Source organism: Microcebus murinus, chromosome 2, assembly GCF_040939455.1.
Source record: "Microcebus murinus isolate Inina chromosome 2, M.murinus_Inina_mat1.0, whole genome shotgun sequence".
Taxonomy (NCBI): Eukaryota; Metazoa; Chordata; class Mammalia; order Primates; family Cheirogaleidae; genus Microcebus; species Microcebus murinus.
In genome coordinates, this window is record NC_134105.1 from 109,462,393 (window position 1) to 109,523,340 (window position 60,948).

Sequence of the window (60,948 nt, forward strand, 5' to 3'; positions counted from 1 at the left end):
CCCTCAGCAGCTCTCCCAAAGGCTGTGGTGAGACTTGAGCCCCCGTGGATCACCGTGCTCAGGGAGGACGACGTGACTCTGACGTGCTGGGGGGCCCACACCCCCGGGAACGACTCCACCCAATGGTTCCACAATGGGAACTCCATTCCCACCCAGGTCCAGCCCAGCTACAGGTTTAAGGCCGACACCAATGACAGCGGGGAGTACAGGTGCCAGACGGACCAGACCAGCCTCAGCGACCCTGTGCGTCTGGATGTGTTTTCTGGTCAGTGGAGGAAGGCCCTGGGGAGGGTCTGGGAGGACTAAGAGAGGTGAAATCTGCTTACACTGCAGAGATTTGCAGGAAAGGGGGTGGCCTGTTTACTGAGTAGCATTGCTGTGAGTTGCCCACTCATTTCCTGTTCCACCCACCCCCTTCGCTGAGCATGTGTGGTGGGGGTAGAAATTCCTAAGAAATTCCGCTGCCTATATTATATTAAATGGTTATTGTTCCCTCAGTCCCAATTGAGCAAAAACGTTACAAGGCCTCAAACGGGCAGTTGAACATGAGAAAAGCAGAAGGAAATCTCTACTCCATAAACCCCCCTTCTATTTTTTTATGGCAGAGTTGAAAAGCACAACAGACCACAACTGAATCTTAGTGCTGGAAATTGCCAGTCATAGAAACATGATCAACTCCTTTAACCCTTGAGTCTCAGTCTCCCCATCTGCTCAATGGGGATATAATGCCTCCTGCATAGGGTTCTGGTGAGAATTGGCATCTCCCTGCTCCCCTCCCTGCCCCTTCTCCACGTCTCGTGCTGCTGTCTGCTCTTTTCTTTCCCTTCCACCACACTGTGGGCAAGCTTGGGGAGAAAGCTGTGTCTTACCCATCTTTGTATTTCGGAGCTTAATCCACCTTCGCTGAAAAGGTGGATGTTTTTTTCTTTTTTTTTTTTTTTTTTTAATGAGGGAAAAATCTAGAGATAAAAGGTGGATGTTTTTACAGAGCTCCTGGCAAAAGTAGGCTCTCCATAAAATCAGTTACAATGGGATTACGATGAATATTGTCGTTGCTCTTCAATTAGTCCACTTCCCTTTCCTGATTCCCAAATGTTCCTCTATAAAGTACAGAGCAATTCACTGCTGCTTTCAGCAGTGCACAGAAAGGGTCCCCTAAACTCCTCACGGGCAAGCAGCCCTCCTTTTATTGGCCTCGAATATTTTTTTTCTATTCATTGAGATAAATGCTTATACACGTTATTACTGTAAGTCATCGTGACCCCTCCTCTGAGATACATGTTATTACCTTCATCCCCTTCAGGATGAGGCTCATGCAGCCAGTCAATAGCAGACTTCCGGTTTGCACCCAGGGAGCATGACCTCAAAGCATGTGCTTGTTAGCACTCCGTTATGCCATAGGACAACACAAGGTCGTGATTCTTTATACTCAGAGTGTAAAGAATCTGTGCTAAATCGCATCTGTGAGTGAGAATGATGGAGGGGCGTGCATACCTCTGTGTATTTGGGTGCCATCCCCAGCCCCCGTTGTCCCTGGATCAGTTGCTGTTGACCCTTTCAGAGTTCACCTCCCCTTTGGGGAGAAACTTCTTAATAGGCACAGGGATTTTCCACTGGCATGGAGGACATGTTCTGCAACTAGATAGAAGCGGTGGTTGCACGGTATTGTGATGTACTAAATGCAACTGAATTGCTCACTTTAAAATGGGTAATTTTATGTTATGGGAATTTTATCTCAATAAATCATTTCTTAAAAATTAAAAAAAAAAAGTACACAGCAAACTAACGATTCAGGCGTGACATTGCTGCCTTCAGACAAAGACCCTGCTGAAGTGAAGGTCCACATTTACTAATATTTCTCAAGTAAATGTCTCAGGTAGCATTCATTAAGTAACATTCCCGCAGAGGGCTGCAAGGCAGGACAGGGCTGCAGCTACCTTCTTCCAGAAAAGGAAAGAGAAGATGTGCATATCCTGAACACCTGCTGTGTGCCAGGAACCATCCTAAATACATGCATTATCATGCCCATTTTCACAGATGAGCAAACCGAAGATTCAGAACAGTTTGATAACTTGCCCACAATTACAGAGCTGGCAAAGGCTGAAGCCAGAATTAGGGTCCAGGACTGTCTGATTTCAACTTATGTTGTTCCCTCCACACACCATGACCCACTAGTAGGGACGGTCTGGGTCTCAGAGTTGAGCCAAGACCTCCCGGGTCTTGTGGTCTTCTTGTGTCTTTCAGAGTGGCTGGTGCTCCAGACCCCTCACCTGGTGTTCCAGGGCGGGGAAACCATCATGCTGAGGTGCCACTCCTGGAAGAACAAGCCTCTGGGCAAGATCACATTCTTCCAGAATGGAACATCCAAGAAGTTTTCCCATTCCAATGCCAGCTTCTCCATCCCACAAGCAAACCACAGCCACAGCGGTGATTACCACTGCACAGGATATATAGGACAGATGCAGCATTCATCCCAGCCTGTGACCATCACTGTCCAAGGTATGGGACTCTGCTGAGACATAGAGAGGGAAGAATAGGGGTGAACAAGGGCTGAGTCGCATGGGCCTACATGAAGATCTGAGAGAAGCCACAGCAGCAAAATGGGGCACTGAGGCAAAGAGGAGAGGGGCAGAGGCTTTGCTCAGTATGGGCCAGTGGACAGGAGTAGGGCTCAGAGCTTGGAGCCCTCAGCTTCCAGGTGACAGGTGATAAGTCTGTTGTCACACTTTGCAATGCAGGCCCCATACTAAGGACAGCAGTGAGGCTGAGGTCTCCCGTTGGCACAGAGGTTCCCTAAGCTCCTGGGCATTCCTAAGAGCTGAGGTTTGCCTCGTTTCCTGTCATGTCCTGTGTTATGGACATTCACTCTGGAAGGCCTGGCATGTCCTGCACTGTTCAGGCTGTGCTTGGTAGAGCAGCGATGCCTCCAGGGATGGGAGGCTTCAGGCCCAGCCTCCCCGCTGACCCTGAGGGCTAAGGGGAACCGTCCCTCTGCTGGCACACACTCCCCAGTGTGCCTTTATTAGTGTGGCGGAGAAACCTGGGTATGGGGGAGGCACAAGTCCAGCCACAGAAACGATGTGCAGGTGAGGTTGGAGGGTGAAGTGAGTATTTCACCCGCAAGTGACCCAGACACAGAACAGCTCAGGCGACAAGCCCTGGGGGAAGGTGGGGAGGGTGGAGGTGGCACAGGGAGAGTACTGCCTGTCCTGAGGTCTGTCTTCCCCAGGGCCCGAAGTGAGCAAGTCTTCGCCGATGGGAGTAATTGTGGCTGTGGTCATTGGGATTGCTGTAGCGGCCATTGTTGCTGTCGTAGCAGTCTTGACCTACCGCAGGAGAAAGATGACTTCAGGTTTGTGGCTTCCCTGTACCCCTCTTGTTATTGGTTTCTCCTAGGGCAAGCACCCATGCCAGATGTTTCCAAAAAGCCTATTTTTGGGCTAAAGAATTGCTTATCATTTAGATATAGACCCATATTTCATTCGTTCATTCATTTATTAATTCATTCATTCAACAAGACTTGAACAAACTTGCTCATGTGTCAGTGCTAGACGCTGTGGTGATTTCAAGGTAAAGAAATCCAGTCCCTGACCTCAGGGAGTCCTCAGGAGTGTGGGGAAGACAGAAGTACATGCAGATCATTACAATAAGGTGGGATAAGGGCAGTAATAGAGAAGTGAAAAGGCTATGACAGGGGCACAGAGGAGTCAATATAGCCCAGCATGGGCAGGGGTGGTTTGAGAAGGTTCCATGGGGGGCAGTGTAGTGTAGTGATGGAAGCACATGTGGTGGGGCCAAACTGCCTGGGTTCAAGTCTCAGCTCCACAGCTCACCTCCATCTACCTGGCATTGGCCAAGTTACTCCACTTCTCTGTGCCTCAGTTTCCTCACCTGGAAATGGGAACACTAATAGGACCCACCTCACAGGGTTGTTATGGGGATGAAAGAGGCTGAAGCTCTTAGCCCAGGGCCTAGTAGACAGTGATGGCACATAAGTAGCAGCTGTGGCCATCATGGAGGAGGTGGTGAGTGAGGGCAGCCATTAGGCAGGCCCAGAGGACACTCCAGGCATGGGTTCAAGGCATGAGGACTGCTGTGGCTTGCATGAGGGTCGAGGAAGGAGTAAGCCACTGAGGAAGAGAACATAAAATTACTAATACCTCTCAGAGCACTTTGCAATGGGTTCATAGGCAAGACCTCAGTTACTGATGATAAGTGAGTAGAGAGACTCAGAGGTAGATACTGAAAGAGGTGTGATCTTAAAAGGCAGAGCAAGCCTAAAAAAGACGCAATGGAGTGGGTGTTCGGACACTCCTAGGCGTCCCCACCAATGAGCTGAATTATGTCCTTCTGGACCATAATTCAGGCCAGGAAATCCCTGGCAGGGGAACAGGGGAGTGGGGAGGAGAGGAGGCGTCTTTGAGAGTGAGGGTCTGTGTTGTTCCTAACTCAATCCTGCCCCTTGTCCTTGATCTTGAGGACTCAGGCCCCCCCCCCATAACGCTACTAACCTCCTGTGTGCCCCTCCCAGCTCTCCCAGGAAACCCTGAGCACAGGGAAATGGGAGAGACCCTCCCAGAGGAACCAGGTGAGTACAGCGTTCCATATGGGGATTCAGTGATGCTCCCCACAGAGCTGCCAGATGGCCTGGAGCCAGCAAGAAGTGGCTTGTGTGAGTTCAGCTGGGAGCCAGAGAGGGAGGGGTGGTGGGGGGAGGGCAGGGGCTCAAATCTCTTGGTCAGTTCTGAGTCTAACTCCTGGGCCTGAAGAGGACCTCGCTGGAGATGGGAAGAGGAACACATGTCCCAGACAGAGAGGGAAGGGCTGTGTCTGAATTTCTGGGGCCAGGAATCTGGGGATGTTTCCAGAGCAGGAAACCAGAGATATCTGGGCAGGGTTAGGAGTCGTATGGCCAAGGCAGATAGGGTTCAGGAGGTAGGAGTCTAAGAGGAAAGAGGGAGGCCTAGGGAAGAAAGGCCAGATTGCTGAGGAATCTGTGCCTGTGGAGTGATGGGGTAGGGGTTCCCGGGCTCAGCTCTCCGTGGAGCATGAAGAGGAGATTTGGGCTTGAGAAAGTTCTGGGGGACTAGGGGCACTAGTGGGCTTTACTTTGTGGGCAAAGCTGGGTTCTGATGCCCACCGACTTGTGTAGGTTTATTGATTTCGGCCTGTTTCTGCCACCGTCCTACCATGGAATCTTGAGTCACCTCTCTGAGGAAGCGAGTGGGTGGCCAGGATGACCTCTAAGCCCTTCTAGGTCTGACGTCCTGAGCGCCAGTGACCATCCAACCCCTGGCTCAGGTGGGAGTGTGCAAAGGAAGAGGATTCCAGGCACCTTCCTGACTGTAGTTAAAGTCAGAGCACAAAGGAAACTGGAGCTTTCTCTGGGGGCTTCCATGACAGTAGAAACCAGCAGGAAAAAGAGCCTTAGGTGCCTCCACCTCAGATGGCTGGAGCGTGACTCAGAGCAGAGCCAACAGATTTGAGAGCTTGCGCAAAATATCACTCATCCAGCTGCGCTTTGAGCAAGGTCTGCGTGTCCGGTGGTCAGGCCCAGTGGGATATGGGCCTGGGGCATGCCAGAACCAGCTAGATATAGAAAACAGCCCAAACACAACTGGATTATCCACCTGGACATGTGGTTCTGTCTACAGTGGCATGAACGTATTTCGTGAGGCATTTGTGCAGCCAGGTGCTGGGGCTGATGGTTTCCCGAAAGGTATAGCTAGGTTGCTGGGATCACTGAGGGTTATGTGAGAAGGAAAATTTGGAATGTGGTTTGTGGCAGAATTTGGATCACAAGAAATAAAGGTTCTTTGTGTCCAGGGGATGAGAGAAAAGACTAGATGCATTGTCTCAGACTCCTCCCCAGCTTCCTGAGAAATGCTGATTTGCAGACACTGAGGCTTCTTTTCACAGTGGCAAAGTGAGTTTATGGCAAAAAAAAAACATGAGGGAATTTGGTGTTTTGGACATTTACCATTTCTTTCTTTCTGTCTGTTTCCTTCCTTCCTTTCTTCCTTCCTTCATTTCTCTCTGTCTTCTCCCTCTTTCTCACTCACTTTCACTCTCTCTTTCTTTTCAACGCCATGGAGGGCCAGATTAAAGTTCCAAGTAACAAGCACTGCATTTGGACAATGCAGAAACGGCCCTCAGTTTTCTCTCCCTGAAGTCTGTGGCCAGAAAGTACCTAGACCACTTCGTTTTGATACTGAACACCCCCCACCTCTTTCCTAATATCTCAGATCCCCAAAGATGCCTGGGTTGCTTCTGGGAACGCTGAGCAATCATCTGAACAGACTGAGGCACAGATGACTGCTTCCCTTTGCCCGTGTGGCCAAGTGGGGAAGGCTGTATCTGGGACCCCCAAGGGTGTGTAAATGAAACCATCTTTACCCCGTGCTTGGCTGACAGGCTGGAGATGAGGTAGCAGTCTGCTTTGGGTCTGGTTTGGGTTTTGGTTTTGCAGCGTAAGCATTGGCAGGCCCTCTTCCAAGCAGTGCCGTGACTGATCTGTCTTCTTTTTGCCCACAGCCAATCTCACTGATGCTGAGGAGGCTGCCAAAGTTGAGGTGGGTGATGCCAGCCAGCTGCTTTTCCTTCTCCACCCTCCCTTCCCCCCTGATGCCTCTTCTGTTGCCTTCTTTCCTACGCCCTGTGGATCCCCATTGCTCATTTCTGCTTTCTCTAGGCTGAGAATACAATCACCTATTCACTTCTCAAGCACCCGGAAGCTCTAGAGGAAGAAACAGAGCCCGATTACCAGAACCGAGTTTAGTCTCCACTGTGTTGCTCTGGGATTTGGGAAGAGAATCAGAGTGGCGAGGATTTGGTGTCTCCTGGCCTAAATTCCTGTTGGGGAGGACAAGCGGATGCTGCAGTTCCAAAGGAGAAGGACTATTCCAGAGCAATCTGAGTCCTGAAGCTCCCTGTCCTGAAGCCATAGACGACATGGTCCTGGATGACTGACTGCACCTTCTGTGCCTCAGCACTTCTCGACATCACAACTCTTCTATTACACATCCCCACAGCCAATAAAACTAGTAAAATCACTCCTGTTAAGAGGCTGTAGCAACATGGGAAATGCTTATGTTACCGGTTATGAGAACAATTACATAAGCTTATATGAATTCGGAAATGTTAAAATAGATTAACCAATAGTGACACATTAAAACTGATTTTTTTTCAGGGTGATGGAATTATTGATGATTTTAATTTTCTTTATTTTTCTATAAAGATCTTGTATTACTTTTAAGATAAAATATTATAGAAACAACATGCTGTTTATCTTTTCAAGGCCATATTAGTTGAGTGTAGACTGAACTATCTGGGGTCCGTTTCTCATCAACGATAAGAATCTTGGGAAGGTGGAAATATATAGGATGTGGGGGAGAAGAGAGATGGGGATTTGGAGTGTAGAGTGAGTGCCGCTCTTCTTGAAACTGAATACAGTCATGTGCTTCATAATGATGTTTATAGTTCAACAACCAACCACATATGTGATGGTGGTTATAATATTAATACCATATTTTTACCATACCTTTGCTATGTTTAGATATGTTTAGATACACAAATACTTACCATTATGTTACAATTGCCTACAGTATTCAGTACAGTAACATGCTGCACAGGTTTGTAGCCTGGTAGCAATAGGCTGTACCATATAGCCTAGGTGAGTAGGCTGTACCATGTAGGTTTGTGTAAGTACACTTTCTGATGTTGACACAGTGATGAAATTGCCTAATGACACATTTCCCCAAAGGTATTCTCATTGTTAAGCGATGCATGACTCTACTCTTTTGTGTGTGTGTGTGTGTGTGTGTGGTGTGTTTTTAGAAACATTGTTATCATAAAATTGAGATTATGTTTACACTTGAGGATTTTGTATCTTATTTAAATTGAAGTGTAATTTATATAAAATAGAATTCATAGATGTTAAGTGGCCATTGTGATGAATTTTGGCAGAAGTATACCCATCCTGTTGCCCCACGACCTACAAGAGATACACCAAGAATGTCATATTAGAGCATTTCTGTCGCTCCAGAAAGTTCCTTTACTTCTTTCCAAATCAGCCTCACTTTCCTTCCACCCTCCAGGGCAACCACTGTTTTGATTTCCATCACTATATACTGGTTTTGTCTAATGCTGAACTTCATATAAATAGAAACATACAGTTACATAGAATTTTGTAATCTGTTTTAAACTGAGTAACATATGTGTACAATTTCCATTTCAGTAATATTTACCCACAACATCACTTTCAGTGGAAAAATAAGATTGCTTTTTATACATGCACTGCACCATATTTATTTATTTAACTGGTTCCTATTGATGCAGATTTTGATTTATTCTCTCCCTTCCTCCCCTCCCATTACAAACAACTTGTTATCTATATTATTATGGGTAAATCTTTGCACATGAGGTTTCATTGTTTCTGTAGGTTACATTCCTGGAAGTGAATTTGCTGTGTTGAATAAATACACATCTTAAAGAATGTTGCCAAATAGTCCCTAGAAATATTGTCTTAGTTTATTTCTGTTTTTTTTTTTTTATTTCAAAATATTACAGGGGTAGAAATGTTTTTGGAAACGTATTGCTTTTGTTATGGGTCAGGGTTATAAGTGTGTGATCACTCAGATAGTGTTCATTGTACTTGTTAGGTAGGTTTTCACCCATCTCCTCCTCTCCCTACCTCCTGCTTGATTTCCACTGAGTTTTACTTCCCTCTGTGCACACGTGTGCTCATCGGTTAGTTCCAATTTAATGGCGAGTACATGTGGTGTTTGTTTTTTCATTCTTTAGATACTTCACTTAGGATAATGGTCTCCAGTTCCATCCAAATTGTTGCAAAAGGCCTTAATTCATCTTTTTTCATGTGTGTGTAGTGTCCCATAGTATAACATAGTATAACATTTGGTTAATTCACTCATGAATTGATGGGCATTTGAGTTGATGCCACATCTTTGCAATTGTGAATTGTGCTGTAATAAACATTCATGTGCAGGTGTCTTTTTGATAAAATGACTTCTTTTCCTTTGGGTAAATACCCAGTAGTAGGGTTATTGGCAGGTCTACTTTTAGTTCTTTGAGGAATCTCCATACTATTTTCCATAGAAGTTGTACTAATTTGAAGTCCCACCAACAGTGCATAAGTATTCCTTTCTCTCTGTATCCACACCAGCATCTATTGTTTTTGGACTTTTTAATAAAAGCCATTCTAACTTAGGTAAGGTGATATCTCATCATGGTTTTAATTTGCATTCACTTGATGGTTAGTGATTTTTTTTTTTTTTTTTTTTTTTTTTTTTTTTTTTTTTTTTGGAGACAGAGTCTCACTTTGTTGTCCAGGCTAGAGTGAGTGCCGTGGCATCAGCCTAGCTCACAGCAACCTCAAACTCCTGGGCTTGAGTGATCCTTCTGCCTCAGCCTCCCGAGTAGCTGGGACTACAGGCATGCGCCACCATGCCCGGCTAATTTTTTTTATATATATATCAGTTGGCCAATTAATTTCTTTTCTATTTATAGTAGAGACGGGGTCTCGCTCTTGCTCAGGCTGGTTTTGAACTCCTGACCTTGAGCAATCCGCCCGCCTCGGCCTCCCAAGAGCTAGGATTACAGGCGTGAGCCACAGCGCCCGGCCTGGTTAGTGATTTTGAGCATTTTTTTTCATATGTTTATTGGCCATTTGTCCATCGTCTTTTGAAAAGCTTCTGTTCATGTCTTTTGCCCACTTTTTAATTGAGTTGTTTGTGTTTTTTTCTTGCTGATTTACTTGAGTTCTTTATAGATTCTGGTTGTTAGTCCTTTATCAGATATATAGCTTGTAAATATTTTCTCCCACTCTGTAGGTTTTCTATTTTCTCTGCTGCTTATTTCCTTAGCTGTGCAGAAACTTTTTAATCTATTCAAGTCCTATTTATTTATTTTTGTTGTTGTTGTAATTGCCATTGGGGTCTTCATAAATTCTTTGCCTAGGCTGAAATCTAGAAGTTTTTCCCATATTTTCTTCTAGAAGTATTATGGTTTCATGCCTTACATTTAAGTCTTTTATCCATCTTGAATTAATTTTTGTGAGTGATGAGAGATATGGATCCTGTTTCATTCTTCTGCATGTGGCTATCCAATTTTCCCAGCACCATTTATTGAGTAGGGCTTCTGTTCTGTCAGGTCCAGCCTCTTGGCAGACTGTTGTCCTGGTTCTTTGGCTCCTTACTTGGAAAAGTCACAAGCAGGGCTGGTGTGATGGACTGACCACAGACAGGAAGGAATTCCACACAAACAGCTTTTATTGCAGAAAAGAAGGGAGCTATACAAAACAAGAGTACATTCTAGAGAGGAATGGATCAGGCTCCATGAAGGGAGAAAGATTTCGAGGACTCCCAGATAATTTCCTTTTATTGGTCTGGTCTAGGGGAAGGCTTATGGGAGGTTTGGGATGTTACCAGATGGTTAATATTCATGATTGACAGGTGTTCTTATAACAAAGTTGCAGCTCCACAGGTGCGTATACCTTAAAACTTCAAGTTCTTGCTCTTTGCAGTTGTTAGCTGTGTATTCCTGCAGTCCTTTCTACCCCTGCCCCGGCCTGGCCTCTCTGCCGCTAGGAACCACCCTCCTGGCCTGTATCTGCCACATTTTCCCTAATGTATATTGTTGTCTGCTTTGTTAAAGATCAGTTGGATGTATGTGGATGGTTGTATATCTGGGTTCTCTGTTCTGTTCTGTTGGTCTATGTCTCTATTTTTGTGCTAATACCATGGTGTTTTGGTTACTATAGCCTTGTAGTATAGTTTGAAGTCTGGTAATATGATGCCACCAGATTTGTTCTTTTTGCTTAAGATTGCTTTGGTTATTCAGGCTCTTTTCTGGTTCCAAATAAAATATAGAATTTTTTTTTCTAGATCTGTGAAATATGATGTTGGTATTTTGATGGGGATTGCATTGAATCTGTAAATCACTTTGGGTGGTATAGACATTTTAACAATGTTGATTCTACCAATCCACGAACACAATATTATATGTTTTTCCATTTGTTTGTGTTGTCTGTGATTTATTTCCTCAGTGTTTCATAGTTCTCTTTGTAGACATCTTTTACCTCCTTGGTTAAGTATATTCCTAGGTATTTTATTTTCTTTGTAGCTATTGTGAATGGTATTGAATCTTTGATTTGACTCTCGGCTTGACTGTTATTGGTGTATAGGAATGCTACTGATTTGTGTACATTGATTTTGTAACCTGAGACTGTGCTGAATTTATTTCTTAATTCCAGGACTGTCTTAGAGGAGTCTTTAGGGTTTTCTAGATATAAGATTATATCATCAGCAAAAAGTGATAGTTTGACCTCATGTGTACCAATCTGGGTACCTTTTATTTCTTTCTCTTGCCTAATTGGTCTGGTTAGGACTTCCAGCACTATGTTGAATAGGAGTGGTGACAGTGGGCCCACTTGTCTTGTTTCAGTTTTTAGTGGGAATGCTTTTAGCTTTTCCACATCCAGTATGATGTTGGTTGTGGTTTTGTCATATATGGCTTTTATATCATGGGATATGTTCCTTCTGTGCCTAATTTATTGAGGGTTTTTATCATGAAAGTGTGCTGAATTTTGTCAAATGCTTTTTCTGCATCTATAGAGATGATCATATGTCTTTGTTTTTGCTTCTGTTTGTGTGGTAAATCATATTTATTGATGTATGTAGAACCATCCTTGCATCCCTAGGATGAAGCTCACTTGGTCATAGTGGGTTATTTTTTTTTGATGTGCCATTGAATTCAGTTTGCTAGTATTTTATTGAGGAATTTTGCATCTATATTCATAAGAGATATTAGTCTGTAGTTTTCTTTTTTTGTTGTGTCCTTTTCTGGCTATGGTATCAAGATGACACTGGCTTTGTAGAATGAGTTGGGGAGAATTCCCTCCTTCTTAATGTTATGAAATAGTTTCAGCTCTTCTTTGTAGGTTTGGTAAAATTTGGCCGTGAATATTCTGGTCCATGGCTTTTATTTGTTGGAAGATTTTTGATCACTGCTTCAATCTTGTTGCTTGTTATTGGTCTGTTCAGGAGTTGTATTTCTTCCTGACTGAGTCTTAGGGAGTTATATGTTTCCAATAATTTGTGTATTTCCTCTACATTTTCAAGTTTATGTGTGTAGAAATTTTCGTAGTATTCACAGATGATATTTTGTATTTCTCTGCTATCAGTTGTAATATCCTCTTTTTCATTTCAGATTGAGCTTATTTGGGTCCTTTCTCTTCTATTCCTGGTTAATCTAGCAAGAGGTTTATCAATTTTGTTTATCTTTTAAAAAAAACCATGTTTTTGTTTCATTGATCAGTTGTATTGTTCTTTTATTTTCCATTTCATTTAGTTCTGCTCTGACCTTAGTTATTTCTTTTCTTCTGCTGGCTTTGGGTTTCATTTGCTCTTCTTTCCTAGATCCGTGAGACATATCATAAGATTGTTCATTTGTGATCTTTCTGTCTCTTTGATGTAAGCATTTAGGGCTATGAATCTTCCCCTTAGGACTGCTTTTGCTGAATATCATATATTTTGATAACTTGTGCCCTCTTTGTCATTCTGTTTGAGGAATTTTGATTTCCATCTTAATTTCATTATTGACCCAATAAATTGTTCAGCAGCAGGTTGTTTAATTTTCATGACTTTGTGCAGAGTTGACTGTTTCCCTTGGAGTTGATTTCTAATTTATTTCCACTGTGGTCTGAGAAGATATATGGTATGATTTCTATATTTTTAATTTGTTGATATAAGTTTTGTGGCCTAAGATATTCTCTATCTTTGAGAATGTTCCAGGGCTGATGAGAAGAATGTGTATTCAGTAGTTCTGGAGTAAAATATTCTGTTGACGTCTGTTAGGCCCATTTGTTCTAGAGTTCTGTTTAAGTCCAGTGTTTATTTATTTTCTGCTTGGGTGATCTGTCCAGTTCTGTTAGTGGGGTGTTGAAGTCCCTGGAAATTATGATGCTGCTGTTTATCTCTTTGCTTAGACCTAGTAGGGTTTGCTGTATGAATCTGGGCACTCCTGTGATACGTGCATAAATAGTTAGGATTGTTATGTCTCCTTGTTGAATTGCTCCCTTTACCAGTATATGATGACCATCTGCGTATTTCTTTACTATGATTAATTTAAAGTCACTTTTGTCTGATATGAGAATGGCTATACCTGCTTTCTTTTGGTTTCCATTTGAATGGAATATTTTTTTCCATCCCTTTACCTTGAGTCTGTGTGAGTCCTTGTGGGTTAGATGTGTTTCCTAGGGACAGCAGATACTGGGGTTGTATTTGTTTTTTTAAGAGATGGTGTCTTGCTCTTGCTCAGGCTGATCTCAAACTCCTGACCTCAAGAAATTCTTCTGCCTTGGTATCCCAGAATTCTAGGATTACAAGTGTGAGCCACCATGCCTGGCCTTTCTTGGGTTGTATTTTCTTCATCCATTCAGCCTATGTCTCTTGAATGGGGCATTCAGACCATTCATGTGATTGACAGAATTGATACGTGGGATGCTGTTCTATTCATCCTGTTGAGTAGTACACTATTGCTTCGTTTTATCTTGTGTGCTATTGTTTTATATGAGCTCTGGGCTTTAGCTTTTGGGTGGTTTTAGCTTTTGGTTGGTTTTTTTTGGTGGTTTAGCTTTTTGGTGGGTGTGTATTGTGCTGATCTGTTCATAATGCAGTTCTGAGTATTTACTGCAGGGCAGGTCTGATCTTGACAAATTCCCTCAGTGTTTGCTTGTCTGGAAAAGTCTTTATTTCTCCTTGATGTATGAAACTTTGTTTTGCAAGATACAAAATTCTAGGTTGGCAGTTGTTCTGTTTAAGAAGACTAAATATAAGTCCCCAATCCCTTCTGGTGTATAAGGTCTCAGTTGTGAAGCCTGCACTTAGCCTGATGGGTTTTCCTTTGTAAGTTCTTATACTTGATGTGTTCACCTCATGGGTCACAGGAATTCCTCTTTCATGTTGATTTTGGCCAGTCTGATAACTATGTGTCTTGGTGACTGCTTCTTTGCAATGTATCACCCAGGTGTTCATTGAGCTTTTTGTATCTGGATGCCTATATCTCTAGCAAGACCAGGGAAGTTTTCCTCAATTATTCCTTCAAATAGCTTTTCTAGCCCTGGCACATTTTCTTCTTTACTCTCAGGGATGCCTATAATTCTTATATTTGACTGTTTTACATAATCCCATATTTCTTGCAGGCTTTGTTCTTTCCTCCTAATTTTCTGTTCTTTATTTTTGACTGACTGAGTTAATTCAAAAGAGTTGTCTTCAAGGTCTGAGATTCTTTCTTTTGCCTGGTTTGGTCTATTCTTAAAACTTTCCACTGTGGTTTATATTTCCTTAAATGAATTTTTCATTTCCAGAAGTTCTATTTTTTTTTAATATGTTGATCTCTTTAATGAATTTTTAATTTATCTCCTGAATTGTTTTTTTGGTCTCTTTGAGTTGGTTTTCCATTTTCTCTTGGATTTTACTGAGCTTCCTTACAATCCATGTTTGGAATTCTTTATCTGTTGTTTCAATATTTTCATTTTGGTTGGCATCCATTGCTAGAGTGCTGGTGTTCCCTTTTGGGAGTGTCCTTTTGCTCTGATTTTTCTTACTTCCAGAGTTCTTTTGCTGATTCTTCCTTTTCATCAGCTGTCACTTCCTATTTTTGGATTTTCTTTTGTTTAGATGGGGCTTTTTTGTTCTCCCTCACTCATAAGGGTATGGCTGTAGTATAAGTTGGGCAAGAACATTTATCTTTTCTTGTGAGTGTTTTGATGGCAATCTAGGTTCTGGATGCATGCCTTCGTTATAGATACCTTAATGTGGTGATTTTCTCAGTTGCTAGTTGTTTGTAGGCTGTAGCAGTGGTGAGCTATGTATGTGGGCAGATTCGCTGTCTCTCTTTGATGAAGGACAATGGAGGTCCTTGAAATCCTTTCTCTTTCCTTAGCCTCATGGTCTTCTGAAGCATGTGAACTGTATTGGAATGTCGAACTGTATTGGAATCTCTAAAGTAGTAGGTGGTGCTTGTGGGTAAGGATCAAACACAGCCTATATGATTGAGTCAGTAAATGCTATAAAAGGCTGCGCAAATTGATCTCCCTATCAGTAGGTGGTGCTTGTTGTAAGGAACAGGCTGCTGTATTGTTTTGGGGACCTGTGATGGGCTCTAGTCCCTTAGGAGAAGGACTCAAATGCCCCAAGTAGTGGATGGGGCCCTGGAACTTCCAGGTGAGTCCTAATTCTCCACCATAGCAGAGGCAGGTGGGGGAGTAAGGCTGGGTTGGGCTGGGTCAGGTGAACCTGCCCTCAGGCTCCACAAAAGCTGGTAAGGTGGCCGTCTCACCAGGGGTCAAAGGTCCACTCTCAGGACACCAGGGAGGAGCTGAAGTGACCCCACTCAGCCAGAAAGTCTGCTTGTGGGTGAGGGGCCACCTGGCCTGTCAGCCAGGCTGACAATCTGGCTGTCAGGAGCAGGTTTCACTCCTCTCCTTCCTTCCTTCCTTGCTCCTCAGCCTCCCTCTGGTGTTTGTCAGCAGACAAGAGCTCAGACTATCTGAGCTCCCCAACAAGTGTGCTGGGACCTGCTCTGCAACTCTCTTTTCAGTTCTAACCATGTGGGCTCCCTCACCTCCTGAGGTTAGTTTACAAATCTCCCTTCTTCCCCCAAGCAACAAAATTGAGTACTGGGAATACAGGATCTGGCCTGTGGGCCTGCCCCAGGGTTCCTAAAGATCAATCCCTGACTGTGCCAGAGAGAAGCATGCTGGTCCTGAGTTGCCAATGGGCTGCTCAAGCAGGTTTGATGTCCCTCTCTGCTTTGGGGTGTGTCCTGCTCTGATGGAGAAGCTAGGCAAGCAGCATCAGGGAGGGCCAGTGAGCAGGGAGCTCACAGTCTGAGCACCCCTTAGTCTGCTGCAGGTCTTTACGAGGAAAGGTTGAGCCACACTCTCTGTGGAAGCCGCAGTGTGGTAGATGCAACCACAAAAGGGAAGAGCAGTTCCTGTGAGCCCTAGCCCAATTGTCTCTCTTGGCAGCCATGGGTTGGGGAGAGAAAGGAGAGGAAAAGAGTCTGAATGGAAGATAGCTAGCACTCTGGTCATCTCTGTCCCTTTCTTCAGAAGGCAGCCTTCCCAGAATGTTCAGGCTCTGGGGTCACACAGATCCCTCAGGACCCACTGGTCCCTGTAGTCTGGAACAGAATTGGGAAATGTTTGCGTGGGAACAAGCAAGACAAAAACTGAGGGGTGAAGCCCCCTGAGGAGGACAAAGATACATGGTGGGTGGAGAAGCAATATGGTGCCTGCCATCTTGGCTCGTGTCTGTGGTGACTGCAAGTGGCCCCAAGGGCGCCAGCAGCCTGGGCTTTGTCCTCGAGAAGCTCCCAGTTCACTGGTGGAAGGAGCTTTTGGGCTTTCGAGGGTGGAAGGGATCTCCAGCAGCTCAGGAGCCCACTGACTGCCAGAGATGTGGGGGGAAAAAGCTACTCCACCTACCCTTCTCATTGGACTCCAACCCTCTTGGCGGTTGATCTCTGCTGGTATCTTCCTCCTTCTTGTTCTGCTCCTCAACTTCTTCCTTTGAAATCTCTGGTAGGTTCTGGCACATTTCCTTGGAATCACACCTGATCTATGTTTGTTTGCTTTTTCTTTTTCATCTAAAACTTTTCCTTTTTTCTGAGATGATCTGGCAGCTGGTGTCTCTGATCTGCCATCTTAAAAAAAATGACTGTACTCTTCTAGTGAAGCTGTATTCTTGTTTTTATATCTTCTTCCCTTTCCTCCCATGGCAAATAAAACAATCACTTTGTTTTGCAACACAGATTCTCAGGAAGTCAAACTTCAGATGAGTCCTCAGTGGAAATTGCTGACTCTTCCTGTTCTGATGTTCTCCCAGTGTAGTTACCAGAAATATGTGACCTTCTCAGAGAAGCCATCCCCAGCAGGTTAGAAACATGATTGACAGTCTCCTTTGAGGGCTTGGTGAGTGCCCTGGAAGAAGCTTCATTTTCCTGAGGCTCTAATACAGTATCATTATGTAACCTTCTTCTTCTTTTTTATTTTGAAACATAGTCTAGCTTTGTTGCCCGGGCTAGAGTGCCATGGCATCAGCCTAGCTCACAGCCACCTCAAACTCCTGGGCTCAAGTGATCCTTCTGCCTCAGTCTCCCAAATAGTTGGGACTACAGGCATGCGCCACCATGCCTGGCTAATTTTTTCTATATATTTTTAGTTGATCAGTTAATTTATTTTTATTTTTAGTAGAGTCAGGGTCTTGCTCTTGCTCAGGCTGGTTTTGAACTGTTGACCTTGAGTGATCCACCTGCCTTGGCCTCCCAGAGTGCTAGGATTACAGGCGTGAGCCACCGCACCCGGCCCATGGTACATTTTTTTATGATAGATCTTTGATGAATTTTTGCTTCCTGTCATTTGTGGTCTGGTTAGAATTTTCTATCTCCTTTGGAGTCAATTTTAAAAACTTTTATTTTCCTAGGAAATCATCCATTTTATTGGTATGCAGGGTACATTGCATTTTCTTCTATTTCTTTTTTTTTTTTTTTTGAGACGGAGTCTCACTTTGTTGCCCAGGCTAGAGTGAGTGCTGTGGCGTCAGCCTAGCTCACAGCAACCTCAAACTCCTGGGCTCAAGTGATCCTTCTGCCTCAGCCTCCCAAGTAGCTGGGACTACAGGCATGCGCCACCATGCCCAGCTAATTTTTTCTATATATATTAGTTGGCCAATGAATTTCTTTCTATTTTTAGTAGAGACGGGGTCTTGCTCTTGGCTCAGGCTGGTTTTGAACTCCTGACCTCGAGCAATCCACCTGCCTTGGCCTCCCAGAGTGCTAGGATTACAGGCGTTAGCCACCGCGCCAGGCCTACTTCTATTTCTTGGTAATAATGTATGTGTTTGTATTTACATCCCCCCTCTCATCCCTAGCTTTTGAGTTTTCCTTCTTTTTTTCAGTTAGGATGACTTCAGTTGGAAATAACAGGAAATCATGATTTGAATTGGCTTAAACATTAAGGACATATATTATCTCACATAACAAAGAGTCCAGAGACAGAGAGTCTCCAATACATTAGGACGCTGAGTCCACTTTTCCGCGGTTCTCTGGGCACTTCCCTTGGGCTAGCAAAAGAGGATTATGGTTCTAAGCATCATACCCAGATATCTAGAGAAAGAAAGATAATAACCTTTATATGTCTCTTGAGAGTACGGAAAACTTTCTTAGAAGCCCTGCAACAATCAATCCTCTGATCTTATTATAATATATTGGTCAGGTTGGCTCACATGGCCATTTCTAAATCAATCACTAAAAAAGGGGACTGAGATTACCATAACTTAGTTCATCATTTCAAGGTGGAACGATTATTAAAGGGTCAACCACCTTGACCACTAATTTTATCTCTGTTCATCCTAATCAGACTTTCCAAAGGTTTATCTGTTTTGTCTTATCACAGCTTTTGACTTATGCATCAAGTACTCTGCCTTTTATTTGTTTTCTAACAGATTATTTCTTTCTTCTACCTTATTTAGATGTACTACATTGTTCATTAATTTCCAAACATCTTGTTTTAAAACAGATTCACAAAAGGTTCTTTTCCTCTTCTGCCATTTTGGCGACATCCATTAGATTGCGATATGTCATTATTGTTTCATTATTGTTTCAAAACAATCTATATTTTAGTTTTATTTTCTTCCTAACCCAAAGTTTATTTAGAAGAGTTTTGTTGTGTTTTTTTTTTTAATTCAAGGGAAATGAGCACTTTTTTATTTTCCACTTTTATTGCAGAATGGTCAGTAAATATGATCTGTATAATTTTTCTGTATGTGAATATCTTTAAGTATATGTGTGAAGACATGTTTTCTTTCATTTTAAAATAAACTTTTGGCCGGGCGCTGTGGCTCACGCCTGTAATCCTAGCTCTTGGGAGGCCGAGGCGGGTGGATTGCTCAAGGTCAGGAGTTCAAAACCAGCCTGAGCAAGAGCGAGACCCCGTCTCTACTATAAATAGAAAGAAATTAATTGGCCAACTGATATATATATAAAAAATTAGCCGGGCATGGTAGCGCATGCCTGTAGTCCCAGCTACTCGGGAGGCTGAGGCAGAAGGATCACTCGAGCCCAGGAGTTTGAGGTTGCTGTGAGCTAGGCTGACGCCACGGCACTCACTCTAGCCTGGACAACAAAGTGAGACTCTGTCTCAAAAAAAAAAATAAAATAAAATAAAATAAAATAAACTTTTATTTTATATTATAGCAACACACACACTTAATTTAAATTGTATGATAGAATAGAAGGCATACAACAAGAAGTCACTGTTTCTTGCACCTTCCCTCACATCCCCTCGGCTCTACTACCCAGAGGCAACCATTTTTAATTTTTTAAAACTATACCTTCTGCCAACAATAACCTCCATATTTCCAAGCAATACAGTATGCTTCTTCTTTTTTTTTTTTTTTATTGAGACAAAGTCTCGCTTTGTTGCCCAGGCTAGGGTGAGTGCTGTGGCATCAGCCTAGCTCACAGCAACCTCAAACTCCTGAGCTCAAGCAATCCTCCTGCCTCAGCCTCCTGAGTAGCTGGGACTACAGGCATGCGCCACCATGCCTGGCTGATTTTCTCTATATATATTAGTTGGCCAATTAATTTCTTTCCATTTATAGTAGAGACGGGGTCTCCCTCTTGCTCAGGCTGGTTTTGAACACCTGACCTCGAGCAATCCACCCACCTCGGCCTCCCAGAGTGCTAGGATTACAGGTGTGAGCCACCGTGCCTGGCCAATACAATATGCTTCTATTTCTTGATTTTTTAATGTTAGATGTTATCTATTTGATCTCCTACTACAGAATATGAGGACTATTATTATACTATGCTTACTCACTTCCCACTTTCCCTACCATGTGCTCCAGTATAGCTTTATCACAATCTTATGACTACTGTTCATTGCTGAGACAAAATGTTGTCTGATTGCATTTCCTTTCTTGAACAATTTTTCCCCTCTAGAGATAATAAATGCTTTATTTTTGTCATTTGTTTAATTTTCTATGCGTCTATTAGCTTTTCCCACAATTAAAAAAATACTCTAAAGCAACTTAATACTATATTCCCTGTGGTCAAATGCATCATATAGTTTTCAAAGTTTATTTTTCCTTTCTTTTTTTTTCCACCACAAGATGTCCTTCCTTCTTCAGCACTAATTTGGATCGTTTGATCTCTAGACCCCTTGCATAGCTGCTGTCCTGGGACTTCCCTTCATTTGTCTTTTTCATGATACCTCTGTTTTCCGGATCTTATGTCTTCCTATTTCTTGGTTTGTTCCTTTGCTTGGCTGCAGCATGTTTTCCAGGGGTATCCTGGCAAACGGTGTGTGGGTGGTATAGCAGATGCCATTGTGCCCTGCCTCATACTCAGATCACCGGAATTCATCTGCAGCTGCTGGCTGTTCAAATTCTCCTGAGCTCCACTCCCACTGCTCCACTTGACCAGCCTTAAAAAAAAAAAAAAAAAAAAAAAAAAATTCTCCTGAGAATTAAACCATGGTGGGGAAAAATTAGCTACCTGGGAAAAGTCACCCTAGGTAGGAAAGCAGCCTTAAGGGTCTAACTTCTCCTTATACAGAATTTACAATTATCCTCCTATTTTCAAAACATTCCTTATCCATATCTTTTGTTGTATGTGATTCCTCCAATACCTGAACTTTTCCTGAGATCTTCCAGGAAAATTAGCTTGCTTCTCCTAATGAGGAGAACAAAATAATTCCCTACCACTCAATTTTTTTATAACAACATGACCAAGATTTATGGTCATCCCAATGTTATTTCTTAGATATAAGACAAAACAGTGTTATTAATTAGTTAAATAACAAAGACTTTACGTTCCTGTTTATCTTAATGAGATCTGTCAAAGTCTATTTGGTCTTTTCACAGAATTATCTTTTGATTTTTCAATCAAGTCTTCCCTTTGTTTGCTTTCTATCTTGTACATTGTAATCTCTTCTATTTTTGTAATAATTCTTAGTCTCCAATCTTATTTATAGTACTTTTGAATTTTTTAATACCAAGAAAAATGTATAGATTTAAAGTCATCTAAGACATTTGCTGTACCACGCTAGTCTCTTTGTTTCTTATACTCCTATGTATACTGAAATTAAATGTTCCTTAATTTCTCTATTTTTTGCTGAAAAGCACAATTTCAATGGAGCATTTAAATTATCCAAGTATTTATGTCAACAAGATTACTTAAGAGATTTCTCATCAAACACATTGTAACATACATTTATATAACTATTGCCAGCCAAATAAATGAAACCCCTCAACTATGATTTCTACATATCCAGTGAGAGTCTTTGTGTTTTAATAGATCATGCTTTTGATGTCAAATCTAAGAACTCTTTGCCTAGCCCTAGATCCCAAAGAATGTTGTCCTGTATTTTTCTAAAAGTTTTACATTTAAACCCATGATTCAATCTGAGTTCATTTTTTATGAGGTGTGAGACTTAAGCTGAGGTTTTTTTGTTTGTTTTTTGTTTTTGCCTGTGGATGATCAATTGCTCCAACAACTATTTGCATCATTGCATTGCTTTTGCACCTTTGTCAACAATCATTTGGGCATTTTTATGTGGGTCTATTCCTCCTTCTCTATTCTGTTCCATTAGTCTACAGGTCTATCGCTCTGCCAATACCACACAATCTTGATTGCTGTAGCTACATAGACTTCAAATTGGTTAGACTGATTGTTCCTGCTCTATTCTTTTTCAAAATTGTTTTAGCTATTCTAGTTACCTTGTCTTTCCACATACATTTTAAAATAATATCGTTTATATCTACAAAATAATCTTCAGAGGATTTTGACAAGAAATTTGTTAAATCTGTATATTAGTTTGGGCAGAATTGACTTCTTTACTATATTGAGTTTTCCAATCCATAAACATGGTATATCTATTTGTTTAGAGTTCTTGTTTTTTTTTTAAGACAGAGTCTCGCTTTGTTGCCCAGGCTAGAGTGAGTGCCGTGGCGTCAGCCTAGCTCACAGCAACCTCAAACTCCTGGGCTCAAGCGATCCTCCTGCCTCAGCCTCCCGAGTAGCTGGGACCACAGGCACGCGCCACCATGCCCGGCTAATTTTTTCTATATATATCAGTTGGCCAATTAATTTCTTTCTATTTATGATAGAGACGGGGTCTCGCTCTTGCTCAGGCTGGTTTCAAACTCTTGACCTCAAGCAATCCACCCGCCTCGGCCTCCCAGAGTGTTAGGATTACAGGCATGAGCCACCTTGTTTAGAGTTTTTAAAACTTTCTTCCGTCAGTATTGCACAATTTTTGTCATACGAGACCTGTACATGTTTTTAGTTTGTTTCTGATCTTAGAGGGAAAGTCTGCAGTCTTTCACTGCAGTTAAAGTGTGGTATTAGGTAAAAGTCGATATAGTATACTGTATCAAAATGAGGAGGTGCCCTTCTATGACCCCTCCTTTTTGAGACTTTATTATGAGTGGATGCTGATTTTGTGGAATGCTTTTTTTTTTCTTGGCATTGATTGACATGATCATGGGATATTTTTCTTCTGCATGTTAATATGGTGGATTACATTGATTGATTTTTCCATATTGAACCAGACTTGCATTCCAGGAATAAACCCCCCTTGGTCATGGTGTATAAATTTTTTTTTTCTTTTTTATCTTTTTTACTCACTGGTTTTGCTTATAAATTTTTTTATGTTACTAAATTCTATTTAGGGATTACAAAAGTGCACAAATACATTTTCAGGAATGAATCATCTGTTTATGACCTTTATTGTGGTTATGGTTTCATAGGTGCGTACTTTTGTCAAAATTCATCAAATTGTACGATTTAAATATATGCATTTAATGTATGTCATTATATCTCAGTAAAGTGATCTTACAAAGTGAAAAGACAAGCTGCAAATTGAAAAATATTTGTACCACATATAATTGACAAAGAATTTATGTTTAGAACATATAAAAATTCCTATAAGTCAATAAGAAAACTCTACTCACATATGTATCTTAGAGAAACTTTTATACCTACAAGTTTATACACATATAGATGCACAGTTTTTTGTGTGTATTTTTTTGTTTGTTTGTTTGTTTTGAGGCAGAGTCTTGCTCTGTCGCCCTGGGTAGAGTGCACTGGCATCATAGCTCATTGCAACCTCAGATTCCTGGGCTCAAACAATCCTCCTGCCTCAGCCTCTCAAGAAGCTGGGACTACAGGTGCACATGACCATGCCTGGCCAATTGTTCTATTTTTTGTGTAGAGACAGAGTCTTGCTCTTGCTCAGGCTTGTCTCGAATTCCTGACCTCAAGCAATCCTCCCATCTGGGCCTCTCATAGTGCTAGGATTACAAGTGTGAGCCACCACGCCTGGGCAATGCACAGTTTTTAATAGCAAAAACTTGAATATAACTCACCTGTCCATTGTTGGTAGAATAATTTGTGGCATAATCACATGATGAGATACTTCACAGCAGTGAAAATTAGTTAACTGTATCTACACAGACCATCCGTCTGAATCTCAGGAACATACTCCTGAGTCAAAAGAAAGCAAGTCTCAGAACAATAAATAAAGTATGATCCCACTTACTAAAAGTTTAAAAGTACAAAATTATTATAACTATGAAATAAAGGGAGTGATTAAAACAAACCCAGAGGCCGGGCGCAGTGGCTCACGCCTGTAATCCAAGTACTCTGGGAGGCCGAGGTGGGCAGATTGAGCTCAAGAGTTCCAGACCAGCCTGAGCAAGAGCAAGAACCTGTCTCTACTAAAAATAGAAAGAAATTAATTGGCCAACTAAAAATATATAGAAAATTTAGCCAGGCTTGGTGGCGCATGCCTGTAGTCCCAGCTACTCAAAAAAAAAAAAAAAAAAAAAAACAAGACCAGGATTGCAGTTGTTGATGATGAGGAGGGAAGACAATGTAATCAGACAGGGACCCACACAGTACTTCGAGGATTATGGTATGATTCTGTTTCTTCAATTGTATGAGGGTACAAAAGTGTATATTACATTCTTCTTCTTTTATTTTTTTTTTTTTTTTTGAGACAGAGTCTCACTTTGTTGCCCAGGCTAGAGTGAGTGCCATGGCATCAGCCTGGCTCACAGCAACCTCATACTCCTGGGCTCAAGCAATCCTCCTGCCTCAGCCTCCCAAGTAGCTGGGACTACAGGCATGCGCCACCATGCCCAGCTAATTTTTCTACATATATTAGTTGCCAATTAATTTGTTTCTATTTATAGTAGAGACGGGGATCTCGCTCTTGCTCAGGTTGGTTTCGAACTCCTGAGCTCAAACAATCTGCCCGCCTCAGCCTCCCAGAGAGCTAGGATTACAGGCGTGAGCCACCGCGCCCAGCCTACATTATTATTCTTTATCCCTTCACATTTTTTATAAATATTTTTATCTTCTCAATTAAAAAGAAAGAAAATTAAGCATCAGCCCACTAGTGACAAGGCAGGAACAGCCAAGGAGGGCCTCTAAGGCCTAGCTGGTCTTGGGAAGGGAGGAGGGCCTGGACTTGTCCCACCCCGCTGGGAGCATTCTGAGGTGATCCTGATGGCAGAACTAACTCGGCAAACTGAATCTCAGTCTCTATGAGCACAAAGCAGACGCAATGGTGTTCTTGCCCCCAGTGAATCACACCTATTCTAAACAGTTCGTCAATCGAGCTTGAAGTGAGGAAATTTTCCCAGCAGCTTTGTGGGATTTAAGTGTAGAGAACTTCATAGCTTCATCCCAGATCTTCAGGTGCCTTCTTGCTTTCCATATTGATAGTTAGGGCCAGGTGCAGTAGCTCACATCTGTGATCCTAGCACTCTGGGAGGCCCAGGCGGGAGGATCACTTGAGGTCAGGAGTTTGAGACCAGTCTGAGCAAGAGCGAGACCCTGTCTCTACCAAAAATAGAAAAAATTAGCCATGCGTGGTTGCCCACACCTGTAGTCCCAGCTATTTGGGAGGCTGAGGCAGGAGGATCACTCAAGCCCAGGAGTTTGAGGTTGCAGTGAGCTATGATGACGTCACTGCACTTAGCCCAGGGAGCAACAGAGTGAGACCTTGTCTCAAAAAAAAAAAAAAAAAGAGAGAGAGAATTGGGTACTGTAAGAGTTGATACAGATGGTATAGGGCAGGGTCTCTCTGCAGGTAAGACATTATGGTAAGGGCAGTTGATGAGAAGGGGTAGCATAAACAGGGAAAGATTGTGATTTGTTTAGAAGCCTCTTAGCCCCTGTCTAACCCTGAGATTCTATGTTTTATGGAGTTTTAGGAATGGAGGTCCATCTAAACGCACTTCACTTATTTAATTTTTGTTAGGGCTGGCTAGACTTCTTCCTCTTCTGAGGCTGCTGGGTCTTTCACATCACATCAGCTGCAAGATTTACTGCCTCACTGCCTCCCCCAACGCCCCTATTCAACCACTCTTGGATTCCCTGGGGCCAGCTGCGTAAAAACATACGCCTCTCAGATAATGGAAATTTTATTCTAAATGCTTATTTTAGACTGAGAAATATCTATTCTCTCATGCCTATAGTGCTGATACGTCTGCTCTGATCTGTGGTTTTTGCACAGCTGAAGGGTCATGCTCTCCCTCCCTCAAGGCCTTCAAGCAGGACTGCCTGCCTCCATTTCTGATGGCTTGTCTTGTCTCCAGAGGACCTAGTGGAGGCCTGGCAGGTGTTATGATGGAAGAAGGGGGAAGCCTGTGGTCACTGTGCAAAGAGGCATGTGCCCTGCCACCAAGGATCCTCAAACAGCAAACATTCGGAGTCAGGGACAATGGTTCCCAAAAGGCCACCTGGAGCTGAAGGAAGATGCTGTAGCCTCTACATTGCCCCTATTTCAGAGTCTCCTAAGGTTTCTCAAGCTATCAGGTGCCTCCTGTCTCTAATTTCCTCAGGATCAGTGGCTTGAGCTTTGGCTATGAGCCTGAGCCCTGGGCTGACTGCTGGGTCCCCAGGAAATCGATTTTCTTTTTTCCCTCTACTCTTTCCCAAGGGAGTCTCCAGGCCTCCTACTCATATTTCTACTGAGAATGAGCAGTCTTAGTCATGCTGCACAGACAGAGAGCTGACACATGAGTCTAGACACATTTGTAGATAAATCTATGTACAAATGTGTGTACAAATTTGCTTTGGGTGGTCAGAGTCTACTAGAGATGAATCTAATATCCAACTTGGTATCATGGCAATCTTCTTCCCCCTCTGTCGTGCTACGTTTTAGTCACTAGAGATATGTAAGCCATGGAGCAGGATGGGGCAGGGCACTTGAATTCTCACCATCAATTCCCTGGTGATTTTCCACATAGCCTTCAAGCCATCTCCCACCTCCTGTCCCCCACTGCTTCACCAGTGAAATGGATGGTTGTTGCACTGACTTTTCCCAGGCCAGTTGACTATCAGACAATCACGTGCTTTGACAGGTCTCTGATCTCTGGGAGCGAATTCTTGAGCAATTGAAAGTGCTATCATGCCATCCGCAGCCCTAAGGATGTAAATGATACCGGAAACAACCTGGCCAAATCTGAATGATGAAAACCAATCACAGACTTGACAAAGAAAATGGATCTCAGATGTGAGGAGATAAGACAGTTAGATTTACTTCCTCTTTTCTAATTTGAGAGGTTTCATTTTGAAGAAAATCAGTGTTGAGGTTGTAGGAGACCTAAACTACAGCCAACATGAAGCTGGGCTCTGTCCTCGCAGCCTGGGCCCTCTACCTTTCCCCTGCTATGCTCTGGGCAGCCCAGATGTTACTGGGTAAGTAAAATGTTTGAATACTGGTGTGGGAATGGAGCTATGTTGGGCTTTGGGGAAAAGACCCAAAAGAAAGAAAAGTGGACTAACTTGGCCCTCCAGAGAAGCAGTGCTCAGGTGGGATAGGAAGGGTAGCTATAAGAGAGTTTGGTGTGCAGGACTGAATGGCTCGTTTTGAATATAAAAGTCATCAAATCTTTTCTGTCCTAAAAGTCCCATCTGATTATGATGCCCTCTCTAGCTGCATCTCAAATCTTACCTTTCATTTCTGAGACAAGTTTCTTGAAAGAACAGTTTGCACTTGCTATCTCTACTTCCTCACTTCTCACTCACTCCTCACTGCTTGCAGTCTGGCTTCCACTGGAATGGGTTTCACCTAGGGCTCAATGACCCCTGTATTGACTGGTCATTGCACACATTTTAGTTCTTATCCTGCTAGAATTCTCCGCTGCATTATGCTCAATTAATCACTTGTAATCACTTATTCTTTCTTACATTCTCTACTCCCCTGGCCTCCACGGCACCATTTCTCCTTGTACTACAAGTGCTTCTCTTGGTCCCTTGGTAGCTTCTCTTATTTTCCCCTTAAACACTAGCATTCCCTATAGTTATAGCCTTGCCTTTGTACTCATCTTTCTTTACACAACCTCTTTCATAAGCTCATTTGTCTGTATAATTTTTGCCACTACAACTATATAGAGTCCCAAATCATATCCCCAACCCTAATCATGCTTTTGAACTTCACATTCAAATACCAAGCTTCCCACAAGACATATATACCTGCACCTCTCACAAATATCTCAGCACCATATGACCAGAGGTGAACTCATCTGTTCTCCTGGCTCCTCCCTCTTTTAAGTCATCTTCCACTATTCCTGATTTCAGCTAATGGTACCAGCAACTACCCCAACATCCAGGCCTAAAACCACAGAGACAACAGACTCTTCCTTCTCCTTCATTCTCTACATCTGACTAATCATCCAGTTTGGCAAATTGTGCTTCCTCAATTGTTCTTAGAAATAGCCTCTTCCCTGAAACATCACTAATGTCCTAGGACAAGCCCTCATCATCTATGACTAGGTCCAACAATTTCCTAATTAATAATCTCCTTGTTCCAACCTTGTGTTCTTGAAATGAATTCTGCACTCTGCAGCCAGAGTCATTTCTAAAATTCAAGATTACCAGCCCAAGTTCCTTATCAGGATCCACCACAACCTGGCACCTATTAACCTCTTCAGCCTCTACTCCCACCCTCTGAGCCTTGCAATTTATGCTGTAATAAATCCCAATCAGCTTGTATTTCCACATTCACACACCAGACTCTTACCTGTCTCCAAGGCTTTGCTTATGCTATGGTTTCCACCCAAAATAGCTCCCTCCATGGCTCCCTCTTCTCCCCCATGCAAACTTCTAGGCATCCCTGAAGACTCAGCTCAATTGGCATCTTCTCCAGGAAGCTTTCCTTGAACCCTCTTTTCTGCTTCAGTTGCTACCTCTGATACCTTTTTCTTATTATTTTCCTGCTCATGCTGAAATAATATCTTCATCTACCTGTGTCTTGCATTAAACTGAATAAATTGGGTAGGGACAATGTTTTTGGATTTTGTTTTGTGGCAAGAACTGCAGACTTGGATTCAGATAGTCTGGTTTCAAGCTCCTCCTCTATTTACCAGCTCTGTGTCACTTTGGAAAGTTACTTTTTATGTCTCTGATTCAGTTTTCTCATCTGTAATAATTGTGAGAGTAGTGATACCTACCACATAAGGTTTCTTGAGTGAAAGTGCCAAGTAGGCCAACAAGATTTTACTTTTAAAAAGGGAAAAAGGAGAGGAGGCTGAGTTCAGTTGAGAGACAGTGGAGGAACTGAAAAGAGGTAGCAGAGTAGCAAAGGGAGCTGAGAGAGGATGGAGAGAAAGCACCTGGCACTGACGTGACGAGAATTAGGAAGTAGAGAGGGGCCTTGGTAAAGGACATTGTGAGTCAAAAGCACTGAGCTATTGGGCGAGGAAGAGAACAAAGCCGAGTGGGACAGAAAAGGACAAGGTGAAAAAGTGAGCACAGGAGAATGGCCTGTGGCTAGAAGATGGGCAGAGGAACTAAGGGACAAGGAACAGTCACAGAGGTGGGAGAGAAGGCACCTACCTGGCCTGGGGCAACCACAGAGGTAAGAGATGGGTTGAAGAGATGCAGTGAGAATCCACAACTCTAAGTTTCAACCTGGAGGGAAAGAATTGTTCCACAGTTCCCAGTACGAACTGGGAGTAGGAGGTCAGGGGTAGAGGAAAAGACAGAGAAAGGGCTCTGCCATTGCTAGGGAAAGTTCAAGGGCAGAAGGCATGAAGATAGAGATGGCTGAAAGTACAGACCTGCAAAGGCGAGCAAGGAAGAAGGAGAGACACAGCAAGGTAGTGAAAACTCTTGGTAACCATATTCAAGGCTGAAGAGCCAAGTGAATTTTGGGAAAATGAGAATAAGGAAGAAAGCCCCTGAGGAAGATCTGAGGACCAAGGTAGACCACATCTGCACAGTGAAGTAAAAAGAACACTGATTTTGGACTCAGACACACCCAACTTTCTTGCTCCATTACTTACTCTCTTCTTAAACCTTATGTTACTTTACTTTTCTAAGTCTGTTTCTCTAAGATTTGTAAAATGAGAATAAAGTCACATACCTGGAAAGTTTGTGAAGATTAAATAAGATACTGCATGTACGTGCTGGCAGTATCAGGCACCCAGTAAATGTTCAAATCTGATGCCTCCCTTTCCCTCCTGTCCTCTGCCTGCCTGCTCTGGGCTCACCGTTGTCTTTGGCCTCTGGTTCCTGCACCACAGCTGGATGTCATGCAGGTGAGTTTACTATTCTTTCCCCTCTCTCCCTTCCCTCTCCCCCAACCTACAGTCCATTCACTGGGAGCACCTGGACGCCAGTGAACCAAGGTCAAAACTGTCCGTCTGAGACACTCACAAGGATCTCTTGGAGAAAAAGCTTTTGGTGTCTTCCTATTCTCATGCTAAAATAATGACTTTCTCAGGAGAGGGAGGAACGCTGGTGGAGGGCGATTTTCTGTCCTCTTTCTCCAAGTTGCAGCGTCCTTTTCTGGTTCTCCCTGGGCCATGCCCTCTTCAGCTGCCAGTTTAGAGACGCTGCAGTGTGAAGGACCTGTCAGCACCAAGGAGAGCAGCTGCCACACGGATGATGAGGACTTGGCTAGCCAAAGGGAAGCTGGCTTCCAGGCCAAGGGCTACACTTTCAGTCAACCCTTCCATCTGATCGTGTCCTACGGTGAGGTCCTGGGCAGGCCTGACCAGTGCCCCCAACCCCTCCTGTCAGCCTCACAACCCACTCGGGAAGGTGCCCCCAGGAAGCTGGCCATGGGATGAGGTACTTTCTTCCCAATCTTCAGCCCACAGCAACCAGCGTGCCCTTAGTCCCGGGCCCTAGAGAAGTTGTTTCACACTCCCAACCAGGGGTAAAAGGTACCTGGACCCTCAGAGAAAGCATAGGGGGGTCTGTTGTAGGCATGATTGGGGGAGCTCCCAAGGGAGGCAGTGGGTGACACTCAGTTCTTTTTCTGGGCCACAGACTGGCTGATCATCCAAGGCCCAGCCATGCCAATATTTGAAGGGGACTCCTTGGTTCTGCGCTGCCAGGCCTGGCAAGACTGGCCACTGACTCAGGTCACCTTCTACCGAGATGGCTCGGCCCTGGGTCCCCCTGGACCTAACAGAGAATTCTCAATCGCTGTGGTGCAACAGGCAGACAGCGGGCACTACCACTGCAGCGCCATCTTCAGAAGCCCTGGTCCTGGGAGCCCAGAAACAGCATCCTCTGTGGCTATCACAGTCCAAGGTGAGAGCCAGAGGCAGTGTGTCATGGCAGGGGAGGGTTGAGAGAGACAGGGAGCTGCAAATTGTCTTCCTTTGGCCTGGAGGTGGAAGATCATTGAAGCCTTAAGGAATGCATTGCTGGCAAACGCCCAAGCTGAGTGAGATCTCAACATTGCCTTTTCAAGTCACTCAGCCCCACTCCAAGTCCAGCATGTTTCCTACCACCCAGGTGCATGCTTCCCTGGGTTCCATGATTGGCATTTAGACTATTGTCAGATTTGCCTATTGCTGGAGTTTTCCAGTCCTGTCTACTTAAAGAGAGAGAGAACTTGAAAGGTTCAGGTCCACCCCTCTAAGAAAGCCCATTCCTGATGGAAACATGGGAGAGGAAGTGTGACTGGGGTTCTTTGCCTGTCACGTGTCTATCTGAATATAGGATGGCTGAGCACTTCTTTCTTGCCTATCTTCCCCCCAGAACTGTTTCTAGCTCCAGTTCTCAGAGCCACACCCTCAGCTGAGCTCCAAGGGGGAGGTCCAGTGACCCTGAGCTGTCAGACAAAGCTGCCCCTGCAGAGGTCAACTGCCCGCCTCCTCTTCTCCTTCTACAAGGATGGAAGGACAGTGAGAAGCCGGGGCCTCTCCTCAGAATTCCAGATCCCCGCAGCTTCAGAAGAGCACTCTGGGTCATACTGGTGTGAGGCAGCCACTGAGGACAATCAAGTTTGGAAACAGAGCCCCCAGCTAGAGATCAAGGTGCTGGGTGAGTTAGTACACATGTGTCTGTTTGGTGTTTGTATGAAAAGGGGGGGACAGGATGAATGGGGCCAATGAGCTGGGGTTCAGTGTGGGCAGGTTAAGAAGGGACACTGAGGAGGCAGGAACAATAAGTGAGAGTCCCTAACAATGAAAGAGAGCACAGAGAACTCCTCCCTCAGACCAGGACCTGAGCCAGCTCCACACTTGCTGCCCCATAGATCTTAGCATCCCTACATCATCGCTGGGCATTTGTAGGAATATAATACCTAGAATGAGGATGAGGTGGTCTGGAGTCTATGTGCAGTTATGGGAGCCACCATTAAGAGGGCTGCACTTGACCTGCAATACTCCCAGGGGAGGTGTCCAGGGTGGTGAGGGAACTCGAACCCATGTCATATGAAAAACAATGGAAGGGGCCAGGCATGGTGGCTCGTGCCTGTAATCCTAGCATTCTGGGAGGCCAAGGCGGGAGGATTGATTGAGGTCAGGAGTTAGAGACTAGCCTGAGCAAGAGCGAGACACCGTCTCTCAAAATAGAAAAATTAGTTGGGTATGTGGTGCGTGCCTATTTTCCCAGCTACTCGGAAGGCTGAGGCAGGAGGATCACTTGAGCCCAGGAGTTTGAGGTTACAGTGTGCTATGATGATGCTTCTGCACTCTACACAGGGCAACAGAGTAAAACCCTGTCTCCCAATAATAATAATAGTAATAATAATACAAATAATGGAAGGGACTAGAGATACACATCCTGAGGAGGAGGTGACTCAGAGGGCCAGCAGAGGTGTCCTCAAAAAGCTGAAGGCTGGCACAAGGACAAGGAATTAGACTAATGTCATATATAGTAAGGAGCTTGACCTAGACTCAGTTACCATGTCCATGCTTTGGGAAATTAGATTCTGACTTGATAAAGGGGGAACTGGCTCATAGTCACAGCTGTCTAATAGGGAGGCCTCGTTGCTGAAGATTTTCAAGCAGAGGTAGGAAGGCTTCCGATTAAAATTTGGATCAGGAGGGACCCTAGAGTCCTCAAGTCCCTCTTGTCTTTGGGCCCCACAGCCACTTTCAGAGAAGAAGAAAGCTTGACCAGGGATATGAAGGTAGGCCAGAGTCAGGTTTCACTCTCTCGTGTACGCTTCCTGCCCCATAATCCAGGTCCCGCCAGCTCTGCTGCGTCTCCCAGCTTGAATCCAGCTCCGCAGAAAGCAGCTGCTCCAGGAACTACTTCAACTACGGAGCCGCCTGGGCCGCCGCCTGGGCTGCCCACTCCTTCTCCTGAGGATCCAGGCTTCTCTTCTCCTCAGGGAGTGCCAGACCCCTACCTGCATCACCAGATGGGCATTCTTCTCAAACACATGCAGGACGTGAGAGCTCTCCTGGGCCACCTGGTCATGGAGCTGAGGGAACTGTCTGGCCACCAGAAGCCTGGGACCACAGAGGCTGCTGCCAAACAGAAGTAAACAATTCACCCACGATATTGCTCAACCACCCCAATAAATACAATTCTTTCTATTATTTTTTACTTTTCCTGGCCTGCACATATGCATAAGTAGTTTTCCAAGTTGTCCCAGTGTTTTGTTAGAATAATGGAGATAGGTGAGGCAAATAAGTTGTATAAAGTGATAACCGGAATTGAGCTACAATTGTGTATTCTCTTGTACCTTGACAACATTGAGTCTGCTCTTTCTAGACCAGGAATTTCCTTCTGTTGTCCAGACCAGAATCTGGGGATTTAACGAGAAGCAATGGAAATGGATTTAATGCAGCAATCTGAAGTGGGAATAGTTTTTCCATCCAGGGGACATTTGGCAACATCTGAAGACCTTTTTGTCATCATACAGGGGATGGAACCTGTGTGCTACTGGCATTTAGTAAGTAGAAGCCAGGGATGCTGCTAAATATCTTATAATGCATGGGACATTCCCCATGACAAAAGATTATCTGGCCCTAAATGTCAATGATGCTGAGGTTGAGAAACCCTAGCCTAATGAAACCCTAGGGGTTGGACTCTGGAGGAGCCTTTGCCCCTTCTAATTATCGTCTCCTTCCAGCCTTCCTCCCAGCAGCAAGTCTTATTTGCATGCTAGTATTTAGTTGGTGCTATGGTCTGAATGTTTGTGTACCCCCCAAATTCATATGAAATCCTAATCCCACAGGTAATGGTATTAGAAAGTGGGTCACTGGGGTGTGATTAGATGAAGAGGGCACAGCCATTGTGATTGGGATTAGTGCTGTTTTTTATATATATATATAAAGCCCCAGTGAGCTATGAGGACATATGAGGACATATGTCCTCATATGAGGACACAGCAAGAAGGTGCCATTTGTGAACCAGAAAGCGAGACCTCACCAGACATTGAATATGCTGGCATCTTGATCTTGAACTTTCCAGCCTCCAGATCTATGAGAAATACATTTCTATTGCTTACAGGCTACTCCATTTATGCTATTTTGTTATAGAGCCTAAACAGACTAAGGCAGTTGGTCTCTGCAACATGTCTGAGTTTATAATGTGTTAAGAATACTCATAAGACATCGTCTCTATCTACAGAGGGCTTAGACTTTGGGATGGTGGAACAGTAGTACCTCTAACCATAATAACACTAGTAAAGCAAGGTATATACAAATTTCCCACAAGATCCTACTGAGCTTAGAAATATGTGATTAAATATAATATTGCCAGAACAGTAAAATATTTGTTTTAATCCCTTTGTGTCTGAAATATTTTTCCTTAATAACATATATGACTCTATATTAATTCCCCATTAATAGTTTTTTCTATGCTTGGAGTGCTACTGTACATTCTCAGCCAATGAGAGCCAGCCTGGCAGGCAGGTCAGTGAGTTAGCACAGCACTTTACAATGACCTCAGCCAATGGGTGTTCTACCATGTTATGCTGAATCACATGGCGTGATGTTCTCCACTGTGGCCTTTCTTTGTGCCATTTATTCTGTGCAGTTTTGACCCACAGCAATAGATGTGTACATGATCATTCCAGACATGCCACAAAGAAATAGACTTGTGCTTATGGTAAAAGAGGAGTTTTATGGTGGTTCCTAGCACCTTCAAGAGGAAAGATCAGGAGGCGGATGGGAACTGATAGAGGTCTGTAAATATCACCGCAGCCCGAGAGGACTGATTAACAATTGTATGAATGGGAGTTGCAAGAAATGACCAGAGGTATGTCATGACTTTGGGGGATTTGAAAAAATGGAAACTCAATTGCCAATGTACCATGGTGGACATGTCTACAAAGATATGTTATAACCATCCTACATGGAGTTGATTTCAGTTAATGCTTCCATTTTCATGAATGCATCTTTTAAGCTCTTGCTAAATAGGGAATTCATTTGCAGATGGTAAAAGCTATCAGAGATCAGGGAAGAAAAAAATGGATGCAGCTTGCTGAGATGAATGTCACCTCTGTTCTCATCTGTGTGTATGTGTGCACCTCTATCATCACACTGTATTTTAATTTTTATTAAAAATTTATTATTTTATTCCAGAAATACTGGAATTCACTCTAGTGAATTGAAATACTCTTTGAGAGTATTCCTTGAACTCTTTGTTCTGCTTCATCTCATTGGTGTCTACTTTAATGAGGCATATATAAGCCCTCAGTAAATTGTGTTTGATTGAATTGAGTTGGGGCAGCACAATAAGGGAAAGCATCTTGAAGAAGATGGGAATGAAGCTGGACCGTAAAGGATAAGTGCTGTGCTTGGCATCAGCAAAATCTCCTGACCCTGTCCAGGAGACTCAGCCTAAGCCAAGGACTTAGAAGCCTCAGAGGGAGGATTTCCCATCATCAGGGATGAGGATGGCAAGAGCAGAGCTGATAGAGAGAGAGAGACAGAGAGAGATAGAGAGAAAGCATCTCCTTCTGTCTAGCCGGGAGAGGTTGGGAGAGGGTGGGGAAGAGGAGTCGTTACATTGGGTCTGGTTTATGGCATGTACAGTTTAGAATTCTGTAATCAGCAGATGTCCCAATGCAGCTATGATTGATGTTGCCTCAGAAATTAACTTCAGATAGCAAGCATATCAAAGGAAAAACCGTTTTCTACTCACAACACTTCTGGCACCAAATGTGTGGGGTTTCCACACCAAGCAATTTTTGGCAGAAAATTATTAGATGTCTACAATATGCCAACGATGACTGTAACTACCCAGAGTTATCAAAGACCCCACAGGTTAAGGAGTCAGTCCCACAAGACTGCTACCATTTCAGAAACCAACTGCAAGTCTCAGGCTTCTGGTACTCGGGACCAACCAGCTATAAATCAGGGCTTCCCACAAACCCGTCTTGGGTTCAGTAAGTTGCTAGAATGACTCACTGAACTCAGGAAAACAGTTTACTTAACAGCCAACGGAAGATATGCATAAGACCAGGTATGTAGGAAAGGGCACAGAGTTTCCATGCCCTCTCTGGGCATGCCACCCTCCCAACGTCTCCACATGTTCACTGACCCGGAAGCTCTTCAAACTCCATCATTTAGGGTTTTTATGGAGGCCTCATTACATAGGCATGATTGATTAACTCATTAGCCATTGTTGATTGACTCAAACTCCAGCCCCTCTCACCTCTAGCAGGTCAGGGTGCAGGGCTCAAAGTACCAGCCCTCTAATGACAGCATTGGTTCCTCTGGCAACCAGCCAAGTTTTCCCAAGAGTCACCTCATTAGCATTAACTCAAGTATGGTTGAAGGAGTTCATTATAAATAACAAAAGATGTTCCTCCCTCCTCCATCTCTCAGGAAATTCCCAGGATATCAGTGGCTCTGTGCCAGGAACCAGAGGCAGAGACCAGATATATATTTATTATTGTATTACACACATCCATTATCTTATAAAGTTGAATACTCTACTTGCGTACCCTAGAACTCAGAATTCAATGCCTACATATATATATACCTAAGAGAGAAATTTTAGCATATGCATTTAGAAAACAGGTATAATAATGTTTATAGTGGCAATGTTTGTAAAAGCAAAAATTTGAAGTCAACTCAGATGTCCATCAGCAGAAAGTTGGATAAATTGTGCTATTTTCACATTTTTACAAAATTGAATATTATGTAACAGTAAAAATGAATGATCCATAGCTACAAAGAAGAAATATAAAAAGAAATCAGAAATACAATATTGAGTGAAAAAAGCAAGTCCCAGCAGATATCATATAGTATTATACATTGTATAGTATTATACAATGTTTAAAAACAAAAGAATATATTGTTTAGGCATTCACACATAGATATGATAAAACTTTTTTTTTTAAGGCACAGAAATGGAAATACCAATGTCAGGATACTTGTTACCTCTAAGGGGCTGACTGGGGAGGTGAAACAGAAAAGTACATAGGTAGATATAAGTTACCAATAGGCTGGGTGCGGTGGTTCACGCCTGTAATCCTAGCACTCTGGGAGGCCTCGGTAGGTAGATTGCTTGAGGTCAGGAGTTCGAAACCAGCCTGAGCAAGAGCGAGACCCCATCTCTACTATAAATACAAAGAAATTAATTGGACAACTAATATATATAGAAAAAATTAGCCGGCATGGTGGTGCATGCCTGTAGTCCCAGCTACTTGGGAGGCTGAGGAAGAAGGATTGCTTGAGCCCAGGAGTTTGAGGTTGCTGTGAGCTAGGCTGACGTGGCCACGGCACTCACTTTAGCCTGGACAACAAAGCGAGACACTGTCTCAAAAAAAAAAAGTTACCAATAATTTTTTTGCGCTTCTTTGATAGGCACTTAGGGCTCCTTTAAAATAAATAAATAAATATACATACATACATTTAAGTACTTTAACATACATTTAACATACATTTAAGTACTTTTTCTCACTTTAAAAAAAATTTTTATTAGCCGGGCAAGGTGGCACATGCCTGTAGTCCCAGCTACTCGGGAGGCTGAGGCAGGAGGATTGCTTGAGCCCAGGAGTTTGAGGTTGCTGTGAGCTAGGCTGACGTGGCCACGGCACTCACTTTAGCCTGGACAACAAAGCGAGACACTGTCTCAAAAAAAAAAAGTTACCAATAATTTTTTTGCGCTTCTTTGATAGGCACTTAGGGCTCCTTTAAAATAAATAAATAAATATACATACATACATTTAAGTACTTTAACATACATTTAACATACATTTAAGTACTTTTTCTCACTTTAAAAAAAATTTTTATTAGCCGGGCAAGGTGGCACATGCCTGTAGTCCCAGCTACTCGGGAGGCTGAGGCAGGAGGATTGCTTGAGCCCAGGAGTTTGAGGTTGCTGTGAGCTAGGCTGACGCCATGGCACTCACTCTAGCCTGGGCAACAAGCGAGACTCTGTCTCAAAAAAAAAAAATAAAAATAAAAATAAAAAATAAAAAATTTTTTTTCTTAAAATCTGTACCCCCATAATATGCCGAAATAAAAAAAAAATTTTTTTTTGTCTTAATGACGGGGTCTCCCTATGTCACCCAGGCTGGAGAGCAGTGGTACGGCCATAGCACACTACAACCTTGAACTCCTACTCTCAAGTGATCAGATCACCCTGCTTCAGATTCCTGAGTAGCGGGATTACACGCCTGGGCCACCAAGCCTGGCAAAAAAAGAAAAAAAAAAAATGCAGATACACACACACACTTCTCTAAAGCATCTTTAAATCCCTTTGTGTCTTCTGTATTTACCTTCTAGAGGTAATAGAAGCCAAGTTTATTACCTACAATGCGGAGTAGTTCTTTCCCTTATTGTATCAGTATTTACTATCTTTTCCTTTACATTTCCTTTATATTAAGTAACCATACCAACCTATTAAAGGCCTGCTCCTAGCGTATTCCTAGTATTAATTGGTTTGGTGCACCCTTGTCTTTTACATTAAAGTCACTACTATATATGTCTTATACATTTCCCCCAGCATTAGCCAGATCAGATACAATAGCTAATCTTTTCAGTACTAAAGCACCTTCATTTAAGTTGACATTTATGTACAAAATACTGTGCAGGGTGTTACAAGGAAAAGAGAAGATAAATTTAACATGATCTCAGCTCTCAAAGGAGGTCACACTCTCCTGGAAAAGACAGACAAATATACCAATAATACACAGAAGTACATTTAGTTGCCTTCCCTGTCAACATCCCTAATTCCATTATATCCCTGAGGTATGGCAACCCCAGAGGTATCTTGGACACAAATGCATTATTGTGTCAGGTAAGCATAGCATGAGTGTCTTCTTTTCAAAACCCTTTTTGATGATGATGAAGAATTTGTTGGACTTTTTAGATAGATCAGCAGTTCTCGAACTTTTTGGTCTTAGGATCCCTCTACACTTTAAAAATTATCGAGGACCCTAACGACCTTATGTTTATATGAATTATATCTGTTGAAAGTTTCCATGTTAGAAATTAAAACTGAGAAACACTTAAAATATTAATTAACTGACATAATTATAAACCAATTACACACTAACATGAATAAATTATGTTTATGAAGAATAACTTTAAAAACAAAAAAAGAAGACTGGTGTTGTTAATCTCCTTGTCTTACTGAATAGAAGATAGCTGGATTTTCATATCTGCTTCTATATGCAATATGTTGGTTCAGTTGAAGTTTATGAAAAAAATCTGGTCTCATCTCACACAGACATATAGTTGGAAAAGGAAGGAATATTTTAAGAGACTTTTCAAATAATTGTGGGCATTCTTCTTTGATTCCATACCAGAAACTCTGCAAGGGATAGTTTCTTAAGGATTAGTTGCAATATCGAATCTGAAACCATATGAATAAACATGTCTTATTCTGTTACATTAAGACCCATTGGCCCTTCCTGTACTTTATATTATTTATTTTATTATTTTTTTATTTTTTTTGAGGCAGAGTTTCTCACTTTGTTGCCCAGGCTAGAGTGCCGTGGAGTCAGCCTAGCTCACAGCAACCTCAAACTCCTGTGCTCAAGCAACCCTTCTGCCTCAGCCCCCCTAGTAGCTAGGACTACAGGCATGCACCACCATGCCCAGCTAATTTTTTCTATATATTTTTAGTTGTCCAATTACTTTCTTTCTATTTTTAGTAGAGACAGGGTCTCACTCTTGCTCAGACTGGTTTTGAACTCCTGACCTTGAGCGATCCACCCGCCTTGGCCTCCCAGAGTGCTAGGATTACAGGCGTGAACCACCGCGCCAGGCCTATTTTATTTTTTTGAGACAGAATCTCATTCTGTTGCCTGGGCTAGAGTCCTGTGGTGTCAGCCTAGCTCATAGCAACCTCAAACTCCTGGGCTCAGGCCACCATCCTGCCTCAGTCCACCAAGTAGCTGGGACTACAGGCATGCGCCACCATGCCCAGATGATTTTTTCTATATATTTTTGGTTGTCAGACTAATTTCTTTCTATTTTTAGTAGAGACAGGGTCTTGCTCTTGCTCAGGCTGATTCGAACTCCTGACCTCAAGTGATTCTCCAGCCTCGGCCTCCCAGAGTGCTAGGATTATAGGTGTGAGCCACCGCGCCCGGCCTCTTTGTTTCTTTATCCGTCTGTGAGAAGAAGCAATGGGAATGATTTCCCCATCGAGAAAATATGCTGTAATGTAAGGATTTCTAGTCAAAAAAGCTTTTGAATTTGCATTAAATATTTTCTTCCAAAACATATATCACTAATAGATGAAATATATTTTTAAAAATATTCATGCTGAGAAACAACATAAACTTTTTTATGGACCTGGAAGGAAATAGAAAGATGATAAAGTGAGCAGGGTAGACTTCACACATGAAAGTGCACAGGGGTGACTGGGAATTCAGCTCCTACGAGTTAAGAGGACCAAAAGCTCTTGAAAGAAGGGTGGGAGTAGAGTTGTCTCTCCCATGAAAGCAAGTTGTAAAAATGTATCCACCCTCTATTTAAAAAGAGCTTTGTCCCAGGGGTGGAATGAAGGAATAGAGATAGGTCAGCAACCAGAAACCAGGACCTTGACCATGCCACCAAAGCTGACTCAGTAACAGGATGCAATAACCTGAATGGCTGAGAAACAATAGCCCCACCTGCTGCTGCTGGACCCAGGGCCCAGTAGTCTACGGAAAGACACCATAAAAGACAATTCACTAACTCAACTCTAAGGAGAGGAAATAAATCACACTCAATTACATGTGAATGACAGAATAAGCTGAAGGATTTAAAAATAAGTAGGTTTGGCCAGACACGGTGGCTCACGCCTGTAATCTTAGCACTCTGGGAGGCCGAGGCGGGCGGATTGCTCAAGGTCAGGAGTTCTAAACCAGCCTGAGCAAGAGCAAGACCCCCGTCTCTACTATAAATAGAAAGAAATTAATTGGCCAACTAATATATATAGAAAAAATTAGCCGGGCATGGTGGTGCATGCCTGTAGTCCCAGCTACTCGGGAGGCTGAGGCAGGAGGATTGCTTGAGCCCAGGAGTTTAAGGTTGCTGTGAGCTAGGCTGACGTGGCCACGGCACTCACTTTAGCCTGGGCAACAAAGCGAGACTCTGTCTCAAAAAAAAAAAAAAAAAAAAAAAAAGTAGGTTTAAGATCTCAAAGAAATGAAGAACAACAACCATAAAAGAAGAATAAAAACTTTTGAAATAAAAACAGGCAGGACTGAAACTAGTACAGGAAGATAGGAAAAAGAACAAATTCAAAATCCTAGAAGTAGAAAAAAACCTGAAAATAAAATATATTGGAATAAAAACTCAGAAAATAATATAAACTCTAGATTGAACACTATCAAAAAGAGAATTGTAGATTGGAAGAGTATATTAAGAAATCCACCCAAAATGCAATGCAGAGAAATAATGGGTTGAAAATATAAGAATAAGTTTAAGAGATATAGAAAATAGATTGAGAAAATCCAACATTTTGCAAAAGTTTTTGGTTGTTATTTTATGTATATATTATCTTCCTTAGCATATAAAGTTCTCAAGGTAATAGATAACCTTACACAGGCCCACAGGCTGCATCCATGGAATTCATGACCCCATCATTGATCTCAATAAATAATTACTCACAGGTAGATAAACATTGTGGTAGACATACTGTAATAGGAGTTCCAAAAGTTGAGAATACAGGGAATGTCTGAGAAGAAATATTTAGAGTCATAGGCTATGAATTTTCTAGAACTGAGGAAAAATGGGTCCTCAGCCTAAAAGTTCAGAGTGCTGAGATTGAGAATGCTACTGTATATTCTTTATCTTTATATATTACTTTTGTGTGAAACTTCAATACATTTTTCTGGTGAACCCAATAAGGAAGGAGACCTATTAGCTCTAAATTCTGATGTTCTATCCAAGGCTCTTTTTTGAAGAACGGCCATATTTTCAATCTTCCAGTGATCAAGCAGATAAGCTGTCTGTAATAGGAGATTTCACAACTTAGGCTGTAGTTCCCTAAATGCATTCTTGAGTTCCCTCAAAACTCTTAAGTGGGTGCTTGTTAACAGTTACCGTGTTAATTTGTTTTAGAACATACCAGACACCAAACTCTATAGATAGGATGCTGTACTACCAGCTGTGCATTTGGAAGTGGAGATGATGATGAACAAGCCAGGAACTCAGGAAAAAGATCACTCCCTGCTGACCGGTGTGATTTGATAAGTTTCATGAAGAGGATAATACGTGGGTGGGGCCTTGGAGAACATGTAGGACCTAGAGAACTGAAAAGGAGAAGGAAGGACATTTCAGAGGTGGGATGATGCAAGCAAAGGCATGAGGGGAAGCATTGACATGAGGATGTCATGGAAAAAGACATTCCTTTAACTGAGACGGAGAGTTCAGTGGAGGAAAATAACAGAAAATAATGGAGAAGTGAATAGGCTGTAGAGACTCTTAAATGCGCAGCTGAAGAAAAACGGACCTGTAGGCAAAAGTTTGAGTAGAGGAGCAACTTGTGAAAAGTTGATTTTTAGGATGACTATTCTGGAACTCTGGTACGAGGTGAATTGGTGAATAGGAGAGGGGTTGAGGGCGGTGGATTCTAGCTATAGGGCCCAGCGTGAAGGCTATTGCTCTCATTCAGACTAAGGACAAAAGGGCCTTGGGTAGGGACAAAAGGAATAGAAAATAATGATCTGAGAGATGTTAACAGAAAGAATCTACAATTCTGGGTGATCAGATATGGAGTGATATTGCTCCTCTCAGACAAAAAGGCCCCTATTCCCAGACCAGCAGCCCGAGGTAGAAAAACCTGGTTCAGTTACAACTTAAAAGAGGCGAGGGAAGGGATAAAGCGATCTTCTAGAATCTTAGGGGGAAGTTTAAGGGGTGTGTGTGTTAAGATAGGCCTCATCCTAGTCCTGTCTCTTTGAAGTTTTTCTTCCCTGTTGGTATCAACCTTCCCCCTACCCTGTGAATAAGAGGAGATGTGGAGAAATATGCAGGTTTCCAGCATTCTTCCTGCCAGAGTTCCTTCAGGCAAATACTGCTCTCTATCCTGAAATTGGCCTTTATACTTGTTTGGTATTGAAATTTTTTTTTTTTTTTTTTGAGACAGAGTCTCACTTTGTTGCCCAGGCTAAAGTGAATGCCGTGGCCACGTCAGCCTAGCTCACAGCAACCTCAATCTCCTGGGCTCAAGCAATCCTCCTGCCTCAGCCTCCTGAGTAGCTGGGACTACAGGCATGCACCACCATGCCCAGCTAATTTTTTCTATATATATTAGTTGGCCAATTAATTTCTTTCTATTTATAGTAGAGACAGGGTCTTGCTCTTGCTCAGGCTGGTTTAGAACTCCTGACCTTGAGCAATCCACCCGCCTCGGCCTCCCAGAGTGCTAGGATTACAGGCGTCAGCCACCATGCCTGGCCTGAAATATTTTTTTATTGAAAAGTTTATGTTCAAGAATAGTAATTGGGGGGGGGGGATGGACATGCTTGAAGCTCTTACTCGAGGGGGGAGGGAGGCATGAGCAATATAAGTGACCTTAACACTTGTACACCCATAATATGCTAAAAAAAAAAAGAATAGTAATTTAAAAAATATTCTTATTTAATAAAAGAAAATTTTGTTTGGCAAAATTACAAAATCAAGAAATACTGAATATTGATGACAAGAGGGAACAGGAGCTCTGTGCACTGCTAGGGGAGTATAAACAAGTGCAGCCCTTTTTGAGAGTAATCTCACAGTATGCATTGTCTTGCTTTATTTGTGCCACAAATACCTACTTTGCATGTGCTATGTGCTCTCACTGTTCTAGGTTATACAGCAGTGAACAAGAAAAAAATTCCTGCCTTCATGGACCTTACATTCTAATGAGGGAAATCCTACCACAAACAAATGAATGCAATGTCAGGTAATGACAAGTGCTACGAAGAGAAATAAAGCAAAATACAGAGCGAGAGAATGATAGCGAGCAGACGTTACTTGAGATAGTGTGGTTAGTGACCATCTCTCTGAGGAGCTAATATCCGAGCAACGTGAGGAAGTGAAACTTGTGAAGATTTAAGAAGATAATAAGAATCTTTCAGGCAAAGAGAACAGCAAGTGAGGGCCTGGAGCAAGACTGAGTATGGAATGTTCTAGCAACCATTATAAACACAGTGTAGCTAGATCAGAGTGAGGGAGGGAGAAAGTCATAGGGAATGAGGTCAAGGGTCAGGCAAAGGCCCAATCTGTAGGGCCCTGTACACCATGGGAAGGTGCTTGGAATTTATTCTGGGTGTACTTTTGGGAGATTTTGAGGGGAAGTTACACAATATGATTAACATTTTTTTTTTTTTTTTTTTTTGAGACAGAGTCTCGCTTGTTGCCCAGGCTAGAGTGAGTGCCGTGGCGTCAGCCTAGCTCACAGCAACCTCAAACTCCTGGGCTCAAGCGATCCTGCTGCCTCAGCCTCCCGAGTAGCTGGGACTACAGGCATGCGCCACCATGCCCGGCTAATTTTACATATATATATTAGTTGGCCAATTAATTTGTTTCTATTTGTAGTAGAGACGGGGTCTTGCTCTTGCTCAGGCTGGTTTCGAACTCCTGACCTCGAGCAATCCACCCGCCTCAGCCTCCCAGAGTGCTAGGATTACAGGCTTGAGCCACCGCCGGGCCGTGCCCGGCCAATTAACATTTTTAAAGTATCTCTCTAGCCACTGGGTGAAGAAATAACTGTATGAAAAGATATATTTAGAAGGTAGAGTTGTCAGGACTGGCCAATAAACGAGGCGTGGGTTTTGGAATGAGCGTACATGTAACTCAGGACCATAACCCTGCAGTCCCACTCTCAGGTACGCACTCTCAGGTACACATCCGACATTGGCACTGGCTTAAGCAAAGCTTCCTGCACACCAGGCCCCCTTCAAAGCCCTCTACACATAGGAGTTCATTCAGCCCTGGCAATATGTGCCAAGAAGTTCATTGCGGAATTGTTTGTGGCAGCTGAGGGTGGGCAGCAACCAGGGTGTTTGGGAAATGGACAAGTGCAGCATGGTGGGGGCAAGCAGTGGAGTACTGGGGCAGTCCAGAGCAAGAAACAAGATGCATGTAGAGCAACGTGAATGAATCTTAAACACATGGGATTCATTTTAAAAAGAAAAAGAGAAAATAATATCTAGAACAATGCTATTTATGTAAATTAATCACACTAAATATTTCTCAAGTATAAATACACACACATATGTAGAAACATAGAGAAAATATTGGACAGTGGGTGGTTATGTGGAGGAGAGAAGAGCAGTAGGGTGAATGAAGGTCAAAAAGAATTAAGAAACTAGAGCTGGGTCCCCGGCACGGTGCCTCACTCCTGTAATCCTAGCACTCTGGGAGGCCGAGGCGGGCGGATCCCTTGAGGTCAGGAGTTCAAAACCAGCCTGAGCAAGACCCTGCCTCTACCAAAAATAGAAAGAAATTAATCGACCAACTAAAAAAATATATATATATACAAAAAATTAGCCGGGCATGGTGGCGCATGCCTGTAGTCCCAGCTACTCGGGAGGCTGAGGCAGTAGGATCACTTGAGCCCAGGAGTTTGAGGTTGCTGTGAGCTAGGCTGACACCACGGCACTCACTCTAGCCTGGGCAACAAAAGTGAGACTCTGTCTCAAAAAAAAACTAGAGCTGGGACTTGCAAAGATGAATGATGGAATGATTGATGACAGTCTGATGACAGTCTGCCATGAGCAACACTTTGAAACCCTGACAACCAGAGGGTGACCAGAGAACAGATTTTGGAGTGAGATAGATTTCTATTCAAATCCAAGTTCTATCACCTCAGATTCCACATATGTAAAAACAGGATAATAATAATCTTTCCTCAGAGGCCTTGTGAGGATTAAACAAAGTAATATCTGTGATGCAGCAGCAGGGTGACGGCCACACTAAGGCACTCACTAAAAGTGAGCTGATGTCATTGCTGTCGGCAACAGCAGTGTTATCTCATCATCATCTTCATCACTGATGATTTATTTTTTTTTACCAAATGATGGCATATCTTTTCCAGAAGTTATGTTGTAATAGGTGTCAGAAAATTGCTTAAGTAACAAATGATAATAGCTAAATTTCTCTATGAAGAAAAGAGTGAAGAACTAGAAATTCTGAGGGGAAAATTCTGTATGGAGAAAGAAGATCCAATTTGGGGATAATTCAGAGAAGAGTTCAAAATACAGAAATGTGGTGCAGGAGATTTTTCAAGTCGAATTCTGACTGTATAATATGAACGTTACCAGTGATTCCAGAGATTTCCAGGGAAGACAATACCACTCGTGACTCTTGGGTGTAGTCAGGCTTTTTTCTGGAATCCAGTAAAGGGCTGAGGTCTGTGTTCTGGGTGCTGAGAAGCCAAATAGAGTCTTGTGTAGACCAAGAGGAGAGCTGACAATGGCACTGTGTTCTTATCAGAGAGACGGAGGACTGCAGAAGAAGTCAGCTGTCTGGAGCAGGCAGTCGGTGATGTGGGAAGCCCCATACTGGCCCTGAGATGAGGAGTCAGGCCGGGTGTGGGGAAGCACAGGCATGTTGCCCGGCCTGGGGACTCCTAAAGCCAGCAGTTGAGCATGTCTCCTCTCAGCGCCTAGTTCTTCTCTCCCTCCCCCACTCTGCCGGGCACCTTATCAAAAACCTCCCTAGTTGTAGGCCTATATGATTCTCTCTCTCTCTAATCAAAACCTGCTCTCAAAACAGGATCTGAAGTAGTGAGCACAATTTAAATGACCATTCACATTTCCCTAAGAGGCATTTGCACTTTTAACAGGGACTAGCCAGCACATTAAGCTAAAATATGGGAGAATTCTCAGAGTGGAACTTTGGGCACCATCAAGAGGGGACGATATTATCTTAATGAGAGTTGACAGTGTCTGACAATTGATCTTCTTCCTGCCAGAGTTCCAAGGGAAGGAGGTGCCCCGGTTCTAAGCAGCCACAGGTGAGGAGAAGATAGAGTCCAAGGAGACATACTATCAGGTTGGAAACTTCATTAAGTATTTACATGAAAATTCAGGTTCCCCATTGCTCAGGTGTGGTCACATGGCTCAGAGAGCACAAGAAGTAGAGCCGGAGGTTGGACCCGAGAAGTTTCTGAGGGGCTGTTGCCGTGACTTCTGTGCTGCAGGTCAGGACTTCTGTGTCGCAGGTCAGGAGTTCTGGGACTGACGTGTGGTTGAGGAGGGGTTGCAGGGACAGGTAGAAGGAAGGAATAAAGGGACAAGGGAGTGGAGGAGCCACACGCTGAGATCATCTGGGTGGGTAGGAAAGAAGAGTTTTCAAATTTCTGAGAATTTAGGGTTTCAGGAAGGGAGGGAAAAGGGGAAACACATTCCCCTTGGCTGGGGAACTGGACCCCAGGGCCATGCCAAAGTGGTTGGGTGAGTCATGCCTTTCTGTCTCCTCGTTGTGGGAGGACGAGAGCTCTGGGTCCAGGCTGCCCAACACTGACCTCACTAGGCCTCACGCGAATGTCTGTCATGGGGAGTGAGCAGAAAAAAGGGCCTGGTGGACCTTGAGCACAGGAGGATGTGTCTTCCTCACTTGAGGCTTGCCGGGGTGGCTGGAAGGTGGGAAGGGGGTGCGATGGGGGTGGGATGTCAATGGGAGCCTGAAGGTGGCAGAGTCCCCTGCTGGAGCCGGGGGCTCCATGGGGCTCTCTCGTGCTGCAGAGGGCATGAGCTTTGCCGCCTTCGCTGTGGGAGTCGGGGCTGGTCTCAGCTGTGAGGTGGCCACAGAGGTGGTAGATGGGACAGTGCCTGGTTCTTGGGATACCTGAGGGTTGACACATATTCAGTCTGTCTCCCCCTTTCTCCGGTCCACTGTTTTTAGGAGCTAGGAATGGGTGGGAGAAGCCGCAGTATCTCCTAGCACTCAGTGGTCAGCCACTGGCCACCTCTCTTTCTCTTCCCCATCCCATGCCAGCACCTCTCCGTCCTTCTGCAGCTGCTGTAGGCAGATCCGTCATGTGGGCACTCACAGCCCTTCTGCTCCTGGGTGAGTCCTCAATGAGGTGGCAGTGGCAGAAGGACTTTGGGTGGTGGAGAATTAGGTGGGGCAGGGCATGGGGGCGTGAGGGTGGGCATTCAATCCTCACGTCCCAAGAGGTTCATTACCTATTTTTGAAGGGGTAAAGAAGAGGGGGCTCTCTCAGAGCTGGGAAAACCAGGGGCAGAAGAAGAAAACAGGCTTTGACAACATTCATTCTTTCTCATGGTCAGGAGTCCCTGCCTTTCCCCTCATCTCCAACATTCTCTTCTCCCTTCTTGCTTGTTTTGCAGTTCCAAGCAGTGGGCAAGCTGGTGAGTCTTACACATTCCTCATCCCAATTTTCTACAACTTCTATTCCCACCCCCCATGTGACTGGCTCGGGTAGACTCCCCGCTTCTTGGCTGTTCCAGGATGGTGTCTCTCTCCACCCTTCGTCAATCCCTGTAGCTAACTTTGCTTTTATACACTTATAAATGGGTGCTGACTGATAGACTGGTAGTTTATAGCCTCAAAAATGTGGTCTGTCCTCCTGCGGAAATGGATTAGTACCTGGGCTGGGTCCTGGAAGCTGGGGTTTTCTAAGATTTCCCAACCTCGGACCACATCTTTGGGCACCTCACCTTGATTCTCTTTCTACATTGCCCCCTTCTATGCACCCTCAGCTACTCTGGAGAAGCCCATATTGTCTCTACACCCACCTTGGACCACAATCTTCAAGGGGGAACGGGTAACCTTGAGGTGTGATGGATATCACCCTCTGCTCCTGGAGCTGCGGCCCATCAACACTCTCTGGTATTTGGGTCACCTACTCTTGCCTTCTCATAAGAAGAGCATCGAGGTGCAGACTCCTGGGGTGTATCGATGCCAGACCCGGGGAGCACCCGTCAGTGACCCCATCCACCTCTCTGTATCCAATGGTGAGTGGTCTGAGCATGGGGGGAGGAGGAACACGAGTCTCCTCTGGTGACACTGGGCCACTCCCAAGGGGCAGGCAACAAGAGCCACAGTGGCGCCTATCTGGAGTCTCTGGAGTAGGCACGGCACTATGCCAGAGATGCAGTAAGGCAGCCTAACCCCAAAGTGCCCGCCTCACCCTCCGGCCACCATGTGAGGCAAATGAACGTTTCTGTTTCTTTCTGAGAGCAGCTCAGAATAGCAGGGGCTCTGAGGACCTGGGATACTGGACAGAGAACTTTGTGGAGAGTGGAGGGGTGGACAGGAAAGGGCAGAGGAAAGCAGGAAAAGGGAGTGTCACTAGCAGGCTGAGCACAGTTGAAGGAAATACTCTTGATTGAACAGTATGAGGCATCTCTGTGCCCCAGTGTTCACATCGGTAAAATAGGGACAATAAAAGCATCTAGCTCTTTGGCTGTTGTGAGGATTAAAAATGAATTATGACATGTTGCTAAAGAAAAACAGCAGCAATTGAATAGAGCACTTGATCAATTTTTTATTACAGATATGTATACATAGGAGTCAATTGAGAAACTGACTCTCCAGAGATGTTTGAAGGGTTTTAAAATGGGATTAAAAAATAACAATACTTTGTTCATCGAAGTACAGGATTGGCTACTTCATAGGGGAATATTATATAATCTTGGCCTTGTGGGCCACAATTTGTATTCAGAATTTAAAGGACATCAATGTTCAGATTAGCACTTACATGCACTTCATATTCGTACTCTGTGGTTTCTTACTTGGAAATTGTTAGTGAGAGCAATGATATATGACTACGACTAACAGTGGTTACTGCTTACAGACTGGGAGCGGGTACAGCTTGTGGCCAATGCTTGCAGAATTCTTTCTCAGTGTACACCACCTAAGATGGCATCCAGTATGTGCTAGGGCTGCGTGAACATTAGCTGTGATGATCATGGTGATTGGGTAACTCCAGGGTGCTGTGGGAAATACCTAAGGTTGTCCTAGGTTGTCAGATAGGTTTTCTGGAGGAGACAAGGTCTAAGCCTAGACAGGCAGGACAATTTAGGCCTCAGCTTGAACAGGTGAAGGAGGGACTTTTTGGCTGAGAATACAGGTATAAAGTCCTTGGGCTCAGAGAAGGGCCAGTTGTCTCAGTAGGTCAGCATGGCGGGAACTTAGTCTGTGTTAGGAGTGAAAGGTGGGGAGGGCAAAGAAATGAGGCAGGGGAGAAAACTGACATGGTGTTGGAGAGGTAAGCAGGTCCAGGAAGGCCCTGCTGCTATCCTAAGGAGTTTAAACCTGATTCTGATGGGCAATACTCCTGGAGACTGGAACCATCTTTGCCTCCCTAGTGCCTAGTGAAAGACCAGCCTTCTTCCTTCCTCCCCAGTCACCTCTGAACGCATCTTGGGCTATGAAGCTCCTGGGTGCCAACTGCCAGGGAAGGCCTGCCCACTCAAGAAAGGGGCTGGAGTTGGTGGGAGATGAGGAAGAGCAGCTAAGCGGGGGAAAGCAGGGAGGCTGAGGGTGGGACACCTCCAGGACTGGATTTTCTGTGGAGTCTAGCGTGTCTGTGGTGTCTGCCATAGACTGGCTGATCCTACAAGTGCCCTATGCTGCGGTGTTCGAGGGCGAGCCGCTGGTCATGCGCTGCCGCGGTTGGTACGACAAGGTGGTCTACAAGCTTCACTACTACCACGACGACCAGGCCGTGCGCTACTTCCACTCCAGCGCCAACTACACGGTGTTGCAGGCGCGCGCCAGCGACAGCGGACGCTACCAGTGCTCTGGCACCATGCGCATCCCGGTGGAGAGCGCGCCCATGTTTTCCTCCAAGGTGGCTGTGACCGTGAAAGGTGGGAGAGACCTGGGGCCCAGGAGGGAGGGAAACGTGCCCTGGGAAATTCTAGGACAGGAATCAGGCGGGAAGAGCGGGGGCGGAAGTTTAAATAGCTGCCACCTGGCGGATTTCTCTGCCAGACCTTGGGCGTGTCCTCGCCTCCGCTGTGGAGTGCTTGACCTGCAGCCTGCTTGGAGGTTGGTGCCCGTTTCCCCCCGACGCACACCCCGGCTTCTTACTCCGGGGACCGCATATTTAGGGGGCAGCTCAGGCCCCAGCCCCAGCGAGGAGGGCGGCGGCCGTGGTAGGGGGCGCTGCGGGATTGACACGAAGGAGCTGCTCCCTACGGTGCGGTGAAGCAGGCGCTGCGTACCCTCCGCTAGCCTGGAGAACTCGCGCTGGCTGTCAGTCGGGATGAGATAGGAAGCATCTGGCCTGGTCCCACCTCCCTTCAAGCTCTTGCCGTCCCTCCTGGACTCGTCCCCCGCCGCGCCTTTCAGAAGGCTTTCCTCCCTCCCTCCACGCGCGCACCCAGGCAGCTCCCACCGGTCTCGGCCTCCGGGTCGGCGAGGAGCCCGGGGAGAGAGGAATGGCAGGGCCATAGACACGCCGGCCTTGGTTCCTCCCCGCCCTCTCTGCAGAGCTGTTCCAGGCGCCGGTGCTGAGGGTGATGGGTCCGCAGGGGGCCCGCGGCGCGGCGCACGGCGGGGTGGTCCTGCGCTGCGAGACGCGCCTGCACCCGCAGAAGCGCGACACGCCGCTGCAGTTCGCCTTCTATAAGTACAGTCGCGCCGTGCGCCGCTTCGACTGGGACGCAGAGTACACGGTCCCGGAGCCCGAGGTCGAAGAGCTCGAATCGTATTGGTGCGAGGCGGCTACTGCCACCCGCAGTGTCCGCAAACGCAGCCCGTGGCTGCAGCTTCCGGGGCGCGGTGAGTGACAGCTCGCCCTCCCGGGATGCTCACGCCGGGGCGCAGTGCTGCCTCACCTCTCTGCACCCACGAGGCTCCCCCATCTCCCCCTGTCCTGTCGCGGCCCGCCATTCCCATCTCCCCATCCCTGCCCTTCCCACCCCCATTCCGGCCGCGCTCACTCCCCTCCGCAGCCCCACGCCTCCCCCCACCCGGGCGCCAAGGGGCAGCGGCTCAGCGCATCATGCGTTCACAGGCTCTCCCCTGGACCTGGCCTCCACCACCGCGCCGGCCCCGCGGGCAGCAGCCTTGGAGCCGGGTAATAAGCCGCTTTCCTTCAGAAAGCCCCCGGTGTCCAGATCGGTCCCTTCGGTCACCTCCGTCCCGAACACCACCTCCGCGGGGCTGCAGTTCCCGGCGGGCGGCGCCCCCTCGGCTGGGCCACCGGCCTGCGCTCCGCCCATCATCTTGGAACAATCGGCGAGAGCCCTGAAACCAGACGTGGACCTTCTGCTCCGAGAAATGCAGCTGCTCAAAGGCCTTCTCAGCCGGGTGGTCCTGGAATTAAAGGAGCCACAGGCTCTACCGGAGCTCAGGGGAACAGCCGGGACCCCCACTTCCCACTTTGCCGCGAGCCCAGGAACCCCAGAGACCACTCCCGTGGAAAGCTGAAAGGGCAGCTACCGTCTCCTTTTTAGGATCATTCCTCCCTGGTCTCTCCGGTTTCCCTCACGTGGAGACCTTTCAAAGCTATCTTTGTTTGCATCCCTTTTGTTTTGCTGTGGTTTTTATTTTTTTTTTTTTATCTTTTTTTTTTTTTGGGCCTTCCGGTGAGGACCGGAAGACCTGCTAGACAAATTCTAAAAGAGCTGTAACACTTGCTGTGGTTTTTAAAGAAGAGCCCATGAAGTGTGGTGGCTGATGATTTCGACCTCACACAGCAGTTTGTAACCACAAGCATTTTCTCGGATCTCTTCCTTCTCCTCATAGAATTCAGTGAGGAAGTAGAAACTTGTGATTTACTACTTTGCAGTTTACCTTTGGAAGGGAATTTAGTCATGCCTAGCTCTTCATATAAGCTGTGCCCAGTATGGGCAATTTTTTGGTATTTTTAAGTTCATTGAGGTAACTGGGCACTTTAGAACATTTTAGGGTCAAGTTGTAATTATTATAATGAATTTACTGTCTGTTAATATTAAAAAGATTTTCAGTTCTCTTACTAATGAGTTTATATTCTCAAAGTCCTGGGTTCCATTTATTTTTAGAGAAAGAAAGGTATTTGTGTGGACTTCCCATTCCCAGGGGATAAGGGTCAGAGTTCTTAAACTCATCCAGAAGAACCCCAATGTAACTAGACAGACAGGAGGGCTCTGGTAGCAGCAGGTGGGCTATGCTAACCTAAGCAGTCAATTAGACAAGTGGTAATTTTTATTGAAAAATCACTTTGAGTAAAGTTTCAGACAAATCCTCAAAGTTGAATTCTCATTTTTAGCAGCTTTTTGTCTTCCTGAACCATTCCGATAACATACTTAGATACACACATGCACAAATCTGTATCCCATCTTGCATGGTGACTTTACTGTCACCCGAATGAAGAAAAGTGAGACACTTTTTCAATTGCAATTTAAAGGGTGTGTTCCCTGAAAGTCCCATTTTCATGGGTCCCCCATCTGCCCACTGGAGCCATCAGTACTTTGCAGACTGATGTGACTTGTTTTCAGGAGGGCTCATTCTCTTTGGGTCCATGTCCTTCTTTAGTTAAGTTTCACTGTTAAGGCTTGGAGCTGATAACAACTATACCCTCTCACCCTTTACTTCTACTTGGTAGATATTCAGTCACAGCCCTGTTTTCCATTTCTTTCTGAGCAATTAACCAGAATAACATCAACAGTCTTCATCCTATTCTTCTTGGTGTTATTCTTCACCATATTATTATTACAAAGTCACTGAAATGATGGGAGATCAAAGTGGCCAGGCTTAGTGATTGTGGGAGTGGTGAGAGAAAGGCAGCAATCAGGATGGCTTTAAAGACCCCTGGCGTAAGCTGCTGGGTAGAGAAGGTGGTGCTTTTCATTGAGTCAGGCACCACTGGAGGAGGGGCGCTGTGCAGAGAGTGCAGGTGGATGGGTTCAGCTTGCAACATGTTGAGTATTAGTGGCTTTCAGACTCAAACACTTGAAACCTGAGTGACTCTGGGGAGCTGACCTAACCTCTCTGTGCTTAAGAAGCCTCATCTGTAATAGAAGAATGATAATAATAATTAGGAATAATGACTAATTTGTTGCATTCATTTAGCATAGTAGAATGTTCTCTTTTTATATAGCACAGTGGTGTTTTCTTATCAGGTCCTCCCAGATAAAATGGGAATCTACCTAACCAGCTATTGGCTTGATTTTACATATCTGCTTTGGGCATTTTAACTGTTGGGAAGGTACTGCCAATGCTAAAAAAAAAAAAAAAAAATTTGGTAAATAAATGAATTCAAAGTGACAAGTGTGTATTATCACATGTGTACAGTATAACAGTACATCGGCCTCTCTCTCAAAGAAACCCTCCCATCCTCAAATATGCTAATCGTCTTCTTGTAGTCCATCTCTCCCTTCAGAGGGTGGGCTTTTGGGACCCTGGATCTCTAACACTCTTCTCTCTTAAGTCACCTCTACTGCCCAGGGAGTTGTCTGGGGCGCTCTGAGTGCAATCTGCCTTTGAGATGTCAGTTGGCTCAGGATGTCTGTAGTTTGGGAGAGAGGGCTGAGCCGGATATGTGGATCTGGAAATGATAGGTGAATGGCTCCTTAGCAGGGAGGTGCTGAAGCCACAGACACCTGGATTTGAATCAAGCCTCCACCATTTATTCTTTGGGTGACTTTGGGCAGGCTACTTAACCTCTCTCTGGCTCTGTTACCTAGCTCGTAAAATGAGGAAGATGATAATATTCTGGGATAGCTATTCATTTTTGCTTCCTTCATTTAGACCACAAAAATATTAACTTTCGAAAATTGTAAAATGGTGTTCACGGGTCAGACACTTCCAGGGAAAAAGGAGAATCTCTCTACTTATTTGTGTATCTGCTTGGACAGGCAGGAAAGATGCCTTGCTTATTTTGACCTTGTTGACAATGAGGAACTTCACCTGATTCCTGAAGTAAGCCATGGTAAAAACATCTCTGCATGTTTTCCTGTTCTGGAAAAGGGCTGACCACAAAGGACCACTCTTCTTCATGTGACTCAGATAAGGGTTGCTGTCTGGCCACTCTGTGCCAGGACTCCCATGAGACTCCCGGATGACAGCCCCTCCCACTCCTTGTTCTTTGCCTCCTGAACAATTCATCACTTAGATGGGAAGTTTGTCCTCCTGAAAGTAGCTAGCCACAGAGATAAACAATTGCCTGTTCTGCTGACTGAGACTTCCCCTGGATACAAAAACACCCTCGTCCGTAAACCTCCCCGCTAACACTTGTTTACTCCTCCCTATGACAGTAAAGGCCAAAGCACCCCGCCCAGACACTCTCGTCTCCAGACAGGGGCGCCCTCCCTAGGGCAGCAGCCTGAACAGATCCAACTTCCTGACTTGTTTGGTTTCTGTCTTTCCAGCGGGCACGTATCGCCGACGCACGGTTAGTAAATAAACTAATCCAAAGAGCTGGTGCCACTTCTCCCGTGGGGACTGTCGGCCAAACTCCAGCCAACCACAGGGAAGTCGGCCTCCCCTAATCCCTCCCGCCCTCGCCTGTGAGGTCACCCCCGCCGCCCGGAATTTCTTCTTATGGCCTCAGGAAAAATTCGTCGCGTCCAGGAACCAAGCTCCCTGGAGGGCAGGCCTCAGCGCCTTCCCTCCACGGAGCCGAGCCGGGCGACTACGGTCGCCACCACCCACCCGGCCGCCCGAGCCGGGAAAATCCACGCCCCTCTCCCTCCCGGCGTGCACTGCGGCCCGCGGCAGCCAATGGAAGGTCCAGTTTCTCATCCCGGGTTTTATTTTTTATTTTTTACAATTAAGCGTTAGTACTTGTGACAGGATGTCGAAGGTGATATTTTAAGATACAATAGACATGAAATTCTGAAGCTACATCATCATATGCAGAACTTGCAAAGGAAATGGTCGAGGATCTGTTCTTTGACTTTTGGACTCTGAAATCACACCAAGGAGATAGAAGGGGGCCAGGATGTGAAAAGAAGAGGAGTTTTTTTTTTTTTTTTTTTGAGACAGAGTCTCGCTTGTTGCCCAGGCTAGAGTGAGTGCCGTGGCGTCAGCCTAGCTCACAGCAACCTCAAACTCCTGGCTCAAGCAATCCTGCTGCCTCAGCCTCCCAAGTAGCTGGGACTACAGGCATGCGCCACCATGCCCGGCTAATTTTATATATATATTAGTTGGCCAATTAGTTTATTTCTATTTATAGTAGAGACGGGGTCTCGCTCTTGCTCAGGCTGGTTTCGAACTCCTGACCTCGAGCAATCCGCCCGCCTCAGCCTCCCAGAGTGCTAGGATTACAGGCGTGAGCCACCGCGCCCGGCAGAAGAGGAGTTTTGAAGAGATTTCTTTGCCATGATTCTCTGTCATCGTGGGGAGATGTGGGGAGCTTATACCTCGACCTCAAGCCTGATGAGGGAGATACCTATGGAGTCACCCAGGGAGGTCTGAAATGTGCTCCATGCATTTAGGAGATACATGGAACTGGGCCCGACTTAAGCCTGAGAAAGCTAAAGTGAGCTATGGTTGTAGGATAGAAGAGCCTGTTCTGGAATTAGCCTGCACTACAGAAGATCCTGAAGCCATGTGTATAAGTATTTCCATAGTCCATGAAAAATATAGAGCTGGCATGGAATTGTCTTGGTTCCTGTACAATAAGGCCACCAGGAGGGGGAGACAAGGGTCTCCCAAAGCTGGAGTTACATCTGGATTCCTAGGGGATGAGGAAAGAGGTGCACGTGAAGAAAAGGTGCATCTACCTTGAGCACAGTACCAAAAGAGAGCAGTTCCCAGAAGTAAACATCTCCAAAAAGTCCACAAATATGCCCATGGGTGAAAGAGTTGGCTTTTAGCCATTGGCCACGTTCAGAGAGTAGGAAGCTGCCCAACCGAATACGAACTTTCTGTTCTCTTACCTCTCATTCCTCTCTTTCCTGTTAGGTCTGTCTGGATGTTCCCTGGTCCCCCCACCCCTCCCCCACCCCACCTCCTTCCCAGTGTCAAGAATTAGTATCAGTACTGAGTAGAGCCGATGATTACAGAGCAATTTTATGCAGTCTATCACATCAAAGAAAAAGTAAAGAAGGAAGCTACACAAAGTGAAAATACATTCCAGAAAGAATGGAACGTGGCCATCTCCAGTAGTGGAGAAAAGACCCCAAAGTCTGAGAACCTACTGCTTTCATAAGCTCACTAGTTTGTCCCCCCCCCCCTTTCCTCTGGCAGGATTGGTTGTCATTTCCCACCTTTGGGGTGATTGACAGGTTGGGGTTACATAGCAGGTTGGTCATGTAACAGTTTCTCTTTCTGCGCATGTGTCTTCCCCAGAAATTCCTCACGAAGCTCCACCCATGCCATGCTGATTAGATAATAATGAGCTCTAGGTCAGTTAGAGGTTACTAGGAACTTTTTACCATGTATGTTCACATCAGAGAATAGTTCTTAGCTGTAATATGGTTCCTAGCTACAATTTGGTTCCTGCTTTCTGCCCTTAGCCACTTCCTTGCCACCTGCTCACCCTCCACCAGACCTAACACTCCTACTTTGGCCTAGGTGACAAGCAAAGGAAACAGATACTAATGAAAGGAGGAAACGATGTTGGGGAGAGGGAGAGTGTTAATCATGCTCCTTCCCAAGTCAAGACCTTACCTGGGGAAGTAAGAAGACAAAGACTTACCTTTGAGTAAAGTTGGAGGTCTAACATTTAGCATTGGCATTCTAATTTGTAAATTGAAGTATGCTTGTGGCCTAAGGTCATTTTATGACTTTCCATTACCAAGAGAAGCAGAAAAATCAGGGATCTTTGCTAACTTTAATGTATACATGAATCACCCACTGTTCTTCTGCAAATGCAGATAGTGATTCTTTGGGTCTGTGGTGGGGTCTGCATTTCTGACAAGGTTCCAATTGATGCTAATGTTGATGGTTCTTTGGCCACATTTTGAGCAGCAAGGTGTTATGTTCAGGGGAAGATTACCCCGCTAAATAAATTTTAAATGGATTTTTAAATCCATTAAATAAAAAGGCTGCATTTTGATGATGCCATGAATTGTGCTTTCAACATACAAGTCACCCACTTAAATTTTTTAAACATAGCATTAATAATGAATATAGTCTTTATTTGAAAAAAAGTCATACTGTACAAAAAATGTTCAAGCTACTTTCAGTTGCCACCTTCTCACCCACTCCATCAGTTGGTTACAGACGTAACCACTATTTAACAATTTGGCGTGCATTCTTCTAGGCCTTCTATTAAAAAAGATCTTTCTAAGTATATTATTATATTGATTATGATTCAATTTCAGAGAACAGAATTCACTCTGGCGAGATTAAGTAGGAAGGGATTTATTACATAGTATTTAATAGCTTATAGAATGGTTGGGAGGGATGAAGCAACAGACTCTAATTTGAGTTTTCAGAAAATTCTCCTAATATCAGTCCACCAAGAGAGTTGCTACCTCTTCCAAAATCAGGTAATCACCAGTCTAGGATCACAAACCACAGTTAGGAAGCAACCATGATAGGAAAGATGCTGCTATTGCTGAGGTATCAGGACCATGCCTGTTTGCTATGATCTAAGAAATGGTTGAGCTGGGCCTTGACTTAAGCACCACCAAGCTACAGTTTGGACACTAAGTTTGTCGTATTGCTGCTGCAGAAAAACCAAAAGCTTCCTCAATCAGGTTTCTAGAAACAACATAGCTGCAGAAATATAGCCTCTGCTTCACTTTCACCTTCCATGTGTTGTTCAGGGCTTCTGAGTGGCCAGATCTAAGTTATATCCAGCACTTAGCTGCAAGGAGTCTCAGTCCCTTTTACTTTTCCAGGCTCTGCAGTTCAGAAAGGCACCTGAGAAGGCAATGAATGGATGTTTACACCACCTCCACAGACAGTAAAGTGGTAAGTCCTAGATTTTTACTGTTGGAAAGGACCTAGATATTAAATCCAATTTGTTAATTTTAAAGAGAAGGAAATTTAGATCCAAAAAGGCTAAATGACTTGTTAGCAATGGAGTAGAAATAGAACTCAGTCTTTTATGGACTTCAATGTAGCCTAAGGAGAGATCTTCTTCTCCAGAAGTTAGGTAATACTGTCCAGCCTCACTGAGCTTACTACCTGTAAACACACCCAAGAATTCACTTTCATCTAAGGTAGACCTCTTTGCTCCCCAGTTTATAGGGGAGTTTGTTTTGGGGATCAAAATACAGGACTTTATATTTATCTCTTTTGAATTATGTCTTTGTTAATTTAATAAAACAATTTTGGATCCCAATGCAGTCCCTGCCAGCTTGTAACATGTACATTTAGGTAAGCATGTCTTTGTGTCCTAATCCAAATCATTAAAAAAAAAAAGTTAAATAAAACAGATTTTAAAGACACAAATTTGAAAGGGCTCTATCTCACTAGAAATCTATTTCTTGGTTGCTATTGATCTGTGTCATACCCTTTTGGTACAATTATTTAACCAATTACCAACTACTTGACTGTGCTAATATCCAGCTCTTCATTCTTTCCCTCACCCACAAAGAGGCCTGCCCCAAAGCTTAGGGGAGTACACAGGTACACAAACAGGCATTTCCCTAATCTGCCTGTCTAGTCACCCTGTCAACAAAAGAACAAACTATCAGGGCAAGACCATTCTTGGTAAGTTCATGCTTATACCTAGTGGACATTGCTTCTTTTCACGAGCATTTATTAGTCATTCCTGTAGTCATCTGCCTTAGAAAATCATTTTGTTTTGGGAGCAACCTCATTGGTTTGATAGCCAGAAGGTACAGAAGCAGGTGGGGCACTTACCCATTTAGTAATCCCTGTGGCCCCAGGAAGGGATTTTGAGGTCTTCTGTGAAAGGGACATGTAGGAGGCCTCTTTCCCTTGACAGGGGCTTCACTGTGTGTGGCCCCTGTAACGGCTAGTGTAGCCGATGTGACTGGGGACATGTTCCAGCACATCTTGTGAAGTCTCAAAACAAAAAAAAAAAATCCTCCTTTTGCATGTAGGCATGTAAGACACATTTTATGAAACAATCTCAAGTGTCTTTGCCCTGTTGTCTCTGTGCTTTTGCCTCATTGCTCTCTATCTTCCCACTACCCTCTCTAAGCCCTTAGTCCTCATTTCTTTCACCTGTGAGAAAAACCCAACTAAAATGCTCTTTCTCTGAGAATTTTCCTCTGCTTCTTCCAGCCAAAATGAATGATTGTTTTTTTGTCTTAGTACCCAAAGCATTTTATTTGTACTGCCCATTTAACACATGATTTGCGACATCTTAGAGGAAGAGGGGGATATATTTGATGGTAAGGTGGGGGCAAGGAATGGCATTTTGAAGGACTGGAAATAATCTGTGGACTGTCCAAAAGCTTATAGGATTTCTGATTTTTATAGTTTTAAAATCTTTTAGGGAAAGTTAGAGCAGGGATTATTAACCTTGTCCTTTTTGGACAGGGACACTGACATTTAGAGAGCTTAACTGGCTTGGCCAAGGTTATTCAACTGTAATACTACATGACAGAACCAAAACTTAAGTCCAGGACTTGTGCATACAAGTCCAGAGTTCTTTCCTCTACACACACTGGACTAAGTGTCGGCAGCAAAAGATCTCCAAAGGTTGTGATGCTGGGAAAGAGGCCCAAGGCAATTCCTTGCATTTTGTTCATCTGAGAAAGAATAGAGGGATAGAGTTTAGACAAAATGTAACCCAGTAAATCCTAATATGGAATAGGGAACATCTGTGGTCTCCCTTTCCCCACTCATCTGACTCTCTGTTTACCAGTTTCTCCTTGAGTCAAAGAAGGAACTGAGAGTACTACCCAAATATCATCAACCAGTTCCTGCCCTAGCATTTCTCAGAAGGACAGGCGCAAAAAGTGATGAGTTTGCAAATGTTGGGTTGGGGGTGGTGGGTGTTGGGAGTAAGGCAGGGAGAGTTCTCTGGTCAGTTGACCAAGTCGTCCCTACTCAGTGAGAGGGCTTCAACTACCAGTCAGTCATCTCTGGTCCCATGGTTCTGTGGAGCTGAAGTTATTTCCTCAGATCTTGATAATAGGTGCCCTTCTGGGGAAGGAGGACACAGTTTTACAAAGACACAGGCCTCTCAATTAATAAATGGACTTAGGGATGTGGTTTCAGCAAGGTAGATGGTTAAGATCTACTTTTTCCTAATTCTCATGGCTGTTGAGCTCCTGGACTGGTTGCACAGTGATTTTTCTCTGTCCAACAGCTTCCTCACCAGAGTTGTCTTCAGCCATTCCTCCCCCACTTCTTCACCACAACTCCAGCCTCTTCTGCTCTGCATTGCCTCCAAACTGCCCCTGGTGCAGTGGGTTAGCTTGGAATTTCTTTCTCCCACTAA

The 60,948-nt window shown here is 44.3% G+C and overlaps 3 protein-coding genes and 1 non-coding gene across 11 annotated transcripts in view; 3 read left to right on the forward strand and 1 right to left on the reverse strand.

The window, feature by feature from the left end:
• The window catches only part of FCGR2B (Fc gamma receptor IIb), a 16,701-nt gene extending 9,502 nt beyond the window's left edge, over positions 1-7,199 (forward strand). For 2 of the 5 annotated variants that reach the window (XM_012768594.3, XM_076000325.1), the window contains 6 exons: positions 8-265; positions 2,245-2,499; positions 3,230-3,352; positions 4,532-4,672; positions 6,535-6,572; positions 6,692-7,199. In XM_012768594.3, the coding sequence (XP_012624048.2) occupies positions 8-265; positions 2,245-2,499; positions 3,230-3,352; positions 4,532-4,672; positions 6,535-6,572; positions 6,692-6,778 (902 nt within the window). In that variant the 3' untranslated portion in view covers positions 6,779-7,199. The remainder of the gene's footprint in view (positions 1-7; positions 266-2,244; positions 2,500-3,229; positions 3,353-4,531; positions 4,673-6,534; positions 6,573-6,691) is intronic. The other 3 variants (XM_020285426.2, XM_012768595.3, XM_012768596.3) reach the window with 3 other exon arrangements.
• A 19,469-nt stretch (positions 7,200-26,668) lies between these two features.
• FCRLA (Fc receptor like A) lies at positions 26,669-32,882 on the forward strand. Of its 2 annotated transcripts, XM_012768666.3 has the most exons (6): positions 26,669-26,793; positions 29,622-29,636; positions 29,917-30,072; positions 30,373-30,639; positions 31,093-31,377; positions 32,526-32,882. In XM_012768666.3, the coding sequence occupies exons 1-6, from the start codon at positions 26,715-26,717 to the stop codon at positions 32,828-32,830; spliced, it is 1,107 nt and encodes a 368-aa protein (XP_012624120.2). In that variant the 5' UTR covers positions 26,669-26,714; the 3' UTR covers positions 32,831-32,882. The 2 variants fall into 2 exon arrangements, with proteins under 2 accessions (XP_012624120.2, XP_075849257.1); XM_075993142.1 differs by lacking the exon at positions 29,622-29,636.
• A 14,831-nt stretch (positions 32,883-47,713) lies between these two features.
• On the forward strand, positions 47,714-52,195 carry FCRLB (Fc receptor like B). 3 transcript variants are annotated; one of them, XM_012745638.3, is made up of 6 exons: positions 47,714-47,744; positions 48,029-48,049; positions 48,401-48,655; positions 50,249-50,515; positions 51,141-51,431; positions 51,667-52,195. In XM_012745638.3, exons 1-6 carry the CDS (start codon positions 47,714-47,716, stop codon positions 52,080-52,082), a joined length of 1,281 nt encoding a protein of 426 aa, XP_012601092.1. In that variant the 3' UTR covers positions 52,083-52,195. The 3 variants fall into 3 exon arrangements, with proteins under 3 accessions (XP_012601092.1, XP_075849262.1, XP_075849267.1); XM_075993147.1 differs by having other exon boundaries at positions 51,286-51,431; positions 51,667-51,972; XM_075993152.1 differs by lacking the exon at positions 48,029-48,049 and having other exon boundaries at positions 51,286-51,431; positions 51,667-51,972.
• Positions 52,196-52,228: 33 nt separating this feature from the next.
• On the reverse strand, positions 52,229-52,290 carry LOC142869795 (U7 small nuclear RNA). The gene has a single exon (XR_012918350.1). It is a non-coding gene; the product is annotated as a U7 small nuclear RNA (small nuclear RNA).
• Positions 52,291-60,948: the final 8,658 nt, after the last annotated feature.

What these genes read in the sequence shown, in the direction of transcription:
- FCRLA (XM_012768666.3), top strand. Translation starts at nt 26,715, where the DNA reads ATGAAGCTGGGCTCTGTCCTCGCAGCCTGGGCCCTCTACCTTTCCCCT. An exon ending in CCATCTGATCGTGTCCTACG is followed by an intron (nt 30,073 to 30,372) that starts GTGAGGTCCTGG and finishes TCTGGGCCACAG; the next exon opens with ACTGGCTGATCATCCAAGGC. An exon ending in TGTGGCTATCACAGTCCAAG is followed by an intron (nt 30,640 to 31,092) that starts GTGAGAGCCAGA and finishes TCTTCCCCCCAG; the next exon opens with AACTGTTTCTAGCTCCAGTT.
- FCRLB (XM_012745638.3), top strand. Translation starts at nt 47,714, where the DNA reads ATGTGGGCACTCACAGCCCTTCTGCTCCTGG. An exon ending in CCACCTCTCTGTATCCAATG is followed by an intron (nt 48,656 to 50,248) that starts GTGAGTGGTCTG and finishes TGTCTGCCATAG; the next exon opens with ACTGGCTGATCCTACAAGTG. An exon ending in GCTGCAGCTTCCGGGGCGCG is followed by an intron (nt 51,432 to 51,666) that starts GTGAGTGACAGC and finishes ATGCGTTCACAG; the next exon opens with GCTCTCCCCTGGACCTGGCC.